Source organism: Notamacropus eugenii, chromosome 1 (assembly GCF_028372415.1).
Source record: "Notamacropus eugenii isolate mMacEug1 chromosome 1, mMacEug1.pri_v2, whole genome shotgun sequence".
Lineage (NCBI taxonomy): Eukaryota > Metazoa > Chordata > Mammalia > Diprotodontia > Macropodidae > Notamacropus > Notamacropus eugenii.
The window spans coordinates 619,197,041-619,269,129 of record NC_092872.1 but is presented as its reverse complement, the minus strand read 5'-3'; the positions used below and the strand labels follow the sequence as shown (position 1 = coordinate 619,269,129).

General features: G+C 39.1%; 2 protein-coding genes across 4 annotated transcripts in view; both read left to right on the top strand.

Annotated features, from left to right (window-relative positions):
• Positions 1–15,613: 15,613 nt before the first annotated feature.
• GOLGA7 (golgin A7) lies at positions 15,614–35,624 on the top strand. Its single transcript, XM_072635098.1, has 6 exons — positions 15,614–15,769; positions 16,007–16,148; positions 22,811–22,963; positions 30,151–30,252; positions 31,674–31,736; positions 34,200–35,624. The coding sequence occupies exons 2-5, from the start codon at positions 16,038–16,040 to the stop codon at positions 31,719–31,721; spliced, it is 414 nt and encodes a 137-aa protein (XP_072491199.1). The 5' UTR covers positions 15,614–15,769; positions 16,007–16,037; the 3' UTR covers positions 31,722–31,736; positions 34,200–35,624.
• A 22,161-nt stretch (positions 35,625–57,785) lies between these two features.
• Positions 57,786–72,089, top strand: part of GINS4 (GINS complex subunit 4) — a 17,151-nt gene continuing 2,847 nt past the window's right edge. Inside the window, exons 1-6 of one of the 3 annotated variants that reach the window (XM_072635096.1) lie at positions 57,786–58,371; positions 60,513–60,618; positions 63,976–64,062; positions 64,551–64,664; positions 65,295–65,392; positions 68,810–68,898. In XM_072635096.1, coding sequence (XP_072491197.1) covers positions 60,523–60,618; positions 63,976–64,062; positions 64,551–64,664; positions 65,295–65,392; positions 68,810–68,898 — 484 coding nt within the window. In that variant the 5' untranslated portion in view covers positions 57,786–58,371; positions 60,513–60,522. Of the gene's footprint in view, positions 58,372–58,813; positions 58,896–59,048; positions 59,190–60,512; positions 60,619–63,975; positions 64,063–64,550; positions 64,665–65,294; positions 65,393–68,809; positions 68,899–72,089 lie in introns of those variants that run through there. The other 2 variants (XM_072635097.1, XM_072635095.1) reach the window with 2 other exon arrangements.

Here is a 72,089-nt window from a genome sequence, read left to right as displayed (position 1 = left end):
GGAAATCATACAATAGATGGGATTTTTTTTTTTACTCTTCCTTCTGCATAAGTAATCATTCCTATCATTCAGCAAAGTTTATAACAAATTGATTTTGGCTCCAAATGTTAAGTTCCTAATGCATGTAATCCAAAGTTGAAAAGACAAAAAAATACACTTAGGGAAAGGAAATGGACTCTAAACTGACAGATTGACAGGAAATACGCCAGGGCTCTCAAAAGCAGAGTGAGTAAATGATCATTTCTATCTACAAAATAATAGTTGAATGCTGGTAGGCAAGGCAAAATGGTGAACTAATGAAGCTCTACAGAGTAACATTTTGAATGTTAAAAGCTAGCACTGTGAGGATTTGCACAAATAGATGCAGGGAGCTTCAGCAGCAATCTCATTACATTCATCAGTCACGAAGTCAGACACGACTGAAAAGTAGCTAAACAACAGGCTTGGGGTGGGATTTATTTCATCAGGTGTCTGTGGTCAGGGTTAGTTTATCCTTCCCGTGCCTAATGTAAGTGGAATACAGGAGAAACAAGGCAGAGGAAGAACTCTGAATAGTACTCCTCTGTATTCCTACTTCAAGCCTCACATCTGTAAAGACCAAGACTGAGGAAAGAACTCTGGGTTGAAAGTCGGAGAATCTGGATCTAAGTCTGGATCTACCATAAGCACACAGTCTCATGGGGAAAAGGAATTTTTGGTAATTTTTTTGTACAATCTTATGGAAAAGGATAAGGATCATTCTGTAAGCCAGGATTTTTCAACCTTTTTTGTGTGATAGATCTCTTTGACAGTCTGGTGAAGCCTGATTTTTTTAAATGCACAAAATAAAATATATAAGATTACAAAGGAAACTTACATTGAAATAGATATTAAAAACAACCACCCCAAATTCCTCTAGCTAATCAACCTGTGCTCTCCCTGAGCCTAGGCAATTGCTTACAAAAATATTGTGTGCCTTTTTGAATGCTCACTAAGGTTTTCAGCATCTTTCCTATTTGTATTTTGTTGTTATTGAGTCCTGTCCAACTCTTTGTGACTTCATTTGGGGTTTTCTTTGCAAAGATACTGGAATGATTTACCATTTCATTTTCTAGCTCATTCTTCAGATGAAAAAATTGAAGCAAACAGGGTTAAGTGACTTGCCCAGGGTCAGAAAGGGTTAGAAAGAGGAGTCTTCCTGACTCCAGGCCTCACGCTCTATCCACTGTGAGACCACGCTGCCCACCCCAGGTGTGTGGTTTTTAGTTAGCTTTCTGCCAGCTGCTGGACAGAAATTAAGAGACTTGTTTTTGTGTTTTCTTTTTCCCCTAAACTGCCTGTTCCATACTCAAATCACTTGCCTGTAGTCAACGCCAGATATGAATAAATATAATGATGAACTAGCTGTGTTGGAAAACTCTCAATATTTAGTCTTTACAAAGAAAATTGTCTAATTCTCTATATCTACAACCTTTAGGAGAAAGACATTCAATTCCTGACTGGAGGAAATGTGGTTCATGGTCACAGTAAGATAATGCATTTGAAGTACTTTACAAAACTAAAAGCACTATGTATAAAGTACTATTATTGTTGCTATTATTAACAGTAAGCTATGCTTTCCTACATTTATTCATCACATTTTTGACTATTTGTCCCACTTAAACCTTTCAGCCTTTTTTACATGAGCTACTGTCTAATCATATCTTGTTCATCCTGCATTTGTATAGTTTATTTCTTTAACCAAAGTGTATTTATCCATATTAAATTTCAGATTATTTGATTCCACCTTATTGAGATATTTTTGGACCCAAATTCTATCATCCAACATATTAGCTACCTCTTCTTGTTTTATGCCATCTGAAAATTCAATAAATATGTCGTAGAATCTCTGATGCAAATCAGTCATTAAAATATTACAAGGATACAGGTCTATGGCACTCCAAGAAAAGACCTCTGGAATGAATATTCAATGCTTTCATTCCAAGTTCCACCCAATTAGTGTACCATCTCCTCTGTGCTTCTGGTTCACAAAGACATTATTAGAAACTATCAAATATCTTGATGAAATCTAAGTGCACTATTTATCTAGGATTTCCCTGTTCTTCTAGTCTAAATAGGATATCCATAAAAATAAAAAAATTAAAAGGAAATGAAGTTTAATAGGTAAGACTTGTTCTCAATCACTTCCTAATGGCTCCAGTCTCTGACAAAGAGGTGGCCCTGGGCCCTTCTCATGATAAAAGCCAAGAAACTTCTTCCTTATCTTGGCTCACATTTTCTAGCAAATTGTCTCGTCTACTGGTTTTTCCTGCTGCTTACAAACATGCCTATATCTCCCACATCAAAATACCCTCACTTTAGCCCTCCAACTCCGTTAACTGTCTCCTCATATCAACCCCCGATTTTGTGGCTAAATTGCTTAAGGAATTTATCCATAATCAGTTTCTCTATTTCCTCTCTCTCATTCTCTCCTTAAGCCTGCCTTCTTGAACTGATCCCTTCGAAGTCACCAATTATTACTTAACAGTCACATCTAATGACCTGGGGCAGCTAGGTGGTGCAGCTGATACAGCACTAGGCCTAGAGTCAGGAGGATCTGAATTTAAATCCTGCGTGACCCTGGGCAAGTCACTTAACCCTGATTTTCCCCCCAAAAGAAAAGAAAAACCAATCTCATGACCTTTTTCAATTGTCATCTTTCTTGACCTCTCCAGTCTTTGATAATATCAATCACTCTCTTCTCCTTGATATTCTCTTCTCTCTAGGTTTTTGTGACACTCCTCTGTCTTGGTTCTCCTTCTGCCTGTCTAACTGATCTTTCTAGGTCTTCTCTGTTAGACCTATAGATGATCTCACAGGGCTTTGTTCTGGACCCTCTTCCTTTCTCCACTATACTGTTTCATTTGGTGATCTCATCAGCTCCCATTGATTTAACTATCATCTTTATGCAGGTATTTCCCAGACATATTTATCCAACCCTAACTTCTCTTCTGACTTCCAATCTCACATCTTCAACTGCTTTTTGAACTAGATGTCCCATGAGCATCCCAAACTCAACATGTGTAAGACCTGAATCCATTCTCTTTCCCAAGCCCTCCCCTCTACCTGACTTACTGCTCCTATTGAGAGCACCACCATCCTCCCAGTCACTCAGGCTCACAACCTGGTGTCATCTTTGACTACTTATTCTCCCTCACCCCAAAGATCTAATCCATTGCCAAGGTCTATAGAGTTTACCTTCATAGCATCTCTAGTACATGTTCCTTCCTCTCTTCTGACACTGCCACCAAGTTGGTGCCAGGCCCTTATCACCTCATGCCTAATCTACTGCAAAAGCCTGCTGGTTTGCCTCAAGTGTTTCCTAATCTTCTTCCACTCACCCATCAAACTGATCTTCCTAAAGCACAGGTCTGACCACATAGCCTCCCTATTCAATAAACTCCAATAGCTCTGTATCATCTTCAGGATTAAATCAAAAGCTTCTGTTTGGTATTCAAAGCCCATCATAACCTGGTCTAATCTTACCTTTTCAGTCTTTTTAACCCTACACCCACACTCCCACCCCCATATTCTCTGTAATCCAGCAACTCTGGCTTCCTTGTTGTTCCTTGCCTATGACATACCCTCTCCCAAGTCTGAGCATTTTCCCTTACTATTCCCCATACCTGGAATGCATTCCCTCCTCATCTCCACCTCTTGCCCTCCCTGGCTTCCTTCAAGTCCCAATTATAATCTTACCTTCTACAAGAAGTCTTTTCTCATCCCCCTAAACACTAGTGCATTCCCTTTATAGATTATCTCTAATTTACCCTGTAGATGGCTTGTTTATACATAATTGTTTGTGTGCTGTCTCTTGTTAGAGTCTGAGCAACTTGAGAATAGGTACTATTTTTAGCCTTTCTCTATATTCCTAGACCTTAGCACTGTACCTGGGCACATAGTAGGTGCTTAAAAAACAATCAATTCACTGACTCACTGCCCTTATAATGATCCCCCTTCTCTCTTATCTTCAGTCTCTCTCAATATTCACAATAGTTCCTTCACAGCTACCTACAGAAATACTCAAATCTCCTCCATCCTTGAGAAAATCTTATCATCTAATCAGCCTACTTTCCTAAACCTCTTATCTCTCTCTCAGCCAAATTCACAGATAAAAACATCTATGTTGTTCCCTCTACTTCCTCACCTCCTACTCATTTTTCAACCACTTACAGTCTGGCTTCAAACATTATCACTCAATTAAAACTGCTGTCTCCAGTACATTACCAACTATCTCTTCATTGCCAAAACCAGTGTCTTTTTATCAGTCCCTATCCTTCTTTATCTCTTTGTGCCATCTGACACTGTTAACCACTTTCTCCTCCTAGATACTTGCTATGACGTTGATCTCTCGGTTCTTCTCTTATCCGATTGTTCCTTCTCATTCTCCTTTGTTGGATCAACCAATGATTTAGTCAAAAAGTATTAAGTGCCAACTACATGCCAGACACAGTGCTAGGCACTGGGGATGTGAGTATAAATAATGAAGCAATCCCTACACTCAAGAAGCCAATATTCTAATGTATACAACATATGGGTATAATATATAATGTATATAGCATATAACATCATAATGTATAATACATTCTAAGATATAATATATACTATTATACTAATATACAGTATAAATGAAAACTAATACAAATATACACAGAGAAGTAAAATACAAACTAGATTGGAAGGAAGGTACTAGAAGTTGGAAGTTATCAGGAAAGATTTCATATTCCACCCCCCAATTGTGGATATATTTCCCAAAGTGCCCTTGACTCTCTCCTCTTCTCTGTCTCTATAGAGTATCACTGATGCAATTCTCCATTTGGAAGAGGCTAGGAAGCCTGCTTCTGGAAGAAAGGTGATGACATGTGATGGAACTAAGCATGTGAGGCAGGATTCAAACACTGATGATTCTCAGATTTATATATCTTTTCTCCTGATTTCTTATCATATGTCATGAATTGTTTATTGGATATTTCACCCCTTCTAGGAAAATCACCTTGGCAGTTATACAGAGGATAAATAAGAGTGAGGGGAAGAATGAGGCAAGATCAAAGGTGAGATACATATGTGTGTGTTTTAATTCATGTATATACATGTATGTGTGCATATATATGTTATTTGTTTCCTCTGCAAAGTGCCCAACACCTACTAATGGCTTCATAAATGCTTGATTGATTGAATGATTGGCTTATGCTGATGACCAATTCTTTCTCCATAAAACCACCAGATAAGGTCATAGATAAAGCACTGCATATAGAGTCAGAAAGACCTGTGTTTGAATTCTGTCTCATATACTTCCCAGATTTTTTTTTTACTTTGGACCTTGAACTGCTCTGAATCTGTTTCTCCATCTTAAAATGGAGATAGTAATGCTACCTACCACCCAGAGTTGTCAGACAGTCATAATATCATAGATTTAGAGCTGAAAAGAACCTATGGCGGATCAAATGAGATAATGTATCAAAAGTGCTTTGTAAACCTTAAGAGTATGCTAAGTAAATATGAGTCATTATTAATATTCCCTCCTAGAGTTTTTATAGCAATAAAAGTCAAGTTTCCAAGCCACAGATAGCAGAATCTACTTTGTTCCACTTTTTAAAAATTTTTGCCCATGTATATAATTTAAATTATTTTTAGGGAAGCTAGGTGCTATCTTTTTATCTCTTCACTTATCTCAAGTTTCAACTCTTTGTTAGTCAGTTTTGTCCAACTTTTACAATCTGATAATCATCATCCTTGATAGAAAAAAAAATCACCATCATTATGACTCCATGTTCACCAAGCAGCTAGTCAACTCCATTTTTGTTACAGAATATTTATAAATACTCTCCTTTATAGAAATAACCAGACCTATTAGTCAAATGCTCCTATTTAAAGAATAATGTAGGATCATTCAAAACTAACAAGTTTCAGAACATTAGAGAAAAGACTATAAGCAAGAGACATCAAGTTACATCTATAATGAAGGATCTGGGCAATAAGCCCATTCCCCATGGGCATGTATAGAGTGTCACTGATGCAATTCTACATTTGCAAGAGGCTAGGAAGCCTGCTTCTGGAATAAAGGTGATAACATGTAATGGAAACTCCTGTGAGGGTCTTTGGAGCATGTTACATGTTCTGTAACCAGCTCTAGTCTACTAACCAATTTGCTGAACAGCAACCTCTTTGATTGGCTGAAGTTGCAGAACCAAAATTGGGAGAGCCTTCAAAAAGGCATTATAGTTATCCCTTCCACATGGCAGAGGTTAGGAGCATGGTCAAGGCATGCATTCAATCTGGAAAAATCTTTCTAAAAAATTTGGCCCTCCTTTTGTACCAAATAAGTCTGAATTATTTGACATTAAAAGATGAAATATGTTGTTATTATATAATACCATACACATATTTTATGCACTTCTGAGTTTCTAAACTTCTGTGTCATCTGCTGACCTTCAAGTGTCATCTGCAGGCTTCCACAAAACTCCAAAAACAAATTCCCATTTAATGTCTTATGCCAGTCCCACAATGTAAAAGGAATAACTGTAGTTGGTCTCAGCCAACTAACATCTTTTGGTTGAATCTCCCTCTTAATTTGATCTCTTTTCTTCAGATAGTATCAGATAGTATCCAGTGAGACATAATGTTTTAATGGGAGAGACCTTAAGCCTTCTCTCCATTTGAGGTCGATGTTGACTCCAAGAATAGGGGGCTCAGTTCTTTGCCTTGGTGTTTTTTCTTTTGTTGTAAGTGAAGGAAATTGGAGGCAATGACCTTCTGGATTTTGAAAGGCCAGAAGAGCAAGTAAAAGTGTAGGAGTCAGGTCTAGGCCAGATTTTGCAACCAGCCCAACATCCATATCTCAAGGAGTGAGGAGCGACCTTTAAACCCAGACTAGCAGTGATTGAAATGCAATGACAAGGCTGCATTTGGCCCAATCAACCTGGTGAGATCAATGCTATGTAGAAACTGTGCTAAGACTAAGCCAAGTCTCCCCAAGTACTAAGGTGGTATAGGAGAAAGTATATTCTAATAGTGTTAAGAGGAAAGTGTCTGTGTTGGTCTTGCTATGTCTTCAAGATAAACATCACTTTTTAAAAAGGTAATTGATATTATCAGTTGAGTAGAACTGGGGTGCTGATCACTGATGGTAATAGTGTGGGAACACAACTAGAAGTGGGATTTGATCCAAGGACATAAAATAAGAGACTTCAGTGGTACTCCTACAATCTTAAGAGGAAGATGCAGAAATCTAACTCTGGGATAGTAAACTTAGACTGTCCTTGCTACACATCTTGTATGAAATAAACTAAACAAAATAATATGTCATATTTGAAAGATTATATTTGGGAAACAGTATGACTCTCCTAACTTTGCAATGTTGACTTTGAAAAGTGGGTAGAGCCAATTGTTTAACAACTAGCTACTTAACCACTTTCAATAAAATGGGAGTATTAATACCTCTAAACCATAGATTTAGAGCTGGAAGGGACCTTAAAGCTCATCTGGTCCTACATCCTCATTTTACAAGTAAGAAAAAGGATGTCCAGAGAAGAGAACTCTCTTGTCCAAGGTCACACAGGCAGTAAATGGCAAAGTAGGAAACTGAGCCCAAGAATTTTGCCTCCAAATCTAGCAGTCTCACCTGCACTTCATTGCCTACAAAGCTATAGCTGTTATTGAGTTGTGTTCAACTTTAAATACTTGGGGTTTTCTTGGAGTGATTCACCATTTCCCTCTCCAGCTCATTTTATACATGATAAGCTGACATAAATAGGAGTTAAGTGACTGACTTGTCCAGGGTTACACAGCTAGTAAGTATCTAAGGCTGAACTGGAACTCAGATCTTCCTGACTCCAGGCCCACTATTCTATCCAGTATACCCCTAGTTGTCCAGGGCTGTGGTTAGCAACTCTCAAAGAGTTATTGTGAAGAAATATGAAATAATGCCTACAAAGAGCTTTTAAAATCTTTAAAATGTATTACATAAATGTCCATTATTATAATAAGTGTTATTATTAGCCTCCAGTTGGAGGCTTACTTCTTACTCTTCTTACTTCAAATCTTAATTGGCTATTTTTTTTTTAATAACCCTAAAAGACAACCAACTGGAGGAATAAGGGAAGGCCTTGAAGCTCAGTCTTGAAGAGGGCTATGGGCTCCAAAAACAGAGGTTTAGAGAAAGAAAGAGGACAGAGATGAGAGATTTGCCCAGAGAATGTTGTGTACAGGGAATGGAAAGTAAGTCAGCTGACTAGATTATAGGGGGTACATGAGGGGAGTCATATTAGCCTTGGGAAGATAATTTGGAACCCAATTGTAAAGGACTTTAAATGCCAAATAGAAGATTTAGTATTATCCTATAAGCAACACGAAGTCAAAGAAGTTTCTTGGGTGGGGGAAGGGGACTGACAGGGTTAGAAATATCAATTTGGCAGATAGATTACAGAAGGAGGAGGCTCGAGGCAAGGAGACCAATTAGAAAGCAATTGAAATAGTCCAGGCAAGAGGTGATAAGAGACTGGATTAGGTTGGTTGTGGTGTGAATAGAAAGAAGGTGATAGATGTGAGATCTTGGGGAGGCTGAATAGACAAGACTTGGCAACTGATTAGATAGGTGGTGTAAGGGAGACTGAAGAGTTACAGATGAGTCCTAGGTCATGATACTAGAATAATGGTTGCCTTAGTAGAACCAGGAAGTTAGAAAAAGGGTGGATTAGTACAGGGAAAGATAAAGAGATCCGTTTGAGACATGTTGACTTTCAAATACCTATAGATAGAGATGTCAAGAAAGCAACTGGAGATCTAAGACCACAAACTAGTTCAGGAGAGTGATAAGGGGTAGATGTATAAATCTGATAGTCTTCTGCATAGAGATGAGAGTTGAATCCATGTAAAATGATGAGAAAGAGTGTTCTATCTCCCACATTACCAAGCTGCTCACATTACACTCACAGGCTTGCCCAGAGCATGCTGCTCAGACACATATTCCTAGGAGGAGATTACCATTGTCTAGTGTCAATGATCTTAGGATAATACTGATAGTGGTTATGGTTCAATTGTGTCAGACTCTTTGTGACCCCATTTGGGATCTTCTTGGCAAAGATACTGAAGTGATTTGCCATTTCCTTCTCTATTTCATTTTGCAGATGAGAAAACTGAGGCAAAGAAGGTTAAGTGATTTGCCCAGAGTCACACAGTTAGTGTCTGAGATTAGATTTGAGCTCACAAAAATGAGTCTTCCTGACTCCAGGATCAGCTCCCTACCCACTGTACCACCTAGCTGCCCCCACTGATCATAGAAAGAAGTAACAAAAACTAGGAAATTGGTGATTCTCAACAGGGCTTAGACCCTGAGTTACGGATGAAGTATTCCTGAGACTACATACTGCAAGTTGAGCAGGTGATTTCCATTGTCCTGTCTAGGGATGGTGATATATATGGGCCATCCTTCAGTTATCCCACTCACTGTATGACTGGCTATATAGTACCTGCATTACTATCCCCATAGAGTTGTTGATGAAATCAAAAGAAATAATGCCGATGAAATGTCTTTCCAGATCTTAAAACACTAAGGCAAAGGGAAGAGCCAATAATAATGCTCACCCCAAATTGTGCCAGGACACCCACACATGCTTAGCCCACAAATTATGCACACTTATAGTCATACTATTGACTCACCTGGAATACACCTATCTGAAAATGTAGACTACCATGTACAAGTCAAGTGGGTATACTGAATGGAAGCCACTCCACCTTCATAAGTCATAAGGAACCTACTTCCTTATGATAAGGGAATGTTGACTTTTCCAATGCTATAAGGTCCTTTATCTAGGGCTCAGAGAATGAACCTATTGATGGAGCCAAAGAGAGCTTGGCTACCTTCATAGGTGGTGCCCCTGTCCAGTAGGGCATAGACCTAATTAGCCCATACCATAGCTAATGGAAAGATGACTCATGGATACTCCTTGGAGACGCAAAGAAAGGAGTTGGCAAAGTTAGTTTTATTGTATACCCAAAGGCAACAAGAAAAACATTTCTTGGGATATTTGATCATCTATCACAATACTCATGAAAAGCTTTTGCAAAAAGACCACCATGAAAATAATTGAGCTTATGCAGTAGCATTGGCTGCAGAATATTCAGTAAAGAAACTCTACAAAGAATTCCACAGGATCCTTGAAATTATATCAATGTAGGTTTTTAACTGTTAAGAATAGTGAGAAATACACTGTGCAGGATAAATGCAGGAATGAGAGAGGCCAGAGATTTGTAGACCACAACACACAGTGTAGCACAGAGTAGATGCTTGTTAAATGTGTATTGATGATATTCATCATGAAAGCTCTCTTTGATTAAAGAGTTAGAAAGCATTTGGAAAAGCAAGTTGCGAATAACAAAAAAATGAAGTCAGAAATCATCATTGGTGTGGGATTCAGTTAACAAAATCTGTCTGTGTGTACAGAACACCAGCTTAGAAAAAAAGATCAACATCAGGATGAAGCGAGAAGAAAGATTAATTTTAAAAATATTAACAAAATAAAAAAGATTCATTTTAAAAGTTAACATTAGTAAAAAAGCTAGGAGAAAGAATAATGAAAGAATGGCTTTCTGGGTAGGAGAATAAGGAGGGATATATTTAGAAATAAAAGTGATATAAAAATAAAGGAAAATGATTGTCCTATTTAGACCTCAGCATAGCTAAAAGATCTTTAGAACAGAAAAGGAAAAGCTCTTTCAGATTTAAAGGAAACACCGCATGACTTAGAAAGGTCTGAAGCTTTAACAAAGAAGGAAAAGCCAGCAGAAACTTGCCCTGAGGGTACAGACTGCCTTTCTGCATAAGACTCAATCCAATTCTAGGAAGTATAACTTGGGTGGTCATGGTAAGTAAAGGTGGAGTCCCTCACTGAGGTAAACCACCTCTGAATCAGGAAAATTGTTGAACAAGAAAAGCTAGATGTCTCCGACCACCCGCCTGGAGCTAATCAAGCTTAGAGTACAGGCCTGTTGCTGTTCAGTCATGTCTGACTCTTCATGACCCCATTTGGGGTTTTCCTTGGCAAGGATATTGGAGTAGTTTGCCTTTTCCAGCCCATTTTACTGATGAGGAAACTGAGGCAAACAGGGTTAAGTCACTTGCCCAGGGTTACACATCTAATAAGTATCTGAGGCTGGATTTTAACTCGTGAAGATGAGTCTTCCTAACTCCAGGTCCAGAACTCCATCCACTGGGTTAATTAGCTGTCCTATCAGAGTAGGAAACAGAGGCCAAGACTGAGGCAAAGGGAAGAGGAGTCTGGCAATTTTAAGATAAAGGTCTTTGCCCTGGTTGAAAGAGCACAGTAGCATTCTTGCTGAAAATAAATCAACATCCCCATGAAGAAAATGTAGTACCACCAAGCTGAGCTAGTGGTTAAAGGGGGGGAACTGCAGTTTCCCACTGAAGACCAAGCCTAAGGAGTCCAGCAGATCAATCTATCTAAAACATCCCACTCTGAGGAGAGTCTGATAGCTACCTAGCTACCAACCTGGGGAGTTACTGATCAGTGTCCAAGCAACCTACTTAGCCTGGTCTGGCAGTTGCTAAATGACCTTCCTGGTTAAGCCCAGCAGTAGCTGATAATGATGGGGAGCCACTTTATCAGCCAAGTTAACAGTGCAATACAGTCTAGTAGTGTATTTACCCATTCAGTCAAGATACAATGCCTTAAAAAGATCCCAATGGCCTGCATTTCCAGAGTTGTGAGTGACTTTGGCATTTTTGCATCACTGTTATTGCACTTTAAATTCATATCATTAACTTGGAAACAAACAATCAAATGTAGTATTCTCAAGTATAAATTCATCTATCAACAAACTGATAACACAATAACTGTCAGTCTAGAATGTGCTGCTTAGCATCTACATTCAGTTATGTGCTGGTAAATATTTGATAACTGTCTCTGGGGGGGGCAGAAATGTGTGCATGGCACACTTTCAAGTTTAATCTGGTTTATCAACATTTTTTTGATCACTTTCTTAGGTCTAGAAACAGTCAACAAAATGATAAAGTAAACCTGCTTTGTAGTGTTCCAGATTTTCCAGGTGTACTTATAGTGAAATTTTAACAATCAGCTCTCACTAGTCTGGTTCCAGCACAACCCTGCTTGTATAGGCTTTCCATAGACTAAGTATATATTTGTATGAGAATGTGTCCTATAAGGGTGAATTTGGAGGGTAGTATTTGGGTGATGACTGGAGGGTTCCAGGGTTTCATCTCTACCTAAAGAGGTATTAAAGGTACATAGAAAATACAATAAGACAAAAATGTATTAAATACCAGCTACTTACAATTGTTTTAACTACTAAGGAAATAAGAACTTTAGATAAGACAATATCCTGTCCCCATGAAACTTCCATAGAGATCCATAGGGATAAGACACCAACACAATGTAACAAACAGTTCTGAAAACAGAATAATCCTTTCCTCTGCCACAGAACTAAAGAGCATATGGAAGAAGAGGGAGAAGAGACTTCAGGGCTGGACAGCCATGAGGGGACAGAAATTGAAAGCAGCAGGTGCAGAAGTAAAGGCAGCAGCTAATAAATAGATGGATGTCAGAGAGTTCCTGGGCCAAGCCAGGAGCTATAGAAAAGAAGATTACTTTGGAACTCAGGTAAGGGAAGGTAGGACAGCAGTTGGGAAATGGGCTAATCAACAGCAAATGCCAAAGCAAGGGAGCACAGTCCCCAGAGAGGAGAAGTGAGTTGGAATGGACTGGGCCTGGGTCCGAGACTTGTAATAGTAGTACACAAAGCAAGGACTTGACTAGTTGGTCATTTAATATTGCGGAGCTACCACTATTCCCTTGCTGACTAGGCTTCTGCTTCTCACAGGCCTGTCCTATTTTTAAATGCTTTCATTGCAGGGGACTAAAGGAACCCAAAGAGAAAAAATAAGTAGTTTGGGGGTAGTTAGGTGTAAAGTAGATAGGGTGCGGGCCCTAGAATTAGGAAGAACTAATTCAAATACTTACTAGCTGTGGGACCCTGGGCAAGTCACTTAATCTTATTATCCCTCTGTCTTCTTAAGCCTAAAATAAAGATAATAATAGTGCTTATCTCCCAGGGTGGTACTGAGGATCAAAGGAGATAATAATTGAAGAGTACTTAGGACAGCTAAGAAGTACTATACAAATGTTAACTATTATTATTATTAACAAGAGCCAGATTCTGACCTTCCCAGGAAACCCAGGATTGGAGCAAAAGGAACCATAGAGTCAACATACACACAGTGACAGGATTAGATTTATATCTAGAACTGAAAGGGACCTCAGAAACCACCTAGTCCAACCCCAACATTTTATAGATGAGAAATGGAGGTCCAGAGAAGTTAAAAGATTTGCCTGAGGGGTCACACAGTAAGAATCTGAGATAGGATTTGAATCCAGGGCTTCCTGACTCCAAATGCATCATTCTATCCATTATGCCTGTCTATGCAGGGGTAGATCTGGGGTTTCAAGATGCAGGTTATGGCTAAGAAATGCCTTATTACATACTAAGTATATTATAGAGGTGCAGAACAAAGTGGTATGCGAGGTGCGATCAGAATGTTCCCAAGAGGCATGATCTGCTATTTTTAAATTTTCATTTTAAGTTTTGTTTAGAACCAAATGCTCTACTTATTGGTGGTTTTCTTTTTTTTATTAATGACGAACTTCAAGAGTTAGTGTGATACAATAGCTAGAAAGTCATCCTTGGAGTTAGGAAGTCCTGGGATCAAGTCCTTCCTAAGATCAATACTGGCCACGTGATTTAGAACAGGTCTCAACTCTCAGAGCCCTAGGTCTATGGCATCAAGCTCAGATGGAAGTGGGACCCCTAAACCTTACATCTGGATCCCTGCACCTTGCCCATTAACCACATACTCATACTATGTTTTATTGTATTTCATTTGAAGGATTTCCCAATGCCATTTTAATCTGGCTCAACAAGTATCCTGGCCCAGCGGGGCCAGCCGGCCCTAGGATTTCACCCCTCTGCTCTAGGCGATATTCTAAGCATATATATTGCCAGAAAACAAAAATAGTGTTGACCTGAACTGGTGGAGAATGTTTTCATGCTCTGGGAGTTCCCCACACCAATGAAAGAGAGGTCCAGGCCATTTCCTATTATCTATTTAACAATCATCAACAAACTCAAGGGTTTTGATATACAAAGAACAAGATTACGTAAGAAACTGAACTTGTCTCGCAGAGTTTGTTTTTTAAGAAACATTCAACTTGGCAAGGCGTTCATTGGATGACCCTTTCCCCATCTTGTTACAGCGCGTGTCCTTGATGCTGGAGGTGGGGCTGGGGGTGTCTGTGCCATCACTAAGCTATAAGTGCAGTCCCCTCAGAACAAGTCCACGGAGCCCTGGAGCTGCTGTTTCATTGAGCGCCCAGAGCCTTCCAACGCCAGGACGTTGGAATCCCCGGCGGAAGGCTCTCGCCCCGGTCTCCCCCACGAGGGGCTGCCGCTCCTCCCTCCGCCAGCCCCTCTCCTCCGCGGTCACCTCCGACTGGCGGGGGCTGCGGCTGCCGCTCTGGGGGTGCCGCTCTGGGGGTGCCGCTCTGCGGCTGCCGCTCTGCGGGTGCCGCTCTGGGGGTGCCGCTCTGGGGGTGCCGCTCTGCGGGTGCCGCTCTGGGGGTGCCGCTCTGGGGGTGCCGCTGTGGGGGTGCCGCTGTGGGGGTGCCGCTGTGGGGGTGCCGCTCTGCGGCTGCCGCTCTGGGGGTGCCGCTCTGGGGGTGCCGCTCTGGGGGTGCCGCTCTGCGGGTGCCGCTCTGGGGGTGCCGCTCTGGGGGTGCCGCTGTGGGGGTGCCGCTGTGGGGGTGCCGCTGTGGGGGTGCCGCTCTGCGGCTGCCGCTCTGGGGGTGCCGCTCTGCGGGTGCTGTCCAGCGTCAGCGCCGCTGCGGAGCGCCTGGTGCGGGGCCCGGACCCAGTGAATCCTCCCTGACCGGCAGGTCACGCTGACAGAGGGACTCGGGGGCTGGGACGGCCCTGGGAAGGGGCAGCTGAGCTGCGCAGGACTGTCCGTCCTCGGGACCCGGGTTTTGTATTCCTTGCTTTCTCGGTGTTAGGGGTGGAAGGCATCGCATGAAAGGGAAGGAGAGAAAGGTGTCTTTATTTGAAAATAAAGTGTAATGTAATTTTAAAAAATAGACCCAAAGGAATCATCTGGGTAAACCCTCCGGTTTTACTGACAAGGAAAGCAAGACCCGGAGTCGCTGGGTCACATTTCCAACTCAATAAACATTTATTAAGCGCCCCAGGTGCCAGCCACGCTGCTAAGGGAAAACCGTCCCTTCCTTCAGGGAGCTTCCGCTCTAATGGGTGTACCCGGCGGTAAACAAGGCAGAACCGGACTCGGAGCTTCGCTCCCCTGATCCTGCGCTCCCGCCACGAGGCCCGAAGCCGCGAAGAGGAGGGAAAGCACGAGGCGGTGCCCCACATGCCAGTCCCTCCCGCCCCGGGCTCAGCCCCTCCCCCTCCGCATCCCTCCCCACCTCTCCCCTCTCCGCAGACCGCGCCCGAGTCCGGGGCGGGGCCATTGGCGGAAAGTACCGCCCAGCCTCTTTGCGCACTATCGCGGCCGTTTCACTTTACGGCAGGCCGGAGTGGGTGGGGTAGGAGAGGTCAGGGAGGGGGGAAGGTTTAGGGTGGGGAGGAGAGACAGGAGGCTTGTTTGCAGCAGGCCGTAAGTGAGGGACGAGGCCGCGCGACAGCCGCTGGAGGGCCACGGAGAAGGCGGGTCGGTGTTTCCCAGGCCGGGGAGGGGGGTGGCGAGGGTGGGCTGGGCCGGGCTGGGGGTGGTCGGGGCGCGGGCCCGGGGGGTGCGGGGGGCAGCGCGCGGGGCGGCGGGCCCGGGGAGCATGGGGCTGGCGGGTGCTCCGGGGCCGCTGTCACGGGCCGGCTCCCGGGCCCGGCCTCTCCGGGCGCGGCCGGCGCCGGGGTCTTGAGCGGAACCGTGTTGTCGTGTCCCCCGCAGCGCTGCGCGGCCCGGCCCGGCCCAGCCCGCCATGAGGCCGCAGCAGGCGCCCGTGTCCGGCAAGGTCTTCATCCAGCGGGACTACAGCAGCGGCACCCGGTGCCAGTTCCAGACCAAGTTCCCCGCCGAGTTGGAGAACCGGGTACGGAGCCCCGAGGGACCCGCGCCGGCCCCTGACAGCTTCCTTCCTGTGGCCGGGAGGGGGGAGGGTGCGCCGTGGCTCTTCTCTGGGACCGGCAGATGGGGAAATCGAGGCAGGGTCCGGAGGAGGGGTGCTGGCGGAGAGCAGGCTGGCCCAGCAGCAGCAGCAGCGGGCGGCTTTGGGGGCCGGGGGAAGGAAGCTCCACGCTCGTTGTCAGTGGTCCTGGGCCCTTTGCTAACTCGGGAGCGAGCCTGGCATCCCACCGCCCTGTTTGAGTGGCCAGGAAATGAATGCCCGTGTGCTGCTACCTGTGTAACCCACCTGCCACCCAGGGGCAGGCTTTTTTTAATGCATTATGGAAGTGAAACACTGAAATATTTTCCCCCTTTTTCCAGATATACGGAGTAGTGTATGTATGTATGTATGCATGTGTATGTACGATTGGTAGTATTTATGTGTAATATATACTGTATCTAGTGTGTGTATACAGATATAATAGTCCATCAATAAACAATATTTAGTTAATGGCTTCTGTGTAAATACTGCTCTAGTAGTACTTATGAATAATATTTATAATACATACATATTCTGCATATACACTGTGCTGTATATATAGTATAGACATACTGTATGTAAATACTGCTATTACACATAGCATAAAGATTATACGTGGTATAAAATTGTAGATACTATACGTAAGCCACGGACTAAGTGTGATTTATTAAGAGAATATTATTTGTGTGTGTGTGTGCATACACAAACTGTTTCCTATACTGAGGTCAGTTAGTTAGTGGTTAGATGGGATCTGGTTTAGTTGCTTGTTTTTCTGTTGTTGACAGTTTACTCTGAGGTGCTTAGGTAGGTGGTGGGTGTGGGGCTAAAGAATGTTGATCTTGGAATCTGTAGGTGTAGATGAGTGTGTACTTGAGAAATTTCCTTTAATAGTGACATAAAACCATCTTGGACTCAGTTGGGTTGCTCTATAGGCAAGGCATTCAGAATAGGAGTAGAAATCTTCAGTACCTTACTATAAGATTGGTCCTTCCCTCCCTTTCCTTTAAAGCCTGAGGCAGATCGGTGCTCTGCATCTCAGTTTTCTCATCTTGAAAATGAAAATCAAACCACTTTATAGAGATGTTTTATGGATTAATCCGTTGTTTGTGAAATGCCAAATAGATATTGAGTTTTGTTATTAATCCTGAAACTGTGAGTCAGCAAAATATCAGTCATCAGTGAAATAAAGAGTGCCTCAGCTAGGCATAACTGGTTGGCCTTTCTACCATAGCCTTTTCCAAAGCACCTGCCTTGAAATCAGTTCTGTTGGCTTTTTGGAGAGGCATTAAGTAAGATAAAGAGTTGGCTATTGTTACAGCAAGTTTTACAAAGTAGCGTAGCATTTTAAATGGTAAAATCCATATGAATTAGGTGAAATTATCTTTCAAAATCTCCTACAGAATAGAATTAGAAATTTAGCAATCTGATTTACATCCCCACTGCCCCCAAAACATGGCTTGAAGCTGCCCTTTCTGAGGTCATCATTGTCTTTATAAGTGCACAGTGGCCTTTCCTCTGTCTTCGTTGTCTTTGGCTTCTTTGCAGCCTTTATTATACTCTCCCTAAAATCCTCTCCTGCTTGGCTTCTGAGACCCTGCACTCTTGTGGTTCTCTTACCTCTCACTGAGCCTTCGACTCCTTGAGGTTCTCTTCCTCCGTTGCCCAAGACTCTGCCCCTGACTGCTCTGTTCCCTTTCCTTGCTGTGTCTCTCATGGCTTGTCCACTTGTCTACAGATGACTCCCCAGACTAGATCCAATTCTTGACTTTTCTCCCATGGTACAAACCCCCTCGATCTCCTTTCTGGCTGACATCTGCATCTGGATTTTCTGCTAGCATTTCTAACTTAGCATGCCCAAAGCTAAATTCATCATGTTTCCCACAAAACTTTCTCTTCAGTTTCCTAGTTGGAAAATATCTTAGCAGACAGGAAAATACTGAATTTGGGAACAGAGGATCTGGATTCAAATTTAGCTTTTTCTCTGCCCCTATGCCCTTTTAACAAGTCACTTCACTTGGGGGGGGGGGATTAGACTAAATGACCTCAAAGTTCCTTTTAAGCTATGATCCTGTAATTATGTCAGTGACCTCATTCAGGGCTCCCTTTCATCTGGGCTCAAGATGGGCTTAGAGATAGCATTTAGTCTTCCATCTGCCTCACTGAAGGTTGCCAGTTGATCAACATTATTTCAGCTTGGCCAGTATTTTATCATAGAGGACAGCTGTTTCCTGATGATATTTTGCTATGGCTGGATTTTTGTTTTTGGTTTTAGCTTTGATTTCAATAACTCTACTCTTTCCCCATATCACTCAGTTCATAAGATCATTCTCTTCTTAGAAAAAGTCTTTTACACCATCATTTCTTTTCCATTTCAGTGCCCCCTCATTGCCACTCACCAAGACTACTGTAACAGCTTGTAATTGGCCTCCCAAATCCCAAGGTTTCTTCCAAGCTATACTATACGTTGCTGCCAAATTAATCCTAAAGCACAATTCCAATCTTGTTATTCCTTCATTTAAAACATGCAGTGAATCTCCTTCTCATATATTCCACAATATGTCCTTAACCTACCTTTGCATCCTTGTCTCCCCCTTCATCTTCATATACATCATATTCTTGCAAAACTGGACTATTTTCTATTTCCCAAGTATATCCACTTTGTTACCTGTACTCTCATCCTTGCTAGACTATTCCTTCCACCTGGAGTGTTCTTCCCCATAATTGCTAGCAGTGAAACACTTGGATTTCCCATCCAGTCACACAAGCATCCTGTAAGGTCTTTCTTGAGCCCTTCCTGATGTACTTGTTCTGTTTTACTCCCAAACTGAATGTAATCTCTTCCTCAGCTTTCCTGACATTTTGTACTTTTCAGTATGATGAGAGATCTTTTTTATTGTAAATATGTGTAGCTTTGATTATTCCCCTATATAAATGACTTGAGGACAGAGACTTTTATTGTAGCCCCTACCCATGTTGGGGCTAGTATTTATTGAATGGAAACAACTTTGGGGATTGCATAGTATGTGCTTTCAATTCAGAATATCAAACCTCCTTTTTCAGTGCTTCTTATTTTGGATATGACAAGACTTGTTTACAGGTTTTAAAACTCAAATTCTTAGCTCTAGTAGCTCTTGCCAAATGTACATATGCAGAGTCAGACATTAATCTTCTAAGTCTCTGTGTGTGGCAGAACCTTCACTTTATAGCCTGATTACAGCAACAAAATTTACTAAGTTCTCTGCTTATTCTTACAGGAAATTGATGTTTTAAAATCTTGAAATCCTTTGTATTAGTGAACACTATAGAATCATGTATGGTGCTGCGTAGTGTGGCTTTGGGGGGTTTCTTTTAAAATGTTTGTATAAAAACACCAGCTTATACTTTAAAACAGGCATTTTTGAAAGCTTTGATTGTGTGTGTGTTAAGATTAAATTTAAATTACAGGGTTAAATTTTCCTTGCTTTGTTTGCTGGCAATTTGAAAGACTTCTTTTTGTTGTTGTTCCCTTACCCTAGAAATTCTGTTTATTGCTTTGCAGTGGGCATTGATTGTCCTTTACTAAAAGTATAAAGTTGGCAAGTTAATACAGAGAAAACTGATGTTTTAGGTTTTGTTCTACTTCTAAACATGGTATGAAGAAATTCTGTTTTGCAAACATGTTCACATCTTTTTTAGTTATTGACTGAAAAGTTCTGTTGATATAAATTGATTTTCCCCACTATCTCCATGCATTTTATTTGACTTTGATTTTTTTTAAAAATCTTCTCTCCACATCTGTTCTATATAGTTACATTACCTATTTTTGCCACAGTAAACTGCTTAGACTTTAGTCCTTTGCTTTTCATTACACATTTCATCAAAAATAGAAGAATTCTGGCATCACACAACCTTGTTTCCTATTTTTCTTCCCTCTTCTAACTTAACTTGGCTCAAATTTCTACTTGGTCGTACTTCTCTTATCTCTTTTTTGTTGTAGCTCTGATATCATCTACCCAAGTGCCAAAATAGGACACTAATAGTTCTCTCCCAAATGTGTGAAGATAAAGTAGTGAGATTGAAATTCCTAGGTATGTTCCTTAGAGTCCTTTCTTACTGCATGTGCTGTCTGTATTTGCTGATGATGGTCACTTTTTTATCCTTTATTCTTTTACTTTTTAAAAAACAAAAAAACGGTTCTTTGATACTTGCTTTTTAAAAAATCCAGTTCATTCTCTTCCAAAGGACACATGGTGACCTCCCTTCCCACAGCCTCAGCATAACTAGCTCTTGCTGAGTGATTCAGCTCATATAGGAGCAAGATATTTTGGAGGCTCTGTGTCTGAGCAGCTTTCAGTTCAAAGGATCTTCTTTGCTTTTTTATAATATTACACGCACATTTTGGAACTGGCTGTTTATTCCTTATTATTTTATGGGTTTGAAAGAAAGACATGATTCAGTAGGAAGTAATAATTATAGCTATCATCTATGTAGCCAATCTAAGATTCTGTGATTCTGCTATCTCCATGTCAGATAAGACCTTATAGAGGAGACAAAGAAAGTTCAGCTCTTGAGATGTTGGTAGTACCTTAGGAAAGGTAAGATTACCTCTATCTGATGAGAAGAATGTGGTTTAATGCAGCATCCTGAATTGCAGGGTACCATTGGAAAAGAAAAGAGGTAGTCAAATTGGCAGATGACCAAGATGAGTTTTGTAGCTGGATTATGTACTTATTGAAGTAAAAAGAAGTTGGAAGTAATGGTATTAACCTAGATATAATCAATCAAGCAATTTTGTTGTTCAGTTGTTTCAGTCATGTCCAAGTGACCCCATTTGTGGTTTTCTTGGCAAAGATACTGAAGTGGTTTGCCATTTCCTTCTCCAGTTCATTTTACTGAAGAGGATACTGAGAAAAACAGGGGTAAGTGACTTGTCCAAGATCATACAACTGGTGTCTCAGGTGAGATGTGAGCTCAGATCACTATCTACTGCACCACTAAGGACATGATTGTACTTTCAAAGGAGTACCCTAAGGTACTGCCCTAAGGAAAATTAGTTTGACAGAAGTATGTAGGATGGACAGTATTTACTAAGAGCAAGACTAGAGGCAGAGAGATCAATTTGGAGGCAGTTTTAATCATCTAAGCAAGAGGTAATAAGGGCCTGAACTATGCTGTGTGAGAGGAGTCAGATGCCAAGAGATGCTGTAAAAGTAAAAATGCCAAAATTTGACAAATGATTGGATATGTGGATTGAGGAAAAGTGGATCGAGGATAAGGCAAAGGTTACAAACCTGAGAGACTAGAAGGATGGTGATGCCTTAAACAGAAATAAGGAAATTTGGTAGAGAAAGCAGGGTTTCGCAGAAAAAATAATAAACTCAGTTTTGGACACATTGAATTTAAGCTCTCTCTAGGACATCCGATTTGATGTCCAGTAGAGAGTTGGTGAAGCAGGAGTAAAGCTGGAGGGGAAAATTGGGACTGAACATGTAGACTTGGAAGTCATATGTATAGAGATTTTAGACGGAAGCAAATGAGGTTACTGAGAAAATATAGGGGGAGAAGACACAGATGTGAGTCTTGGGCAGCAACCTCAGTTGGGCGGCATGATGTGCAGAAAGAACAAACAAAAGCTTCAAAAAAAGTAAACTGAAACTGAAATTCATGGTTTTGTATTGAATCCTCTTACGTTGTGCTGTGTACGTAGAAATGTCCTTTTTTGTCTTTCTGTATTTAAGTTCAAAGTGAATAAAAATTTAAAAAAGAAAAAAAACAAAATAGACTGAGCAGTGAGAGGTAGGAAGTGAAATAGAGAATACCATCATGAAAATCCAGAGGAAAAAAAAGTGTTCAGAAAGAGAGTATCCAGTGTAAGAGGTCAAGAGGCATTAGGACTGAGAAAAGACTAACACATTTGGCAATAAAGAGATCTTTGGTAGTTTTGTGAAGAGCAACTTCAGTTGAGTAATGAGGTTAAAAGATAGATTCAAAGGGTTAAGGAGTGAGTGAGAAAAGAGGAATTAGGCAGTAATTCCTTTATCTAGAAATTTGAGAAAAGAGATATGTTTATTTGTAGTAGAAATAAATACCTGACTAAAAGTTTTAGTCATTGAAATACAGACCACAGTGGCAGAATTTGGTGACAAGTTGGCTGTTAGGAGTAGGGAACAAACAGTAAAGGACTGAAAATAATTCTGAAATAGTATGTCTGAGAGACAGGTAGAGATCATAAGAAACTCACATATTGATCAGGAAGACAGTTGGAAGGTTTTAGTGGGAAGAATTTACTAAATTTGTTTAGTTGAACCACATGTTCAATTTTGAGATGTTAACAGTATACACTAGATATTCTAAAAAAGAAATGCAGATGTAGACAAAAGGAAGGCCATGTATCTACATTCTCATTAACATATTAGTAGATTAAGTTACCTAGAAATTAGTGTAAACGGAAAAATAGGTGACAAATTAAATTTTACAAATGTTTAATGTCACTGGGAGAAGTGAAGCTAATTGTTGTTAATAGTTGTGACTAACCAGCAAGCAGTACTAATTTCTTAAAATCTGAAATATGCATTAATGATTATATACTTCTCAAAAAAGTATCTTTTTTGTTTCTGCTTTTCTTACAGATTGACCGGCAGCAGTTTGAAGAAACAGTTCGCACTCTAAATAACCTTTATGCAGAAGCAGAAAAGCTTGGGGGCCAATCCTACCTTGAAGGCTGTTTAGCTTGTTTGACAGCATATACTATCTTTCTGTGCATGGAAACACATTATGAGAAGGTAAAGTTGTATAGGAATGTCTAAAGCATAAATCTTTGCCTTCTTGCCTTCACTAACATCTCTCTCTGGTACCTCATTATAGTGTAGTTGTTAAAGACCACGTCTGTGGAGCACATGTTCTTGGAGGCTCTCTTAAGTTAAAAAGTCTTCAAGTATGTGCCCAAAGGTGGGATTTTTCATTTAAGGATTGGCCTTGCTAAATGGAGAGAGGCTGGTCACCAGGTGACAAATTCTTCTGAGCACTACAATTCATGAAGACCATCTGCCCAGCTATTAGAAGATTGGTAGTCTACATCAGTGGAAGGAATACTTACACCAAGTAATTATAGATCCTTGAAGTTTTGGGGGAAAAGGGTTTTTTTTTGCTTTTAAACAGCTTTCTGGGAACACTTACTATGTATTTGTTATTTTTTGCTCCTAATGTTCAAAGCACTTAGGAGAGTGAGTACTCATTGACTTTCTGAAACAGACCAAAATAGTTATTCCCAAATGAAGGTGCCACCATTTACACATCCCTAGCCAAGTATTTTTAAGCTCAAATATTTGCTTACAACCTAGTTCAGCTTTCCTAAAATTCTTCTAACTAGTAACTAGTTCTAACTAGTATTTATCTCTAATTTTGAGTTAATCATAGCTAATATATTGCTGACTTTAAATTTATTTATTTTTAGTTTTCAACATTTATTTCCACAAGATTTTGAGTTCCAAATTTTCTCCCCGTCTCTCCCCTCCCCCCACCCCAAGACACCATGCATTCTGATTACCCCTTCCCTCAATCTGGCCTCCCTTCTGTCACATCCCTCCCTTCTCTTATCCCATCTCCTCTATTTTCTTGTAAGGCAGGATAGATTTCTATACCCCATTACCGGTATTTCTTATTTCCCAGTTGCATATAAAAACAAATTTTTAACACTCGTTTTTAAAACTTTGAGTTCCAACTTCTCTCCCTTCCTCCCTCCCCACCCATCCATACTGAGAAGGCAAGGAATTCAACATAGGCTATATATGTATAGTCTTGCAAAAGACTTCCATAAAAGTCATGTTGTAAAAGACTAACCATATTTCCCTCCATCCTATCCTGCCCCCCACTTATTCTATTCTGTCTTTTGACCTCGTCCCTCCTCAAAAGTGTTTACTTCTAATTACTCCCTCCACCCATTTGCCCTCCCTTCTATCATCCCCCCTCACCACACTTATCCCTTTCTCCCCTACTTTCCTGTAGCGTAAGATAGATTTTTCATACCAAATTGAGTGTGCATGTTATTCCCTCCTTAAGCCAAATGTGATAAGAGTAAGCTTCACTTTTATCCTCTCACCTCCCCTTTTTTCCCCTCCATTGAAAAAGCTTTTTCTTGCCTCTTTTATAAGAGATAATTTGCCCTATTCTATTTCTCCCTTTCTCCTCCCAATATATTCCTCTCTCACATCTTAATTTTATTTTTTTAGCTATCATCCCTTCTTATTCAAATCACTCTGTGCCCTCAGTCTATATGTATATAATCCCTGCAACTACCTAAATACTGAGAAAAGTCTCAAGTTACAAATATTATCTTTCCATGTAAGAACGTAAACAGTTCAACTTTAGTAAGTCCCTTATAATTTCTCTTTCCTATTTGCCTTTTCATGCTTCTCTTGATTCTTGTGTTTGAAAGTCAAATTTTCTATTCAACTCTGGTCTTTTCATCAAGAATGCTTGAAAGTCCTCAATTTCACTAAATGACCATTTTTTTCCCCTGAAGTATTATACTGTTTTGCTGGGTATTAAATAACTTTTAAAAGAAGTGGATGCACAACTATTTTAATAGGTGCATATCTCATGGAGGCCCATAAAACAATGGCATACACTGTATTTTGGTAGCAGCAATGTGGCACAGTGAATACAGTTCCAAACTGGTGTCAGAAAGACTCATCTTCCTGAATTTAAATTTGGCCTTAGGCATTTAATAGCTGTGTGATCCCTGGGCAAGTCACTTAACCTTGTTTGCCTTAGTTTCCTCATCTGTTAAAATGAGCTGGCGAAGGGAATGGGAAACCACCCCAGTATCTTTGTCAAGAAAACCCCAAATGATTTCAGACAGTCAGACACAACTGAACTACAACCTTCTGTTATACGTTGTATGAGATATGTACCTGTTGCTACCTTGTTTATCTTCTGGGTAAAAGAATTTATTTTAGAATATCAAGACAATTAGATGTGTGCAAAATATACTTGCTTTCCAAACTGAAGATTTGCTCTAAGAATTAAATCATGGCCTTTCATTCTTAAATCACATGGTATCAGAGATATTCAGTTGTTCATATCTGCTTATCCATACTGACCATGTATTATACGATGTTCCTATACTTCTTTTTGTAAGTGATGGGTCACTGAATGTATTTATAGATAATAATTTGCATTTCTGAATTGAAGTAAAAACCCATTACTATAAAATATCTTATTCATGTTTAGTGGTGTGTGTAGTACATGAATAAGAGTACTTTCTACCTTCCAACCTTGGTGACAAATTTTAATAAATCTCTTTATTATTTATTTAGGTATCTGGTAAGATTCCTCTGTGTAGAATAGTTATGCAAATCTCAGACTGATATCAATAATAAACATTATAGTTATTTGAGAAATGAAAACCGTTTAGCTGTGAATATCTTAAAAAATAGTTTTTAAAGATATTATTAGTGATGCTGGTAGATTCTAATCTGATTTCATAAAAATCATAAAATTTTCTGCTGCTTTGCAATTTATATGTTAGTAGATTTGAATCTCTCCTTTTAGAAGATTTATATTTTAGAAGTAATCTTTTAGTTAAAATATTGATAGTGTTGAAGCACTTTAAAAAAAAAACATTATAGATGTTAATTTAGGTAGTTCATGGTGTCAAACACAAAGGAAATTTTGATCCTGTAGATATTTTTCTACTTAGGCTTCTTCTGGTAGTGCTTATGGTTCTACTTAATTGGGGTCTCTTCTTCTGTATTACTAGGCATACCAAGTAAATTTGATCCATAAGTCAAACCAAGATACCGCTACATGTAGAAAAAAAGATGTGGGTAACTAAATAGAAAGAAACTGGACCAAGTACAGTCTCATGACTTTTTTAGCATCCTTTATAAATATATTTATTATTATTAAAGTAAAGAATCCATAAAGAACTTATCCCTTAGAATTATATCGTTCATTAATAATATCAGGGAAATAGAGTTTTGCATGTTTTAAAAACTGAAAATTCTAGGCTACAAGGATAAGTGCAGTGAAATTTCTGAAAATGTAAATTTTTGTACACTTCTCAGTCAGAATTTCTGGTGTTTTTCATATACGTTTAACTAAAAATGTCTTTCAGCACAGTATTATTATTAAAGGAAAATAAGGGCCTCACTGTCATTTTCTCTGATGCCATCCCATTGTTTTTAGGGAACAGGAAAGCCTGTAGACAGCTGTACTCTGGACTATCAACTCATAAAATATGAAGAAGTTATCTACTTCTGTGGTATATCCAAAAAAAAAAAAAAACCTGACATAGAAAGGGAAGAACTTTTGTTACCCTTGAAAAAAAAAAAAAGGCTGAATTCCAGGACAGGGACAGGGTTTGCAGAAGAAGTTGGGGGAGACAGTGTTCTTCATTTGGATATAAACCTATTTTCTTTTCTTTGGAAGGTCAGTTGATCTTACTCCAATTTAGTATTTTTAGGGAAAAGCTAGTCTTTCATAAAGCTTAATGTAGTTAAGAATCCTTTATCTTTATGCACATGGTACAAATTGTGGCTATGTTGAAGGTTTGAAAGAAGGAGATAGTTTTTGTTGGATACTGTGATTTGATATCCTTTTATATCCTTAAATTCATTCAGCATCCTAGAAAGGGGTAGAGGCCATTTTTAATCCAACAACCCTTCTTCATCTGCTGGAATTTCAGTCATTTTATTCACCATTTCCATTTTTGGCAGATCGCGGTATCCAACAAAAGCTATCCCCTTCCTCAAAACCTTCAGCATAGCCACAATTTGTACCATGTCCATAAAGATAAAGCATTCTTAACTATATTAAGCTTTATGAATGGCTAACTTTTCCCTAAAAATACTAACTTGGAGTAAGAATAGTCTCTAGAAAGTACCCTTTCTAGGATGTTGAATGAATTTAAGGATATAACTGAAGGAACCAAAAGTGTTTTTTTGTTGTTGCTTTTAATACCTTATTTGGGATAGTGATGGCTTCTACAAAATACTTAACAGGATTTGAAATCTCATGCATACAATTGTCTTCTTTCTGAGCTTATGTCCAAGTGCACATTATTGCTATTAAAGCTTAAATTAAAACCTTACCCAACAAAAGTTGAATTTGATAGAACAAAATGGAGTGTTATTTCCCTGGTAGTAATCTCTACCCGAGAAAAGAGGGAGGGAAGCTTTTCTGAAGGCATCCTTTCTTTGAAATCAGTCATGCAGACATTTTCTGAGAGAGTATCCTTGAGTTTTAATGGATTGGGGTGAGGGGATACTGAATCTCCAATTTCCATTTCTGGCAGCTGAACCGAGAAGGAAATTGGAGAGTTTGAGAGTCTTGAGCTAGCCATCTTTATGGCTTGCTTCCTTCCATTCATTATTTGAGGATGATTGACAGGTAGTGATACAGAGATAGGAGGTAAGACTTTTTGCTTCCTAAAGATTAACTGAACTTATTTCCTTGAAATTGAAAGTAGGAAAATGTTCTCTTATTATTGAAGGTAAATTTGTTATTCTAGGAAGAAATGAAAACTTCTTTTCTCTAAGGATAATACCACAAATTTATTGGTGTACTACAGTAGATCTCCTTTCCAAGCCAGCTACTGGTTCAAGAATTTATCATTTAAGTGCTTATCATCACCTGTAAAAAACACACTAGTTAGTAACAGTGTAAAGTATTGAAATGTAAGCCAGTTTACCAACACAATTCTAGATTGCCATCTTCAAGCTACTGGTTAGTTTGGCCCAATATATTACTAACCTAAATTCAAAATGTTAATTTCCAGCATCTGTTTCACAGATTTTTTTCCCTCTTTTTTCTAGAGATTTTAATCTTCAAACAGTAGTGTTAATTTAAAGAAATATGTAAAAATTGCAGCCTCATATTTTAGAGTTTTATTAAAGTTCCTTTGTAAATTAGGCCAGAAGAGGGAATGCAAAAACTGTCTATAGTTGGAAGTAAATTCTATGACTTTTTCACTTCTAGTTGATAATTCAGTATTCCAAATACTTGCGATTTCATTGGTATGAGTACTCCTTCCACTTATGCAGATCACATCTGCTCAAAGCCTTACTGTTCAGCTTTGTGAGTTGCAAGAACTAGAACATCGCATCACCTCGTGGCCAGCATTTGATGATGAACCTCTCAGTTCAACTAGGCTGATCCTCAGATGCAAAAGCCACTGGTGGATCCATACTTAGAGATTTCCTATCTTGTTAGGAATTGCAGGAATAATTAATTGTTCCACTCTGTTAACGTAGCCATTAAGAACCCAGGATCACCCAATTCCTTTCATATTCTAATAGCTTTAAATTTCTTTCTTGTATCCCAGAATCTCCTTTATTGAATCTGAAGAATTAACAATTAGTAGAATTTACCTTGCATTCTGTCATGGGTATTGCCTCCATTTTTCTTGAATTGTATAAGGTTTAGTATTCTGTTTATTAATCTAGCAGTTCACTTGTGTAGTAACACACTTCGTGCTGTTGAAAGGGATCATAGTATCAGGAATTTAATTACTAGGAAACCCTTGGGAAATTAAAGGTCATGTATATTACAAAGAAAAAAGCCTTGCTGGTTCTAAAATAACTGTTTTACCTTTGTCACAATCATTACCTAGAATAATTGTCCTATGCTACCTAGTCAAAAGGAAAAATAGCTAAAATTAGCTTAAAGGAGAGACTAACAAACTGCCCTTAATAATGAAAGATACTATATTAACAAAACTGTTATTGAAAATCAGCCATATTCCTTAAGGAAAAATAGATAAACTTTCACTATATGCAGTCAATTTCACTATGTCTTAAGCATCTCCTATGTGTAGTTCACAGTGCTAGGCAGTAGGGATGCAAAGGTGAAAAATGGCGAATCTCTGCCCCCATGGAATCTAGAGCCTAGAATATATGGGGAATTTATTGGACTTCAGACTCAAAATGAGTCTCTGTCAGGATGTAGCCAAAAAAACAAAGATCAGTGCTATTCTAATCTGTGTCACATCTTGGGAGTTGTGCTCACTTCTAGGCATGTCCTTCATAATCTCTCTTGACTCCAATTACATCCATGCCAGAAAAAATTAAGAGAGAGAGAAAATGAGGGGACTTGAGGTCATATCATACAAAGATCTGTTGGAGAATATGGAGATTTTTAGCCTGAAGAATAGAAGACTTGAGGGGATCCAGGATAGCTGTCATACAGCATTTGAATAGGAAAGAGATTCACTTTTTTTTTTTCTGCTTGGCCCCAGAAGACAAAACAAGGAAGAACAGTTAGAAGTTGTAGAGAATCAAATTTTGATTCAGTGTGAGGAAGACCTTCTAACCATCAGGGGTGTCTAGAATGGGAAAGATTTGGGTTCCCCCCACTAGACATTTTCAGGTGGTGACTGAATGACCAATATCAGTGTTCTCTGTAAGGGATTATTAGTGAAGTATTGGCTGATCCGTACTGCCAACTATGAGATTCTGTGATTATTTTCAAATACTGCAAGAGGATTCTGTCAAATACTGTGTGGGGAATGGAAATTGAATTTATTGATCATAAGTGACCTCAGGATTGCTGTTCCCAAGAAGCAGTGGGAAGGAAAGCCAGTTTACAAGGACTTGTATGGTGCGTGGGCCATGAGGAAGTTGAAGAAACAAATACATAATATTCTTTCTGGAAGTTAAGAGTTTCTTCAGTGCCTTTTGTTGAGTATCTTCCATTTGTCCTATGTATAGCTTGTTTGTGTATAGTTGTTTACATCTCAACTCCCCTGTGAGATCCTTGAGAACAGAAACTGTCTTATTTTCTTTGCATCCTCAGTGCTTTGCAACAGTACCTGGCACGAAGTAGGTGCTTAATAAATGTTTATTGACTGACCTACTATTACCTATGTAAAAGGCAAATATCAAAAGAGAGCAAGCTCTAAAACTAGGTAGCCAGCTGATACTTAAAAGGACTTCCAAAATCTAAAAGATGGGGTGTTTCTTTCTGGCAGGTTCTGAAGAAAATCACCAAATATATTCAGGAACAGAATGAGAAGATTTATGCTCCACAGGGCCTCCTTCTGACAGACCCAATTGAGAGAGGACTTCGTGTTGTATCTTTTTTGTTAAAGATAAGAAAACTAAAGTGACAACGTTGATACAGACTGGAGACAATTTAATATTGATTTTACCACCTGCCCTAGAAAGCTTTTGTGTTTGTTACTTGCATTTTTAATTCAGACTTATTTTCTTTGGTATCTTCTGACATTCTTTTGTGTTTTGCAAACTGTTTAGTATTTGGAATACCATCTTTCTTGGTGGTTCTGAGGGCATCTTGTAGTAATATTAGTTTCGATATGAGTAATGCATTTCAGCTGCAGAGATCTGAACCAAAAGCCCTTTTGAAATGGATAAACTCAGTGTGTGGTGGAACTTGTCATCCAAATGAATTACAGTTCCATAGGTTCATCTGACTAGTTACCTAAATCAGTTACAGCTGCCAGATGTTTGATTTCATTACCCTTGACGTATTGTGCACATTTTCAGAAGCAATAAGCTTTGAAAAGCAGTAGGTGAATTTGTTAAATAAAATTATAAATAATTAAGGTAACTTGATAATTAGATTAATGAATTAACAAATAAATGTAATATCAGATTATATAATCCCACTCCTACCAATACAAGTTAGCAACTATACTGCATCTGGATAGTTTTATAGTTGCTTAGGACATTGAGAGGTTAATGAACTTTTGCCAAGGTCACATAACCAATATGTGTCAAAGGTAGGTCTTTAATCCCTGCTGCTAGCTAGCATTTACATAGCACATTATGGTTTGCAAATCACTTTACAGATATTATCTCATTTTATCCTCACAACTCTGGAAGGTAGATATTAATAGAACCACTTTACAGATGAGGAAACTGAGGCAGACAAAGGTTAAGTGACTTGCCCAGACTCAAATAGCTACTGTCTGAGGTTACATTTGAACTCCTGACTCAAAGTAAGTCCAGCACTTTGTCCATTGCGCCATCCAGCAGCCTCTATTTATTGTGCTCCCACTCCAATTCCAACCCTTTTTTGCTAACCCTCACAGACATTTCACTACCCTCTAGAATTGAGAAAAAGATCCATATTCTTTTATTTGTTGCTGTTTTCTCCGCAGCTGTAAAACTATGATACTAAGGAGATACCAAATAAAAATAAAATTATTGAGAAGAAATGAGGCAGAATCCCTTCTGATAAAATAACACATGTGAAACTACTTGAGTGATAATCTTTTATTTTTAATCATGTTAGGAAATACAGTTTAGAGGAATAAGTCCAATTCTCAAACTAATCAGTAAGGAGTAATATTTTTAAAGTTAAGTAAAAATTATCTCAATATTTAATAAGTGAATTTTTTAAAGACAAAATATAGCAGAGTATATAAAGCTAGTACATTTTTTAAAAAATCAACAATAGTGATGACGCAGCTTAGCAAATCTAACTTTTTAGTCTCCAGTGGTACATTTTCTTAACAACTGTCCTGTATAGATTGAAATTACCATTTATGAAGACAGAGGCATGAGCAGTGGAAGATAAACCATGGAGTCTAAGGTAAACAACAAACTAGAGTTCCATTTCCAGGTATTTTCCATACATTCAGAATATGTAGGATTTTTCTTCCCTACTCAGTAAACATTTCTACTGCATGGAAGTATAAAACTTTTTAAACTTTGTGTGGGGGGTGGTGGATAATTGATGCGTATAGCTGAATGATGTTGTCTTTAAATGATTAATTATGTTAGTACAATATGTAACAGCTGGCTTAATCAGCATTCACTTTGGTTAGATAGAAATCTAAATCTAATTTTGTCTATATTGTGTCAGATTATTTTTATATATTAGACTAGCCTCCTCACATGACTGCTCAGGTCCTGCCATCAATCAGTTCACATAGAAATGTGAGTACCAGCACTTCAATTCAAGAAACATTTGTTAAGGACTTACTCTATGCAGGGCTTTTAGGATGTAAAGGAAAAATGATCCTAAGGGCTTTGGGATGTGTATATTGGGGAAACATACACTTTATTTTTTTACCTAATGTTTATAAATATATTTAGAGAAGTTGCTTGACCTGGTCGGGTAGCAATACATTGACCTAGAGAGGTGGGCAGAATAGATAAAGAGCTGACTCCAGTCAGGAAGACCTGGGTTCATATCCTGACTGCCACATGTTGGCCACGACCCTAAGCAAGGCACCAAACCTCTGTGCCCAAGGCAACTCTCAGCCCATTTCAGAGAAGGTCCTGACCTGCCTTGGGTGAAGTCCCTGACCCAGTATGCAGCTGATGTATCACTGTCTGCTCTCCATGAATATCACTAGATAAATGGGTTAATGCTACAAAAAGATCCACAGACCCAGTTGTGGTTTTCCTAGTGTTCTTTTTCTGAGCTCTCTGAAACACTGAGACTCCTCCAGCTGGCCACAGTGCAACACTACCACCCTCAGAGCAGGAGGTGCTGGTTATCCCTCACTTCTGCCAGTTTCTCAAAAGTTATGCCAGATCTTTCAGGAAGCTGAAGTCTCAGGTCTCCTGGAAATCTACTCTTGATGACTTTCTCAACTGGTTTCTGTCACAGACTAGCGCTCTGCACAGTGGCAGAATGTAGCAAAGATAGACAACTTTTCCCAGATGTGGGGGAGAACCACGTAGAAAGCGGAAACTTTCATGGAGTAAAAATGAGAACTTTTCCCCTCCTGTGCTTCAGGATCTTGTCAGCACTTTTGAAGAACAAAACTGTTAGTGGCTTCTGTCCAGTTTATTTGCAACTCCTGACAAAATTAGCTTCACTTTTCTTAAAGACTCTACTCTGGCACCAGGAAATGTCACTTAAATTTTCTTTAAAACCCAAAGATGTAAATAATGATGCCTGTGCCATATGTTTACTTCTTATAAAAAGCCTTAGGTAGCAGGGTATTTTGGAATATGTAGTGTTACTTGTCCATAGTGTTTCAGACTTGCAGTTTCCTAACTGATATTTCTAAAAATGAGCAATCAGAAACCTTGTGTGGCTTCTGTTACATGCCATTGGAATAAGTTTGTTTTATCAATTGCAGCTGCGTTGACTTGGCTTAATTCATTTTCATGACTCATTTTGCAGCTATTATTGCTAAACAGAATGTTTTTCTGAGGTAGTGTGGGTTTTTGAGCAATTATACACAAGAGGCTAATCTATCAATGTTCAAACAACTGTGAAATTTTTGAAATGGAAAGGATTTACATTAGGAACTTCTGGATAGTTTCATGAATTGCAAATGTTTTTGTTCAGCACAATTGTGTTTTTAGAGCTGTATGTTCATCAGGAGCAGAACCCAGGAAGGGCTGGGGGCTTGTCAAACAGCTGTATGGATGTGTGTGAGGGCATGTGAAAGTGCACTTAATGCTTCACCAACACACACATACACACACACACACACACACACACCACACCACACCACACCACACCACACCACACCACACCACACCACACCACACCACACCACACCCCAACCCAAGCTCCTCAAATCTACAAATTGGTTGGATGGTAAAGTTAGCGTTTGGAGATTAAATGTATATTTTAATGAAGGAATATACAAAAGGAAGATGATCTTCATGAAAAGAATTTTCAGTAAAGTAGGATTTTGTCATTTTTTTTCAGTTTAGTTTTTGTTAAACCTTTTGTAAAGCACTATAGAAAGCATTTTGCAAATGTGCTCTTTCTCTGTCCCTCACAACCCTGTGAGGTACCTTATGTTGTCTCACAGATTTCTCAGGTGAAAAAGAGAAGTGATTTGCTAAGTGTCACAATAAAACAATGACTTTAAAAATTTGAGTTCCCAGTACTTGGTTTCTAGGTCGTTGAGCTACATCAAATATAAGCTTTTGCAAATCCAGAAAACCCACCAGGTAGAGCTCTCTAACAAAATAAAACCACTGTCTTACATGTGTGTGTCAGTTGATTGGTGAGAGATAAATAAAAGTACACTTTTGTATTTCTTTATAGCTTTCTAAGACCTTGTGTTGGTTCCTTTTTCAGAGTCCATCTCAGAATGGGACTCTCTTCTGTCCACCGGCCAACTGCAGAGTGTCCCCTACCTCCTGTCCAAGCATCATTCCTTTGTATCTGCTGCCAGAGCCACGGTGCCATTCTACTCCAAGGACTAACTTTCTAAAATTCCGCTCCTGGGGTGACATCTAGTCGCTCAGCATCCACTTTGTGTCTTTAAACTGTGTAGGACTCTGTAATCTTTGTAGTTATTTCTGAGAAAATATAATGAAGCATTTCACTTTTTTAATTCAAAACAATTTAATAAAATGAGCTGTGTAAATCAGCCCAATCCCAAATCCATTTCTTATCAGCCACCAGGACTATTGGTTTTGCTCAGTATTTATGCTGTCATCTCTACCAGGTGGTTTTTTTTATTTCAAGTCATATCCAGGTTTGGTTTCATTTCCCCTGAATTGAAGAATGTCTTTTCTTCTGGGCATGGTTTTTGATGAGAGGTAAGCTATGCCTGTGGCCTGCTGACACATCTCCCAGACCTCAAGAAACTCACAGGATTGCCAGAAGATCTATTTCTACTGTTAATTTCTCCTACTGAAGCTCATTGGAAAGATAATGTATAATGCTATTTGTTTTTAATGTAGCACTTATTACTAAATGAACCAGTAAGTATTTCATGTGATTTCCAGTTACTTTGATTCTCCTTGGAGAATTTTATATCATTACTGCATTGCCATGAACGTTGGGAGGATGTAGTATGTGTTGCTTGTTTTATTAAAACTATGTAAGCACAATAAAGTGGATGCTAAACCATCAGACCTATAGACATCCTTGCTCTGTCCCTTAATGTGTAATAAGCAGGTGTAACGAACATTTTCCTTATGGCTTTATTATAAATATAACTTATGGGAAAAATAATTTGGTAGGAATAATACTGTATGTGCTTATTTTTAACTATTTCCACTGGCAAAACTTATGAATCATAAACCTTTCTTGAATTCAGTATTCAGGATGCACATAAATCTTGTAATTAGTTCAGGTAAAATAATATGAATGTCCCCAAAATCTAATTTAATATTTTTCTTCTACCTACATTCTTCATGACAGTGTTTTCCAAGACTTTGAAATTAAGTTAATCATTATGGTTTGAGAGCATTGTTCTTTGGAAAGAGCTAAGGGATTTACTCGAAAAGAATGAAAGAATTAAAGTTCTACTCCCAGTGATATTGTAGGTGCTAATACTGGATCTAATTTTCCAGATTTAATTTCTGTTATGAATTTGTTAGTCATTCACCTAGATCCTGGAAGCTTGTTTAATATTTTAATTGTATAAAACTCTTTTTGTTTTTCTATAGCCTGTAACAGTATGTTGTCTGCCTTTCACACCCATTTGCAATAACTTTACCCAAATATTAATGCGTTAGTAAAACTTTTCTTAAATAAATTGTCTCTCTGTTATGTTTGCTTGATAGTCTGATGGTAAAGCTCATTTGATAATGTTGTATATCTTCCCAATTCTTTTTAAGGTGTTCTGTGACTCCTGAGTTTCCTATTTTCATTTAAAAAATAGTTCCTTATGTTTATTTAGCACATTATATGTTTCAGAGTTCTTTCGTATGTCAGCGTATCAAAGCTTTCCATCATTCAAAAATGCTGGCAATGGAAGAGCATCTTAGTGATTAGTTACTTTCATTAGGGTGAGTGGGGAGAGATGAGTAATATCCTGTAATATTTGATAGGCAATATCATGTGCATTAATCCTCTCACTTAAGGAAGTTTATCACCCTAAGTTTCAAGCTTCATCCTCACCTAAAATATCAGGTCATTGAGACAGAAAAAATTGAAGTTACTAAAATATTAGGTAAATGCCCTTCAACATGATGAGTTTGGAATTAGTTTCTCTGGATTTAAGCCCTGATTAAAGCCATAGTTTATATCATTGCTAACCCTGATTTTTCAGTTATGTAATTATAGCTTCCAATAAAGTCCTACTTTGTTACCTCATCTGGCATGAAAGTGAACCTAGAACCTTGAAGTTTGGTTATGCCAGCAGAAGCATAATATCTGGCAGGTCCTAATTAATTGGAAAGGCTTAATACCAAAGATTAGCTCTGTTGTCCAAGGACCAGTGTAGCTGTAGTTAAGTTTTAAAGTGTCTCATCGCCACAAAGTTGGCCACAGATACTCATGAAGATTGTCTGCTAAAGGGTGGCTAGGTTGCATCAGTTGGTGGTGAGCCCACACTGATGAAATCACCAATCTATGAAGTGTATCAATGTAGGGGGAAAGTGCAATAGCGCTTAAAATAAACTTCAAGGGAGAAGGATGTGATGCCATTGCCTAGCGCTGACTAGATATTTGAGGATCAGGCCTCTCTCTAGTAGTACACAATCAACCTTTTGCTAAACATACGATGTTCATTAAGAATTTCTGAGGCTCTAAATGTTTGTGCACACCCAAAAGACATTTCTAATGCTGCCTAGTGTGTGATGGGAGAAAGCATTTCTGTGGTTTATATTCATTATATTCCGCTAGAAGAACTAGAAATAATTATTCCTCAGCCTCTTCAGGGATCAAGTAGCTTTAGGTTGTAGAGTACAGGTTCCCAAACTTACTTGGCTTACTGTCCCCTTTAAAAAAAATTATTCAGCGCCTCCCTGGAAATCTACTTTCTTTAGCCCTTTAACTTTTTTGTGTCATTTCAAAAAATATATGGTTTTTTTAAATGATGCGTCTTAAATTTAATTTATTGTAAATATATGGGGTTTTTCCTGCATTGAAATTTTGATGATGCAATATTGCATCCTGTAACCCTATAGTATATTGTAAACAAGTCACTACACATAACACATTCGTGCCAGTGCTTGCTGGACTTCTTGACAATGCATAACCTTCTCTTGCCAACACTTTGCTTGTTAAGACCTATCATCAGACTTGACCACTGATGAGTTATAACTTGCATTTTGTATGTTTATTTGGAAAGTAGGGTAATCATGTATGACTTTAACTCTGTTACACAACAGATGAAACATGTACACGTGATTTTTCAACATTTTTTTTCCCTATGCTTCTCCCACCCTCTTATTTTTATTCAATGACCCCCAGAAGCACCTGAGGCCACCACCTCTGCTGGATCATTCTGGCACACACACCTCAGGGAGCAGAATCACCCACTTTGGGAAGCTATGCATAGAGCAAGGAGAGTGAGTACACTGATTTTCATCTTTGGAAAGAAATTTGAAATGTGAAGAGGAACTAAAAGGGTCAATGATAGGAGGAAGAACAAGTGCTCTATGCACCAAACTATGTATAGCAACACTTTGTGATCACAAAGAATTTGAAATAAAGATACCTACCAACTGGAGAATGTCTTTGAAGTTCTCTGCTACATCCATGCTAGGGTTACAAATAGAAAACCTATATAGTTCCTCACTTTGTCATAGAAGGAGAAAACACAGGAGGTTTCAGCTGCCTGTCAGATAGATGGCAGTCTGTGATGTTTTTTCCACTGACACAATTATATCCAATTCTAATCTGGATTATTTGATGATGCCAGTGATCTTGGTGGCAGCATTTTGCATTTCTAAGGATTAATTTCCTGGATGGTGACATCAGGGCTATTGGTCTACAGGGGCAGTGCTATTCCCAAGGTACTTGGGTTTATAGTACTGAATTGTCTCCAGTGAGGTCTGAGAAGAAGTGATGGTTGAGGGGATGGAGATAGTGGTTTCCTGGCACATGCACATGAATATGATGAATATGTAAAAGTTTAGCGTCAAACTTCTTTAATGTATTGGTTAACTTTTCTGAACTCAGTTTTTACTCCTTTTTAACAATTTTTTAATGAAGGATGGCCCTCAGGGAAATAGTGGGAAATGATGTAAAAGCAAAAGAGCAACAAAAATGTATCTTTAAAATATGTAAAATACTGCTTGGTCTAAAAACAAATAGTACACAGTTTTCTGGAACCAAATCACCCAAGACTTAGAATTCAACTGTGATATTTAGAGGGACAAAGGGACAGGGAAGATGGATTGCATTCATGACTACCTAAGTGGTTACTTGGGCAAATAATGAGCTACCCTCTAACTTACACTTTTCTCTTTTTATGACACTATAAAATCCATTGACATAGCTAATTTGTTGTGTTAATAAATCTTGGCTATGATTGAAAGTGAAAATATTTTTCAAGATGCTTATTTCTTTTGGGGATCTCAAATTGCCTTTTTGTATTTAGCTTTCTTTCTGATACAACTTCATTTTTTAGAAAGTTTCCACTTTTTGGAATTCTCTAAGGAGCCAATAAAAGCATGACTGATACTTTATATATAACTGAGGCCTGTGCTACTTCTTTCCTCCGTGTACAATTGAAATAAGGAGCAGTGTGGAAAAAGTCCTGGTTACCCCTTAGAAATAGATCACATGAACAAAATAAGCTTTTAACCTAAACTTTAAAAAAAAAACCCATAATCCATGAGAATTAATAGTGAATAAAAAGTGGGGCAAGAAATTTTCCTCCTTAAACTTTTGCCCCATTTCCAGGCACACAGAAATTTTGTGCTCAAGTTATTAAGAAAAGAGCTCATATAGAGAAGCATGTTTTCTTTAGCGATTGTTAGACCCTTCATCCTTCATGCTTATTAGAGAGAGGATGAAATGACAACCAACTTCAATTATTCCTGATTTGGCCTGAGTTTGAGAAAATGAAGTAGATATGAAAGGTTCCATTCTTCCCTTCTGAAGAGCTACAGTGGATGGCTGAAAGGATTGCTGATAACTGCTTTATTAGGCATTTTGCTCCAGTGCACAGAAAGTAGAAACTGCATGGGCTATCAAACATCTCACAGATACTTTATTTTCCATGAATTACTGGTAGAAGCCTTGAGCAGACAGCATGAATTTTGGAAAAACTTGTGAAATCAGTATGTTTTACCATCAAAAGTAGTTGGCTAAAGGTTAATTAAATTATAAAAATGTAAGTGCTGATTCAGTGTCCCCATGCTAATCTCATACATCTCTTTTACACAGGAGATATGAACTACATCTGTGATTTCTTTGGTTCAAAGAATTCCCAGGTGAGGAACCTCCTTCTCTAATGCAAGTTGGCACCTTCTCTGCAACTTATAATCTTAGAGTTATCTAGACTACAACACTGGGAAGTTAAGTAATGGTCCAGGGTTACACAGTCAACGTGTCTGAGACAGAACGGAAACCCAGGCCTTTCTGCTTCCAAGCCACCTCTTTATCCCCTATGCTATGCAACCCAAAGGATGCAAAGTTTGAAACTAAAATTAAAATTCTGCCCAGTGGATTTACTGAGATAAATCTCTCATAAAGTAAGACAACTAACTTCCCAGCCCACCCTCCCAAAAATAAGCAGGTGTTTTTCAGAGAAGAGGGAGTGTTACTTTTGAAAGCACCATGGAAAAATTACATTAGGAAGCGATGGGGCAATTTTGGAATTATTTGTGCAGTTTTGAGTATCCACCCTACAGAAAGACTGAACCAAGGAATTCAGGAGCCATTACCAAATAGAATAATACAAGTTATTGCTAGCAGAGCTTTCGTATTGATGGACTATATGAATAGACTTAGACTGCAAGTGGGAACTCATTTAACTTAGGCAGTCACTTTTTTACTCTGGTGGTAGGATGTTTAATGTTCAGGTTCATAAATCACTTTGTCTTTGAAGAATTTCTTTTCCTTTCTCCTTACAAAGCTTTCTTAAAGAAAAAAAAAATTTGAATGCCTTAAAAATAAGAAATCCGAAGCCACAGGCCCCCAGAGCTAACTTCCTTGATCTTAATGTTTCTGTTCATGTACATACTGCCTTACCTCATATTTTCACAGACCAGTTTATTGCCAGGAAATGAATGTAATAATTTGTACTGAAAATGTTTTTGCAATTACACTTCTGGGGGCAACCAACTGCTGAACAACATGACTGTATAACCTCAGATCCTGTGGTATATGGGGGGCTCAGAAACATGGATGTCATTTGGCATTTTCTTTCCAATTAAAGGAATGATGTGTATAGCCTTTGCACATCTGTGTATGTCTCATACAATGTACAAGTGTTTCATTTACTCTAATGGCTGTGTTCTCAAATACTTAAAGGATTTGTGTTGGAAAAAGGTACCTTGTTGGAAAGAGGTATATGTCTAAGTAAGAAATGAGAAGTGATTGAATTACTCAGGTAGCAAGAGAAAGAAAAGGCCAGACTTGGTACATTTAAGAAATTACCATAAAAAGAATTTCCTTTTACATTCACATATGAATGTAAATAAGAGATAGGTCAATAAATAAGGCAAATTTCAATTTATCATGCATATTATTTACCTATAATGTATTGCATGCCCTCATTATTGTGACTGGATATATAGAACTCATAGTTGGTATAATAGAAAATTGGCAACATTTTTCATGTTTCATGGGGGAAAATAGAGTATTTTATCTAAATAAATGCACCTCGGTTCTTGACTTATCTTTGGAATATGGTGAGATTACTCGAGTATATTAATAAACAAAATCTAACTTTTCCTAAATCTTGGCTAAGAAGCCAATACTCCAAAAAGAGGGGGGAACTTGCCATACGACCATTAACAAACAGACTACGAAGACTGTAGAGATGCAAATGAAAAAGACCTATCATCACTATCAGATTTTCTGAGGGCTATAAGAAAAAGAATAAAAAACTTACTAGTGTATCATAGGCCCTGATGTAACTATCCCAACCCCCACTAGCACTGATAAGGCTAATCCCCAGAGTTTGGCAGATGTGGGCACTATATCCTTTCAAGACTCAAAGAATAGCCCTGGGGGATTGTGTTGGGTTTTTTTTTTTTTAATGCTATATAGTTCATGACCCAGACTATGTACTTCCCCCAGGATTATCAGTGAAATAAAGCCAGACTTAGTTAGCTTTTAGAAAGGAGTACTAAGGTGATATAGTAAGAACTATGTTCACAGACCTTCCCAAAAAAAGTCTGTGACACTCTCACAAATACATTACAGAGTCCAGGGGAAAGTGACCCCAAGCTTAGAGCTTACTTGGCAAAGGGTGCAATTCATGGCTCCTGAAAGTCTTTTTGCTGATATCCTCAAGGTGTTCTCTTTGTGGTACAGTGTAGCTTTTTTGCTGGGTCCTTTATAGGATATATAGTATGCCCATGGGGATTCAGGGAAGAAAGACATTGCTGCATGCTGCTGTTCTTCTGGGAATGCCACTAGGACTCCAAATGAAAAGTCCAAATCCTCCAACCTTCCGATGTTCACAAGGTCATCTTGGAGAACAAGGTAAGACTAAGACTAAAATATCCTCCTCCCCTACAAGAAATTCTTTCTCAAAATGGATCTCTTTTCTTTCTCAAGGTGGATCCATCACCTCTATTGCCACATGTTCAAATTCTCTATTCCAGCTAGTTCAGTGTGGTTTTTTATAGGCCCCAGAGAGAATGACCAAGTTTCTCAACCAACCAGACTTCCTGTAGACTTCAAGGATGTGTCCAGGTCATGTTCACATCTAGTGAACCAATCCCAACATGTCTTTACCTAAGAAATGTTTTGGAGTATAGCATCTTATCACTTACTTTAAGATGATACTTTAAGATGGGATAATTTTTTATGCTGATCCCCACCTTTATACTTGTATGTAATTTTTTTGATGTCCCAAGTGATCTCAAATGTGACCCAAATGGTTTTACTCACAGGGAAATATTTGGAATTGTGTAAGGCATAACAATCTTATGCAAAAGCTTAAGATGTCCTTAAAATGGTAGAGATTTCAACATGCAATTTGAGAATTTGCTTAGAACAATTGATTTAATAGGGAATTCCAACTAGGAAATCGATGAATCATTTGTGCAAATGACCAGAATTCAAGTTTTGTGTTTGTTAAGTGAAATCTTCAATTGACCACTGTGCACAGAATTATTAAATTAGGCAACTAGAAAAGATTAATCACTCAATATACTATTTCCTACTGAATTGGGATTTCCACTTATGTCTCCCACTGTCATTACCTGATCATGGTAGAGAGTCCAAAGAAAAAATACCTGTAGACTTGTACAAGTTTGTTATTAATCACAGGGAAAGAACTTGTGGACTCAAACAGGCACCAGAAAAAGAGAGTGACAAATGGCATTTCCTTATTGGTGGGATGGTGGGATGATCCTCAAATTTGCAGCCTCTAAGGGCAAAGCTGAAAATCAAACTGCATTTTTTGACAAAAGTAAATATGCTTAACAGCTAAGATAAACCCAAAGACAGAATGGCTGTGACAGCTTATATTCTTATCTCCCCAAGAATAGAGGGAAACCCAATTTAATTTCAATCCTTACTGAGCTCCATGGTTCCTGTGCAAATCCTGTACTCACAAAAATGGCAGCTGACCAAGTGATTCAAGGCTCTGGTTCTTGTTTCAAAAAATACCAACGTCAGGGGACATTTAACACAGTTTTATGACCACAATGTAAAAGTATTTTCAGCTGAAAAGCTGATCTAAAAACATAACCTGAAAACCTAACAGTTTCCATCACTTTGGGATGCCCTTGAGGTAGAATTGTAACATCTGCCCTAAACTAACTTGAGGTTGACACAAGAATCAGATGCCCATGTGCGACAGAGTATAATTAATCATTCCATCCTTTCATATGCCTTCTGATCCAAAGAAGGGAAAATTACAGACTTAGTTAATTAACTGTGATCTTTAGTTTCACTGATGGAAAAACTTCATCTGTTCCAAAGAATTTGCTGGAGAACTATTCAATTGTATAAAACTTAACCAAGTGCCAGGAAGTTTTCAAGATTTCATTTGTGCTTGAAATGGAAAAACTATCCAATGTCAACTCAGGTCATCCATATCTCCTTAGAGTTTTGTTTTCTTTTGTTTTATATTTGAGGAGATATGTATATCCCCTAAAAGTTCCCTGTAGGAAATAAAATGTTCATGTTTGTAGATTACAGTACAGGTAACCATCCCAACAACACTTGTTCCCTTGGAACAACATTTTGTAGAATGAAGTTGATGGTGTCTTATGAAGTTGAACTATTGGATGCCAGAGAAGGAAACCACTGATTAAACCTAAATGTGCCTGAATTCAGTTCAGTTAGATTCCAGAAGAAGGCATACATGTGTGTGCATACATAGACATGTATATACGTATACATGCATACAAAAATATAAATAAAAATAAATTCAAGAGCTTCTCCAAGATGATGCTCTCAAGGACTTGTCTGGTGAATCAAATAGTATTTACTTCCCATAATGATGAAATTACAGATCTTTCTTGTATTATTACAATGGTTACTCTTTAAAGTATTATTATTATTAATCTATACTTTTCTATAAGGAACTTTGAAGCCACAGCTCATTAAGGAAGACAGACAGGTTTGACTGCATCTGATGAGTTTTCTCATCAAAAAAAAAAAACTGGTACTACAGAAAGGAAGTGACTTCCCGAATGATACGCAGAAAGTGGCTGTCACAGTTCAGAAGTAAAACCAGCTTTTCAGGTTCTCAGTAACCACTGTTCTAGCTAGAAAATTCTGAATTCTCTCTGTAGAATGTAGATTGCTTTTCTCTAGTTAATATTAGATTTTAAAATGCCTCTTTTATGCTAACTATGTGGTGGCATGCAAAACACAGCAGTTATAAGAAGAATTTATAGTGCAGACATCAGAGATTGTAACAAAGCTTCAAGTGAATGTCCTGGAATACTTTAAGTGCTTTCCACAAGACAAATAGGACTTAGTAGGGTTGAGCTGATTGAGTTCTTTATTTGAATAATGTACTACTAAGTTAAGGTTCTATCACCATCAATGAGATAAAAATCCATAGGAACACTGACATACTAAGAATTCGTTGCTCTTTGACCACTAAAAAATACTGAATTCCAAAACAAAAACCAGAAGTTTGAAAAGGGTGTATATACCCCTGATGGGGATGTCTATGACCCAAATGAGAAGGTGGTCAAGTTCAAGAAGAGAGGATTAAGGGATAAAGAGGAAACATTTTAATGAGGAATCTAATTAAGGGATTGAGAATACCACAAACCAACCATGTTTGACATTTATCCAGCAGGTTCAGGGTCTGCCCTAAATGTGTGACCCATACATAGCCTTTAACCTCATGAACTTCCAGGCATTTCTGCGGATCTGATGAAGGAAAAATGTTTAATATCTGACAGAGGAATGTTGAGATAGCTCACCTTTGAACAGTCTTCATTAGGGTGGAATAAAATGAAATGTTATAAAGAAAAGGTTTTTCCCCTCCCTTTTCATGTTGTAGGTCTCTTTCCACAAACTTTCATTCACTCAGAAATATTGGAATATTCACTTAGCTCACATCCTCACCAGCACCTACTACTTTAGCTCTTTTTAGGATGCCATGTGAAACTTGCCTTTAACTCACAACAAATCAGGCCCAGTGTGTGCTGTTGCCTTTGAGAAGAAGGATCCAATGAGAAACAGCTGCTTGACCACACCTTGCAAGCAGTGATTAAATGAGAATACTAGTATGAGACTGTAGCACCTTGCAGTCATGGGGCTTTGTAAAATAACAGGCCTTTTATCCTGCCAGATATAAAACTAGTCAGTTAATTAGGCAGGTAGATTTCCTTTTTGCAATAGTGACATTCATTTTCTTAGATATACACAAAAGTTTTGGCTCTTTAAATTTACAATTTCTATACTGCTAACATACTTTCATTCATCAAGATTTTAACCTAAAGATTTTAACCCAAGATTAAAATGTTAAGTGATATCTGGAAACTGCATTGTCAGTGACTTGCCTTAACTCTAGGAAGTTCTGTTTTACTTTTAACCTCTCCTCTGTCCGGTAGTTTTCTTTGTTTTTTTTTCTTTACTATATTTGTGACTTCAAATTTTATTTGCTCTGAAAATAATTTTGGCATGTTCACCTCATTCTTACCATCTTTACTGCTGTGCTTATCTCTTTTAAAATCTTGCTTTGGCTTTGAAAATTATATGTTGGATTTATTATATGCATAAAAGGAAAAGCAAACTGCATATGATGGGAATTCTCAATGTTATGCCCAATCTTTTTCTATTCTTTAAATATGGAAATGCTCGTTTTACTTGGTGCTTGTTAAGTTTGAAATAAATAAAATTTAAAAATAAAAAATCTGCTTTATTGCATTTATGAATCTCAAACTCTACTGTCTTGTGCACAGACCCTGTATAGTTTTTCATATAGCAAGTTTCTGATGAATGTCATTTCCATTTCTGAATATGTAATTGTTTTGTTTTGTAGAGTTTCTTACTAACAGTCTCTCATCAACCAGATGTTCCTGGTTTTCTCTCCATTCCCCACAAGTTGACCGCAGCATGTCTTTTCCCCCACCTTCCTAAACCTCTCATCACCCTATCACCCCCAATTACCCATTCTGGGCCGTCAAACCTTTGTCTCTACACCTCCCAAGTGTAGTAGTAATTTTAATGTGATAGTAGTTAATAATTTAATTTTAATTTGTAATAAGGTGGTTTTAATTTTTTGCTATTTCCTTAATCCTTTTTCCTCATATCTTATCACATCTAATTGTAAGCTGACTTTCCCTCCAAACAATCTTTGTATGGCAACTTTTGGTTAGAATTTTAAAGCATCTTAGACTTGGACAGGACCTTAAGACAGCTCCAGCTCTCTGCCTTCTGACTTTATTATCCTTAATATCTTTGTTTTGTAGATGAAACAGCTGAGGCTAAAGTAGATTATATGACTTGCCCACCTATACTTTAATAACCACTTGTTAGTGTTCTGAGGTATTTGTTTAGCCACATCCTTCTTCATGCCTCCCTCTCTTGAGGTTAAATAGAAAAAGTGAATACATAAAAGTCCATGGATAGTATGAAACTGAAAGCCTGTCTAAGCATTTCTCAAGCATTGCTTCCTGATGTAATCACACCCCTTTGCTATGGTGTCCAAAGGGCTGTGGTCGTGATTCAGCTGATTGATTCTGATGGAGAAAGCACCAAAGAGATCCTTGGTTTTAGTTCTGATTCTTCCACTGACTTTTTGTATGTGACTTTCAATATTCTTTTGGGCCTTAATTTTTTTCCTCTGCAAATTTAGATGATCAGACTAGATAAACTTAAGATTCCTATCAGCTCTAACATTTTATGGTTTTCAATTCCCTCTCTTTATTTCCTTTGTTATAAACATACGGTCATTTTATGAAGGTAGTTTTATTATTCCAAACTATAATGAAGAATCATTTCTATAAGAAATTGAATTTTGTTGATTATAGTACTATTTAACAAGGGGAAAAAGGATTGAAAGCAAAGAAGATGCCTTTTATGGAACAACATCCAGATCTTACACATTCCCATTTATTTTCTCATGCTTTCTTGAGAGATAGTGTTATACAGTACAACTGTATAAAGGATACAGTTCTGAATCTAGAGTCAAGGAGACCGGGGAATAAATCCTACCCCAGATATTTACTATGTGAAACTGGGCACATCAATTATCTTTCCTGAACCTCGGTTTCCTCATCTGTAAAATAGGGATAATAGTATCTACCCCACAGAATAGCTATAAGAATTAAATGTATGTCATATGTGTGCCATCATTATCTTAATCTTTTTACTCATTTTCCAAATTTATTATATTCACCTTTTTCCCTCAGAATATTCCCAGAAACTTCTTAAGTCCTTCTATTTTAATTTTTACAATAGAAAAAAGATGGGTAAAGGATTTTGAACTTCTGAAGATACTCTATAATTCCATGGTTTTATGATCAATTTTTCATTCAACAAGACTTTAGTCACTGCCTAGTTCATCCATCTATCCACCTTGGCAACTATAGGCAGTGTAGCGGATAAACTGATGAATATTGAGTTGTGAACATCTAAATTCAAATCTCATCTCAGACACTTTGGAGATAACTGTGGGAACTTGGGCAAATCACTTAACTCTCTTTGCCTCAGTTTCCTCATCTATAAAAATGAGCTGAAGAAACAAATGGCAAACCACTCCAGTATCTTTATCAAGAAAACCCCAAGGTGCAGCTAGTTGGCACAGTGAATAGAGAGCACCGGCTTAGGAGTCAGGAGGACCTGAGTTCAAATCCAGTCTCAGACACTTTATACTTCCTAGCTATGGGACCTTGAACACATCACTTAATCACATTCCCTCACTTCCTCCCTCAAAAAAACCCAAAAACTCAAATAGTCAATGATAAAGAATCAGATAGGACTGAAAAACATTATTCAACTAGCTATTATTATTCGTATTGAGGTATTCAAATACTCAAATACCTATTATGTGCAGTGAACTGTAAAACAAAGGTAAGACTCATTCTTTTTCTTAAGGAAATAATGACTTAATAAAGGAGATGAGGCATAACTACTATAAGACAGTATACGAAACCTACAAAGTGCTAGAGAAGTCCAGAAGAGAGAGAACAAGACTGACAAGAAAATACTTCATTTGTTCATTCAAAAAGCACAAATTGAGCTTAGCTTGATGCATTTCATAATATCAGTCACTATATGGTGAAGTAGAAAGGTGAATAACACATGGGCTCTGCTTTCATGGAGCTTAAAATCTTGTAGGTGTTGAGGAGGAGGTAGCTTTTGCAAGAATTTGAAAAATAGCTAGGATTTTGAAGGGTGGAGAAGTAATAATATGATGGAAGAAGTGAATATGAACATGGGAAAATGTTTGGGGGAAACCAAGCACAGAGGTACCTTTATTTCACTGGGCTGAAGCATATGCTTAGAGAAATTATGGGAGGTGTACTGTCCTGGAAAGGTAGGTTGGAGTTCTACCAGGTGCTAAGGGAATTGCAGGAATTCAAATCTATACTGCTTTTTACCAAGTACTTTGATGAACTTTTTACCAAGTACTTTGATGAACTGGGACTTTGCTTTGAGGAGCTTTCATAATCTGGCTGCAATTGCCTTTTTGGACTTACTGTATCATATTCCACTTCACAAACCAAGGACCTGCCACAAAAGACTAATAATTGGTTTTCACTCTTATTCTGCTCTCTCCTACCTCTCTACATTTGGGTTTGCTTAAAATGGTACTTATCACTTCTCAAATGCTTACTGAATGACTGATTTTATGGGAGACATACAGTGCAAAGGCATGGGGATGGGAACTAGAATTTTGTGTGTGAGAAAAAGCAAGACCAGTTTGTCTGAACCCTAATGTGTGGGAAGAAAAGTAAAACAAGGCTAGAAAAGCTGGGGCCAGTTTGTGAAGTACTTTAAACGCCAGGGGAGTTTACACCTTAATCTAGAGGCAACAGGGACTGAGATTTATTGAACAGGGGAGTGACATGATGAGGCCTGCACTATAGGGAAATCACTTTGGCACTTGTATAAAAGATGAATTAGAGAGGGAAGAAATGAGCTAGGAGATCAGTTAGAAAGGTATTACTAGAGCCCAGGCAAGAGATAATGAAGCCCCAAAGTAGAGTAATGCCCATGTGAATAGAGAGAAGGGGTCAAATGTGAGAGATGCTGGGATGTTAGAAACTTCAAGATTTGACAACTCGCATTTATTACTTTTAGAACTGGACCTTTCCTACCCATCACTCTACTTCATTCCAAGTAATCTAGGATTCAGCCACATTGATACTTGCTACTTCTTGCATATAACAGTTAATCTCCTACCTCTGTGGCTTTATACTGACCATTTCCCCAAGCCTGAAAAGTTTTTCTCCTCAACTTTAAACTCTTAGAATGCCCGGTTTCCTTTAACATTCACCTAAAGAGCCACTTCCCCCAGGAGACTTTTACTAATACCCTCCTCCTTTCCCCAGTGCTAGTCACAGCCCTTATAAGGTTGCCTTCCATCTATTCTGTCACACACAAGTCAAGACATCATGCTCGTGATGCCATTGGTTCTCTTCAGGAATGAAGGATGAACAATGAGAACAATGATTTATGTTGTAATGTGATAGTTTAGACATGTTTTCTCCCCCATTGGATTTAAGTGCCTTGAGGTCAGGGACAGTTTTTCCATTTCTTTGGTAACAGGTACTGGCCAATAAATGGTCCAGGCCTTTGAGTATAAGTGTGGATTAGGCCCTGCCTAAAGGCAGTCCACCTGTAGGCTTGGAGAGGCTGTATCTGGAAATATGTGATGGTATGTAATGGAGGACTCTGCCTTTCCTTTCAGAATACAAACCAGTATTTTATGACTATTACTGTGACAATGAAAAGCCTTTTAATTGGCTGCTGAGCCAGAGCTGACTGTGCATGTAAAGGGCATGAATAGATGAAATCTGTCATTCTTCCTGGAGGTGTTCAATTAAGGAGGAAGAAATTTTGCAAATCTGAGTAGAGCCAGGAGTGGTGATACAGAAAGAAATTATAAGAATCAGCAACTGGTTGGATATGGGATAATACAACTAAGATTGTGGATGTGAGAGACAAGAAAGAGGGTGGTGCTTTCAACAGGAAGAAGGAAATTTGGAAGTTAATATTTTGTTGATACTCATACAATACTCAGGCTATTTCTTTGCTATCCCTCTTTTTAATAAGGCCCCTTTAGGCTCTAATGTTCTTTCTTTTATGTGGTACTTATCACACATTGCCTAATACTGTAGTTTTGTTTTGTTTTGTTTTATATGCCATCTCCCTTCGTAATTCTATAAAGACAGCAGTGGCATCTCTTATCCTCCATAAGTGAAATTGCACAGTGACTTAGAATTAGTTGGTACTTTGTAAATACCTGTTGAATGAATGATATAGTTGATATTCAGAATTATTCATAGGCCCAGATTTAGAGCTAGAAAGGACCTTGGCAGCCATCTCATATAACCCCTCATTTTACAAATAAGGAAACTGAGGTACATAGCAATGACTTGCCAGGGTCACAGAAGCAATAAACGAGAGCTGGGATTAAAATCCATATCCTGTGACTGCAATAAAACTCTTTCCATTTTACTCCAATATGTTCACCTTAAGCCACCAAGTAACTGATTATTAATTAGAAGAATGCTACCGACAAAAATAAAATCTATTCATTTGTTAATGAATTTTGCCTGCTATTACTGCCTCTACTGAGCCAACAGTAATCACATAAAATAAATTCTGCATCCCACCTTGTTTTTCAGACATGCATGTCCTTGATAATCTCTTTTACTCTACCTCTAACTGGGCAAGTTATTTCTGGTGATAACAGCTGACAGCACAATGGATGAGTACTGGACCTGGAGTCAGGAAGACCTAAGTTCAAATTTGACTTCAGACACTCACTAACTCTGTGACTCGGGGCAAGTCACTTAATCCTTGGTTGCCTCAGTTTTCTCAGCTGAAAAATGGGGATAATAGTAGCACCTGTGTTCCAAAGTTGTTGTGAGGATCAAATGAGTTAAAATACTGTAAAGTGCTTAGCACAGTTTCTGATACATAGTAAGTACTTTATAAATGTTAATTATCATTATAGTCAATGTCTACTCATCATGTCCTCCTTCATTGCCCTATCTCTCTCTTCCATTCTACTCCAATCTTCAGTCCTAATTCGGAATATTATCTCAGTCTTCTGGTATTCCTTTGACACTTGGCTCAAATGCCACCCAATCTGTGAAGCTTTCCCTTCATCTCTCCTCTCCTAGTTGTTGCTGCTCTTACCTTACTCAAATAAGGATGACAAATGATAACAAATATAGGAGGTTTCAGTGTCAAGTCAGATGGAAAGGCCCCAAGATCCTTAGAGTACAACAGCAAAGCAGATCTTAATGTATCTTCAATGTTATTTCCACTGATAAAACCATATCCACTTCCAATGCTGGACATTTGATAGCACCAAGGACTTCAGTGGTAGGAACTTTTTTTCTGGCTCTTTACTAGTTGTGGCTGCTGAGAGAGTTATACCACTATAAAAGCACCTTCCAGGTTGTACTTCCACAAGAGCTAATGCCCTGGATGGCTCTGAGGCCTGAGTCTGGAGGACTCTGTGAGAATAAGGAAACAGTGACCAAGAGGAAACCCTGAGCTATGAACCAAGAGATCTGGATTCTATTCCCTATGGCTTTATCTGAGGTATATCACCTTTCTAGCTATCAGCTTCCTTTCTTATAAAATAAATGGACTGGATATAATTCAGTTCAATTTAACAAATATTTATTCAGCACCTACTCCATGAAAAGTACTAGTATTAAGCATTGAGGATTGCATAGAGCCATCACAGAGGATATCCACAGAGCTTCCCTTCCTGCTTCTAGCTGCCCACCTGCACTAGCCCAGAGCTTGGGTGTTTGGGGGATGATGAACCCCATGGCTGGTTTTGACTGGTCATGTGTATGTTCCATACATGATTTATACTATACATTGAGTACCTTTCTACTTCCTCCTTTTGGGAAGATTTTAGACATGAGGCAAAACCTAAGCTTTAAGTAAATTGTCTCCAGGGCACTGGGGTGGAAGCATAATAAGCCAAAGAATGTGAGAAAAGGAAGCCTAATCCCTCTCATTAGAGGCCAAGATCCCCCAGGACTGAACCTGGCCAGGATCATGTGCCCAGCCAGGTCCAGCACAGAGGGGCCCCTTAGTGGAGCTGAAAAAGGAAAATTGTACTAGCTTCTGAGGGCTTGGCTGAGGGGGGTGGTTGTTTTTAGAATCATAAGATGCCTTTAAGATTTAACATTCCATGAATCTAGAAGGTACAATTTTGCAATGGAATGATCAGGGAAGGAGTCATGAAATATAGGTGACTAGAACTGGCAAATATGATGAAATTAGAGGAACCAGTACAATACTGCTCGCTCATATAAGTACTCCAGAAAATATCAAGGAAGAACTTTTTTCCAGCCACTGTCAGTTCAAAGAAATAGCCAAAATCCTGAGGGACTTCGGGAGGTGGTTTAGCCAGGAAAGCCTATATAGAAGCATTCCAGTTGTGAACTGAGGCTAGGGCCTGTACCTGTGTATTCAAGGTAAGAAGCACAAATTAGAAGGGAGCCTGCAGTTACTATGTAACTGTGTCACTGTGACCCTGAACCAGAGGCTGCACTTGTCTACTTTGTCTTCAACCAGGCGTGAGCCTATAACTATGTTGCCCAGGCCTTGAACTGGGGTAAGAAGCTTTTAAAGGTAAGACCATGAGGACAGAAATCAGACTATAGCCTAGATCAGATCACTTAGGGTATTGAAATTTTCATCTCACTGACCTTAGCCATCCCTGAGCCCTTTGAAGGACACAGAATTCAATATACAGGATAAGCAATAAAGAATTCTAGATAATATAGACCACATAAGGACCAAACAAGACCTCATCATTCCCTCCAGAAGTATACTAAGCCTAGCCCTAAGACACTCCCAACTGAGGACACAAGTCTAGGAAAAATGAGTGAACAAAAGAAATATTATGGATCTAGAGACCCTCAAGGTACAAATCTAGAAGAAAATAACTCTACAGCATTGCAAGCAAATAATCAAATAAAAAACCAAACTTGGTCACAAGATCAACTAGAATTGCTAGAAGAAATGAGGGTTGGGTTTTTTTTTTTTAATTACACTAAAAATTAAATGAAAACTCTAGAAGAAATAACTGGAAAAGAAATGAGACTTCTAATGAAAAGACTTGAAAGGAATATTGTAATACAGGAAGTATAAAACCTCATCTAAGTAAAAGACTTCCTGAAAATTAGAATTAACTAAACAGAAATCAGTGGTGCTATGAGATAAAAACAAATATTAAAATAAAGTCCAAAGATGAAAAAAAATCAGAAAGGGTAAGGTTTGTTGTTATTCAGTCATCCAATTCTTCATGGCCCCATTTGGGGTTTTCTTTGGCAAAGATACTGGAGTGGTTTGCCATTTCCTTCTCCAGATAATTCTACAGATAAAGAATCAGAGGCAAACAGAATTAAATGACTTGCCTAGGTTCACACAGCTAGTTAGTGTCTGAGACCAGATTTAAACTCAGGAAAATGAATTTTCCTGACTCCAGGTGCAGCATGCTATCCACTGTGCCATCTAGCTGCCCATTGAAATAGTTACCAAAATGCATATATTTTTAAATTCATCCCTTCTCTCTCTTACCATTTATTTCTTTGGGAAAAAGGGGGCAAGAGACAAAGAAAAGGACAAGTATAAAAGCATATGATGAAGGTAAATGCACAATTAAATAATCATAACCACAAAAGAGGTGACTGAAGAATGCATAGTATCTAAAAAAGGCAAAAAAGAGGAAAAGGGAAGAAGGAGACATCTTAAACATATGGAATGAAATGGGGAAAGTTACAGATGTAGTGAAGTGAGAGATATTTAGAAGACAATGAGTAATTTGGTTTGGCTTAGAGTGCAGTTTGTATGTCAGGGAGTAATGTGAGATAAAGCTAGACATGTATAATGCAGTCTGGTTGTAGAGGACCTTAAATGCTAAACTAAGGAATTTGGATTTATACAGTGAGCAATGGGAAGCCTTTGGAGGTTTTAGAGGTCATCATGTAAATTAACCTAACAAAAGTGTGTAGAACAGAGTAGAAGGAGGCATAAAAGGGAGACAAGGACACTACTCTTGTAGCACAGTTTCAATAGTTCTTGTAAGATATAATCAGGGAGTGAACTAAGGTGGTAATAGAAGAAATCAAAAGGAGGAACTGATGAAAAATGAATCTGGAAGACTTGATAAGTGACTGGATCTGTTGAACGTGAGGGAGAAAAAAATCACTTTCAGAGGGTGTAATGGAAGGATAAGAAAAAGTAAGGTAGGGACACTGGAGAAATAAGACTGAGGAATGGGCATGTGTGGGACCCTGTACAGAGGGTGGTCAAGTGAGGGAGCGTTTGCCTAGGTGCTCAGAATCAAAGGAATTTGGGAGCCACAAGGTAGTAGATTACCCCACCTTTCACAAAAGGAAAGAAAATGCTGACTCATCAGTCTGTGAGAAAGAGGTGAGAAGAGGTGTATGGTGTGGTGTGTATGTGTGTGTGTGTCGGGGACAGAGGTGCTAAGTTGGACAGGACCAAGGGGAGAAGTTCAATCCTTGGTCTTGTTTGATAATAATAGTAGCTAACATTTATTTAGTCCCTACTATGTGCAGATACTGTGCTAAGCACTTTACAAGTATTATCTCATTCAATCCCCACAACAACCCTGGGAGGGTTTTGACCATGAAGAAATTAAAGAGGAATAACAGGCTTGGAGGAAAGTTGATGTTTTAAACATACTGTGTTTGATGTATGGGAAGTAGGCATTTGCAAATCTGAGTCTAGATCTAGAAAGAGAAGTAGGGGCTGGAGAATCAATCATCTACACAGATGGGGCCATTGAGGTCATGGGAGTGGGAAAGGTTACCTTAGGAGAGAATATAAAGAAAGAAGAAAAGCCAGGGAAAGTGACAGGAAAGAACTGATCAGCAAAGCAAGAGGAAAACCAAGAAAGTGCACTGTCATGACAGCCAAAGAAAGTATGAGTATCAAGAAGAAGGGATAATCAGTGGACAATGTCCCATGTGGCAGAGAGACTGAAGAGGATAAGGACTGAGAATAAGGCTTTGGGTTTGTCGAGCAAGTCCCTAGTGACTTAAAAGAACAATTTTTATAGAGTGGTTGGAATGGAAACCAGATTGTGAAAGATTAAAAAATTAGTAGAGAGATGAGGTATAGTGGAAATGGCTCTGGATTTGGGCTCAAATCCCAGCCTCATCATTTGTTGGCCTTGTTACCAGTCATATACCCTCTCCGGGCCTGTTTCCTCATCTATAAAATGGATTGCTGTAACTAAAGCGATTCATAAACCTTTAAGTCCCATATAAAAATGATTGTTGAGGAAGTGGATTATAATGAGGGACTGGTGTATATGCAGACTCCATCAGTTTGCTCAGCTGTTGTAACCTTTCCACATTGACATGGTTGCAGAGGAGAAAGGCCCATGAGTTAAAATCTCATTAAAGGAATATAAATTACTTTTACTAGGAATTTGGTGGTGAAAGGAAGAGATGGGGTTGTAACTTGAAGAGTATGCAGGTGCAAAGAACAATGGTTTAGGTTTGAGAAGATCTGAATATAGGATTATAGATATAGGCAGTTAGAGCATTAGACACAGTCAGGGAGACCTGGGTTCAAATACTGTCTCAGCCACTTACTTGCTGTGTAACTCTGAACAAGTCACTTAACCACTCAGCCTCAGTTTCCTCATCCATATAACGGGCATAATAATAGCATGTACCTTCCAGAACCGTTATGAGGATCAAAGGAAATAATGTTTGTGAAACGTTTTTCAAACCTTAAAGTGCAATATAAATGCTGGCTGTTATTATATTCCAATGCCCTAATTTTATATATAAGGAAACAGAGACCCAAGAAGATTATGTGACTTACCCAGAATCAGAGGCAGGTAGCATTAGAGACAGAATCTGAACCCATGCCCTCTGAGTCCACAGTCAGCATTCTTTCCACCATATCCCTGTTTGTGAGCAGAGGAGGGAAGGTGTCAATAGAGTAAGACTGAAAATGCAGGGAGACTGTAGTGAATCAGAGGATCCTGGGGAACAAGATAAAAACAGAGTAGTCACAAGCTGACCTTCCTCCTGTGATGGAACTGCATGCCCCACATGGTCCCATTCATGGCAACACACAGGAAAAGGTCAACCTTGGTAGATGATATGGATGGCATGTGGGACTTGGGGAGAAGTCAGAAGATGAGTGCTTACTTACTTTGAGAAGAGCAAGCTACTTTGCCTCTAATAGGAAGGACTTCTTGTTAATAATAGAACAGGACTTTCAGAGGGCACAACAGAAGCATAAGAAAAAGAGTAGGGCAGGGACACTGGAGAGATTGAGGAATGGGCATATGTGGGACCTTGTACAGAAGGATGGTCAGGAGAGGGAGCATTTGCCTAGGTGATCTGCAGCTCAGAATCAAAGGGATTGGGAAGCCACAGGGTAGTAGATTATCCCACCTTTCACAACAGGAAACATAGTTTTGTCAGAGAAATGGAAATAATAATAATACTTTCATACCTACTTCACAGTATTGTTGTGAGAAGACTTGCAGGCAAACCTTAAAGGACTATAGAAACAGGAGTTGTTATGGTCCCAACAAAATAGAAAAGACTTCTAATGCAGAATGGTCAACTGCTTCTGTGTCTACTGTATCTCTTAATGAAGTTGGGGGAGGGATCATCTTTTTTTTTTTTTAATTGGATCCCTGAAGTATTGGAACTCCATGAAAGTCCGACTCTGAAAGGACAAGGCAGATGGTAATGGAATATATCATCTGAAGAACAGCTTATCTAAGTGAGGTGGGGGGTGGGATGGGAGAAGGGGGAGGAACTAAGAATTTATATAGTACCAACAATGTGCCAGGAACCCTGTGAGAAAAGTGTTATTATCCCTACTTTATAGCTGAGGAAACTGAGGCAAACAGGTGAAATGACTTGCCTATTTTTTTTCATTTTATCAGTTTCCTATGCCCAGGGCACTACCATCCGGCATTACCTATCTCCCAGTGTTGTTGTGAGGATCAAGTGCTTAGCACAGTTCCTGACGCACAGTAAGCACTAAATAAATGTTAGCTATTATTATTAGCTATTATTATCAGACAAGACCAAGGATTGGACTTCTCCTCTTGGTTCTGTCCACTTCATCACCACCTGCACCACCGCCCCACTCCTTGCTCCCACCAAAACCACACACCTCTTTCCACCTTTCTCAGAGAATGATTCATCAGCATTACCTTTCCTACTGTGAAAGGCGGGGCAGCCTATTACCCTGTGGCTTCCAGATTCCTTTGATTCTGAGCTGTAGACTGCCTAGGCAAATGCTCCCTTCCCTGACCACCCCTCTGTACAGGGTCCCACATATGCCCATTTCTGTCTCATCTCTCCAGTGTCTCTGCCCTACTTCTTACCCTTCCACTGCACCCTCTGGAAATCCTATTCTATTATTAACAAGAAGTCCTTCCTGTTACAGTTGCACAGCCCCTTTCCAAATATATCCATGTATGTGTGTGTACATGTATGTGTGTATATGCACAACATACGTATTCGTGTATATCATTGCTTTTAGCCATATTTGTGAAATAACGTCACGGCTGCCACTTGATGCCATAATGAGAGTTACTAGACTAGTCACTTGGTCTCTTGTAGAAATCTTTACTAAAATAATCGATCTTGGTCAATATTTATCGAGATAGGCGTTGGTGCAGTGGGTTGGCCATTGATTCCCAAATATTTTGATGTAACTGTGTTATGTATGTCTCAATGGAATATGTTGATGACTTGTATGAGATATTAATCTGACAAATTCTGATCAATGTCATCTATATTAACTGTGGTCACAGTGAATGGCAGTGAACGTTCGCTCCCTGAAGGCAGTCGTTCTTGCCTTCGTCTCTGAAGCCGCAGTTTGCGGGGCACCCGGTGCGGCTCCACGTCGGCTGCAGTGCGGTGCCAGGGCTGGCGCGGTCCCGGGTCATCATCCCCAGGGGCCCGTGCCAACTTTTGTTGGTTGTTCGTTGTGTCAGACTCTTCGTGGAGCGCTTCTGAGGTCTCTTTTGTCCAAGATCCTGGAGCGTCTGAGGCAAACAGGGTTAAGGGACTTGCTCAGGGTCACACGGGTAGGAAGTGTCTGAGGTCGGATTTGAACTCAGGAAAGAGTCCTCCTGCTGCACTACGGCGCCACCTAGCGGCACCTGGTAACTGTTACACATTGTCCAACCCAGAGACAAACTGAAATAACTACACGTAAAACAAGGGAGGGGAGGAGGCGTTTTGTAAACCTTAATCAAGATGCTGTAGAAATGACAAGAAGCCGTTTTCCTGAGGGAAATTTCCGCGCTGTAAAAGCGTAGCTCACTCCGGATGCCAAAGGACTCCTGCCCCAACAGGACACGGTCCCATAGACAAAGCCCAGGCCCTTCCCTTTCCACTCGCGGGGCCGGGGCGCCCCCACCAGGCCGGCCGAAGGGCTGCCTCCCTAGGCCCCGCCTCCTGTGCGCGCTGCTCATTGGCCCGCGAGGAGAGGAGTGCCGAGAGAGTGGTGTACGGAGAGGCGGGGCTAACGTCAACTGACAGTGCGGAGCGCGCTCCGGAGCGCTGGTAGCCACGCCCCCTCCTCCCCAGCCGGAGAATGCCGAAGGGGGCGGCCCGAGTAAAGTTTGTATTCGAGCTGTGATTGGTCCACGCCCCGCTTTCACGTTGGCGTGGTGACGTCATCCCCTGGGAGGGAAGGTTTGGAGGGAAAGGCGGGAAACGGAGCTATCGGGAGGAGAGCAGGTAATCAGGTAAAGTAAGAGCTGCTGCGCCGCCCTCACTCCCTCCCCTTCTCTCCATCTCCCCCGCTTCCCTCAGTCCTACCCTCGACCTCCTCGCCGCTTCCTTTTTCTTTTCCTCTAGTCTCGGAGTCGGGACTCAGGCCCTGAATGAAGCTGGGAGCTGGGGATGGGGGAGGCGGGGCCCGGCGGGCGGGGGGAGGAGCGATCAGGGTTCCCCTCCCCCACCAGCGGCTTGTTTCCTGCCTAGGCCGACCCTTGGGACTGGACCTTTGATCCAGGTGTTTCCGGGTCGGGCCTCTCCCGGGAAAGTGAGAGCAGCTGGGCGCTTTGGCCGCCGCGTCTCCTTGGAGCTTCCCCGAGGCCCCGCGAGGCAAGGGACGCGTAAGGCCATTTTCCGAGGGGGGCCCGGGCCCGGAGATCGCCCGGCTCGCGAGGGTCCGAGCTGGGCTTGGAGTCGGAGGCCCCCCGCTCACGGCCCAGAGACCCCAGAGGCCGCCTGGTGTGGGGGTGCCGAGCCAGGGCGCGGACCCCAGGTCTGTGAAGGTGCAAGGGGGCATTACCGCTTTGCTTCCGTGTGGTCAGTTTTCGTTGTGACCGGTGCATTTCTTCACCCGGCTCCCCAAGGGCTCTGGGACTCAAAAGGGTCAAGAGCGCCCCTTGGGTCTAGCGGAAAGAGCACGGACCTTAAGGCAGACTGCGGACCGTGGGCCAGCTGTACCTGCTCTGCTGGGAAGGGCCAAGGACGTAGAGTGGGAAGGGGAGACCAGGGCTGCGGCCTGCACCCACCCCACCCCCACCCCCGCCCCCCTGCTGACAGCTCAGTGTTGGTAAGGAGGGCGCCTGAGTCTCCTCGTTTAAGTGAGGCTTAATAGTATGGGGACTAACTTCATATTTATTGCGAAGATCAAACGTAAGACGTATAAATGCGAGCTATTAAAATATTAACTGCCTGGTGTCCTGGGAAAAGTACTGGGTACCTCTAGAGAAATGCAGATTAAATGCCATCAGCCTGGCAAAGATGATTTTTTTTTTAAGTAGAAAGCAAAGAGGCAGATTAGTGTTCTAATGCTGGAGCTGTGAATTGGTCCAGATGTTCTGGAAAGCAGTTCGGAACTTGGCCTTATAAACTACACTGTGTATAGGTTGGCAGCTAGGTGGAGCCGGCAGTAGAGCACTGGGCTTGAATCAGGAAAACCTGAGTTCAGTTTGGTCTCTGACACTTGCTAACTCTGTGACCCTGGACATGTCAGTCTCTTCATCCGGCACAGTGAGGATAATAATAGCACCTACCTCTCAGGGTTGTTGGGAGGTTCAGATGAGATAAGAATTGTAAAGTGCTTGGCACACAGTAAACACTACATAAAGGTTAGCTATTATTGTTACTCTTTGATCAAGCAGTACCACTACTAGGCCTGTACCCCAAATTTCATTATGGCTAAACAAATTGTGGTATATTATTATACTGTAACGAAATGGTTTCAGAGAAAAATGGAAAGACCCTTCTGATCTGATTTAGAGTGAGCAGAACTAGGAGAGCAATTTATACAATGACAACAACATTATAAAGAAAAATACTTTGAAAGATTTTAGAACTCTGATCAATGATACACTGAGTCCAATAAACTGAAGATGAAAATATCCCTACCCCCTTCCAGGAGGGTGATGGACTTAAAATGCAGAATGAAGCAGATTTTTGGACTTGGGCAATGTGGAAATTTCTTGTGCTGGACTAGATATATTTACTACAAACTTTTTAGAAAATTGGACACTAAGGCAGGTGGAGTGGTAGAGAAAGATAATAAGTTATTTTTAAAAATAATTGGGGAGAGCACAGGATTTGGGATCAGAGAACTTGCATTGAATTCCTTCTCTTAATACCTGTGTGACTTTAGGAAAGTTATATCTCTAAACCGCAGTTTGCTTATCTGTAAAGTGAGGGGGTTGGGTGAAATTATCTCTGGAGTCTTTTTTAATCTCCAAGCCCAGTCATGCTAAGTCATTTCACCTCCCTGATGTTCAGTTTCCTTATCTGGGGTAAGACCTCAAGGAGTTGTGAGGAAAGTGCTTTGTAAACTGTTACGTAAATGTGAGCCATCATATTTATTATTATGTGATGGAAGGCATACTTTAATGTATTCACTGGGTTTCAGATTTCAAAAAATGACAGAAGAGACAGATTTCACTGAGCAAGACTCTGATGGAGGTAGTGATGAGGTGGTACTAACTCCTGCAGAACTTATTGGAAATCTGGAGCAGGTAAGCATCCCAAAGAGAACCCTGCACTAAACCTTAGTTTTATTACGTACTCTTATTTGTAGAATCTAGAGATAACAGGAACAGAATCAAGGCTAATCTCAACAGCACAGGGACCCAAAGTGTGCTCTAATATCTAACAAAATCTTTCAACTCCCCATTGCCGCACTAAAGGAAGTCTTACTCCCTACTGATGGTAATAGTAGGGAACACCTTTGTACATGTTTGAAGAATCAGTTAAAGAGAAGCAGAGACCTAGTATGTTTTGTTATTTGGTAAGTGCAGAAGCAGAGCTGTAGAGAACTTAAGAGCTCCTACACCCTGGCCTTTATAACCATCCAGCTTGCAGGTCTATAGGCCAAATGCATTCAGCTCACCTGAGTTTTTTATCAAAAACTTTTACCTGATTTCCTAGCATACAGAAACTAATAGGGTAGTAGGATCTAGCCATTCAGTTACTGTTTATCTGACTGCTGTCAAGCATCAAGCTACCAGGCTTGTATTGATTAGTAATTGTAAAGCACTTATGCAGAATATACACATGGATTTCTCATTATGTGGCCTACTCTTGGAAAAACTTGGTCATCTTTTAACATCTATCATTCTTTTTTAATATCTGTTGTGGCTTGCTAGAGAGAACTGGGGATAGGAAAACAGTGCCAAACTGTCCTTTTTTCTTTAAAAGAAAATTGGCAGTCTTTTGTTTCCTCTCATATGTTTCCCATAAGCTCTTTTCCCCACTGTTCTTCTTTTGGAACTATTTCTGTACCTCTTCCTCTTACCTTTTTAAAAAATTCGTCCTACTGCCTTCTTCTTTATCAGATGACCCTCTCCTGAGTGCTCACTTTTTTCCTCTTCAGTGTCCTTTATCCCTTCCTAATCTTTTTCTCACTATAAACCTAATCATAACTAGTATATTACTGCTCCTATAATTTTATTTTTTGTGATTCCATACCTTTATCTTCAGCTCCAGCCTCTCTCCTGATCTGTATTTCCTTCTGCCTAGTGCATACTGGGACCTTAAAGTCAGCATGTCCAATTAGTCTTGCCTCCTTCCTCCAAAATGTGCAGTTCTTGCTCTCCTGAGTTCTGTTAGTGATACTATACTACCTGTCACCAGAAATCTTATCTTCAATGCCTTTTCCTTTGATATCTGTACTAAGTTATTTAGGGAGTCTTGTTAATTCTGCCTCTGAAATGTCTCTAGCATCTTGCCATTACTATAATTTAGACCCTCATTCCTTGTCTTACTATTCAAAGCAATGAAAAGAGCACATGTACTGGAGTCAGAAGGTTCAAATCCATCTTTAACATCTATTACATACCTGTGACCTTAGACAATTCACACAACCTTCCTGGGCCCTAGTTCTCTTAATATATATGAGTTTGCCTCCAAGGTTCCTTCCAGCTCTAGAGCTATGATCCTATGAACTGGTAGCTTGATTTCCAGTCCATTCTTCAACTGCTGCCACATTATCTTAATGTGCAGTTCTAGTCACATCATTCCCTTTTTAAAAGGATTCCAGTGGCTCTCCATTGCATTCCGACTAAAATTTATTCTCCTTAGCTTGGTATTCAAGTTTTTCTGTAATCTGACTCTCTTTCCCACCATATCTTATCATTTCCCTCTACAGTCAGTCCTTACCACCTCCCGTATGCATTTTACACTTGACCAACTCTTTCCTTTTATCTTTGCTGTTCCCCTAAGCCCAGAATAATAACATTGTTCTACTTCCCTCATCCTATTTCTCTAGTTAAAAGCCTTCTATCCATTAAAGCTTAGCTTAAATACCATCTCTTTCATATAACTTTCTCTCGTTCCTACCCTCCAACCCCCAAGCAGACATGATCTTCTCTTAGTGTTTTAATTTCCTCATATGATTGCACATTCCATTGGCAGAGATTTAGGTCTTATTTGGCTTTGCTTTTCTCTTCATGTCTATCATACTGCATTGATATTCAGATCTCTGACTTTATCAATGTAAGTACTACCTCCACTAAATCAGATTCAACTTTTACCATCTTACCAGTTATCATTTCCTGGTAAAGTTTTCTGGTAATGAGCCTCATTCACCCACACATTGGGCCTATCATTAAAATCTATGAAACTTGGTCCAAGTTTCCAAATCTTGTGGCATACTCAGTGGCATAGTTTTCGAGAATCCAGTGTCATTTCTAGCCATGGTGAAGCAGGGAAGTGGGACTTACGGTTGAAGTTGCATATAATAGAGCCTTCAGTAAATTGTTTGTTGAATTGAATAAAAAAAAACTCTTAAAGAAACACGTTTTAAAAATCACTTTTCTTTTTATTTTATGCTTGAATGTATCTTCCTAGACAATAAGCTATTTTTGGATAAATTTCATCTTTTTGCTTAATTTGATAAATTTGTAATACTATTATAGACCACCACAAGTACTTGATAAATTCTTAGGGAGTGTTGATAAGCATTTATGGACATAATGTTTATTAATAGTGTTCATTAGAAGACTAGGAATCCAGTTAAGAAAAAGGCAAGAAATTGGGTCTATTCTTCATATAATCCACAAGCTAAATAAAATTTTAATCATTCCTTGTAATAGAAAAATCCATGTAGATATTCATAGTCAACTGTGTATGGTCAAGTATATGAATGTAGACCAACCATGCTAAGTGTCTCTTAGGACAGAATTAAGACTTCTATCTTAGTGAATGAATGAGCATATTTGGGGGGTGCAATGTGATCCCTGTCACATTCTTAGGCCTTTAAAAAATTATTTAACTTTTCATTCTGTTTTCTTACAAGTAAAACCTGCTAATAATAGCCATTTCCTATTCACATCGTAAGGATATTGAGGAAGATAAATGAAAAAATGTTTCTAAAATTCTTTGAACTTTATGAATCAAAAGATGTGTAAATGTTCAAACTGTTATTTCAACTATGATAACAAGAATAGTACCACCACTTCATGATAGGACATGCCAGCTTATCAGGAAATGTTACCAGTACATAAATATCTAGAGGTATAAGTTTTGTCACTATTACTTGGTGAGGTAGTACCTTGTCAAGAGTAAAAGGTGATGTATTTTTGAAGTAAATCGTCATTGTTGCGTATGCCAAATGTGAAATCAGTGAACCCAGCTTACAAGCCAAAACCAGGAGAAAAAGTAAAATCCATCCAAGCATTCTTTGAATATAGTTTTGTCTTCATAGTATATCCAATAATTTCAACTGCTAGAAAAATAAGAGTTTTTTTGTATAAGAACTCTATGATTTTCATGGTGTCGGGGCTTATATACAGCTTCAAAGTTGCTTCTACTCCTCTGTGACTGTCAAAGTGACTCTCTCATGAGTACTCATGTTATGGTGCTTTCTTCCATAGGCCTGGCTAAATGAAAAATTTTCCCCTGAGCTACTAGAAAACAAGTGTGAAATTGTAGAATGTGTCATGGAGCAGCTGGATCATATGGTAAGACCTTCCAGTTTCAGGATGTAGAAGAGGAGAAAGCAAGATGGGTTTGGTTAGTATAATTAACCTTGGCTGGGGTTGCTTTCAGAATATCTTTGGCAAAAGGGCAGAATAGCATCAAAGATCTGATATTTAGCTATTTCCAAACTAGTGTTTATGTCCTTCCACTTCTGTCTCTGTTTCCTCTGTCATCATCTTTAAGATTATTTGTTTGGGAATATCTGCCATTGTCAATTATTAGAAGTGTGACTCATTTCTTTCTGATGATGCCAGGGTTTCAGAATTTGTAAAAATAAATTCAGTCCCAAAGCAAATGCAGACTTGAGGCATTTGCAGCTTTCTGATTCTCTGCCTGAAAAAAGCTTCCTGTGTCCTAGAATGCAGAAGTGTTTTAAATACAATACTGTTTTTCTTTGTAGACTACAAGTAGCCAAAGATATCTTTACATTTAGTAATGGATGTTTTAATTAGAATTTGTTCTTCAATAGGAAAAGAATCTCAGAAGAGCAAAGAAGGGTGATTTGAAGGTTAGCATCCACCATATGGAGGTAGAAAGAATCCGCTACGTCCTCAGCAGCTACCTGCGGTGTCGACTGATGAAGGTTAGATATTAAGATATCTTCTTTAAGTCAATTTTTGGTATAGCAAGGGTCCATAAAGAGTACTTTATAATCTGTGAAAGTCCTCAGAAGCAGAAAGTGCTGTTGATGGGGGAAAAAATTCAGGTTTTCTAGGAAGTAAGGATTCAAAGATAAAGATTTTTATGAAGAAAGTAGAATAGAAGGTGGTAGTTATTTGCACTAAAGGAAAGGGGAGTGGATTTGATTTATTTAAGTAGAGGAGAAGCACGTTTGAAAAATTAAATGGGATTTACCATACAGTAGAGATCAAGTAGACCATGAGACAGTTTTGACTAGAGAATTGAACATTTCAGATAAAATAAGAAATGTCCAATAGCATAGTCAATCTTCTGAGCCCTCTGGTCATCTAGATTATGTTGATGCCAATAAAAATAAATAAAACACTTTAAGAAGATTCTGATGTTACCAGTTATCCCTCTCAGTGACCAAAAAAGTTTTCAGTTGTTACAGGCATATATGTAGTTTATTGAAGGTTAATGTTGGACATTTTATTTCTGATAGACATGATAAATTGAGCTATGTCTATCTTTGAAAAGAGGGTTATTTGATAGTGGACACTTGGTGAATAATAACTTTTCTTCTCCGTGGCAGATAGAGAAGTTTTTCCCTCATGTCCTTGAAAAGGAAAAGACACGTTCTAAAGGAGAACCTTCCATTCTCTCTCCAGAAGAATTTGCCTTTGCCAAAGAGTGAGTGACCAGTAAGTCATATGATCTCAGAATTGGAAGGAATTTTGGAAGTCATCTAGTCTAACCCTTACCCAATATGTGTCCTGATTAAAACATACAGACAGATGGTCTTCCAGATTGTACTTGAAGAAATACCTTCACTGATGAAAAAATTCATAGTGGTTAGGCTACTAATAGACTCATTACTTTACCAAGTCAACCCATTCTATTTTTGAATTTTTTTCCTCTATTGAATTGAAATCTACCTCCCTTTAACTTTTACCCATTGGTTCTGGTAATTTACCCTGTAAACTGAGCAGAACAAGTTCAATTCCTCTTTCACAGGACAAGCTTTCAAAAATTTGAATATAACCATCATGTCCCCAAATAAGTCATCTCTTCTCCATCCTCCAGTCCTCATGCTTTAACTGATTCCTTGATGGTATGAGTTGAGTTGAAAAATCAGAGTTCTCATATTATCCTACTACTCTTACCTATTTTTTGCTACTTCAGTAGATTCTGTGTGCTTATAGTACTCCCTCTACTGGTGTAGAATCTCAAGGATGGAAAGGACCTCAGAGGCCAGCTAGTTGGACCCTTTTTCTGAAAAATATCTCCTTTACATTATACTTGACATATAACCTCAAATGAGGGGCAACTCACTATTTCCCAAGGTAGCCTATTCCACGTTTGGATAGATACAATAGTTGGGAGGTTTTTCCTTACATTAAGCCTGAATTGGTGTCTGAAATTTGTTAGCCTTTAGTTCTGCCTGCTATAGCCAAGCATATTTTCTTTCCATTTGACATCTCTTTAAGTAATTAAAGGTAGTTCTCATGTCCACCCTAAGTCTTCTCTAGGCTAATAGTATTAACTTGAAGAACTAACAGTAGAATTTAGCTTTATAGAGGCAGTTGATGGTTCAGTGGATAGAGCAGTACGCCTATATTCAGAAAGACCTGAGTTCAGATCTGGCCTCAGACACTTAACTTTGTGTGACTCTGGGTAAGTCACTTACTCTCTTATTCTGTAAAATGGAGATAACAATAGTGCTTATTACCTCCCAGTGTGGTTATGGGGATCAAATGCGATAACATTTGTAAACAGCACTTAGTACAGTGCCTAACACATAGTTGCCTTTATAGAAATGTTTATTCCCTTCTCTATAGTTTAAAAACTATTTCCTGAAGATTTTGCCTTCCCCTTGTCTGTCACTATTACTATCGATACCAGAGGCTGTACAGTGTGGAGTGCCATTTTCTATTTCTTATGTTTCATAGGTTTCCATGGCCAAAGAATATATTATCTTGTTTACAGCATACTGGTGGAAAACCTTTGCATACTTAGTTAGTCTTGTCCTTGGACAATAGACATAATCTATTGCCAGCTCTGCACCTGAAACTTTTCATTTTGGTAGAACTTTTCAAAACTTGACTGTTCTGGCATAACTTTTGAGATCCTACTGTCCCCTCCACCTTTTTTTTTTCTTGTCTTTTTTTTTTTCTGTTGAGACTGGCTCTCTCACACTCCATGGCTACTTGTGGACCTGCTCCCACTACTGGATTCATATAGAAGATTGACCTTGTTTCCAGCCTAGGAATCTGGGTTGGTTTGCCTCTTCAAACTAGAGGCCAGTTGCTCCCAGGGGCTTCACACATTAGTACCAGACTAAGTGCAGGTACCCAACTGGCAGCTCAGAGCTCCCTGTCACAAGTGATCCATCAGTCTCAGCCTCCCCAGGAGCATATACCACCACAATTAGCCCTCATACACATCTTGAGGGATTTGTGGAGTATTTTGTTGCTTTTTCTCTCCTGAAATTTGGTGCTCAGAGCTGTGTACAATATTTTAAATGTAGTCTGAACCAGAGAGGTTAGGCTGAACCTATCAGCTCCCTAGTTCTAGAAACTGATACTTCATGGACCTGGTAAGCTTTACTCCCACCAATTTTGTGAAATAAGTACTTCTGTGAAAGCAGCCTAAGATTCAGTCAGTCACCTTTTTAATCATCCCATAATACATTTGAGCTTGGAGTCTATTAAAACCCAGACTTGGTAGAGAGGGGTTTAAAAAATGAACTGCTTTTTAGCCAGCTCTCCCCCATCTTGTACTGTTGATATTTCGAGCTCCAGTCCCAGACTTCGTATTTATCTCTGTTAAATTGCATATTATTAGTTTGATTCTCCATTCCAACCTACCAAAATCTTTTTGGACCTCAAGTCTGTCATCTAGTATATTACCTCAAATCATGTTATTTGTATGGTCAGAATACTGAACGGAACCAGACTGAAAACATGGGGTATCATTGCCCCTTTGGTCATTTACATACTTTGACTTGAGGTCAAATCTGTTAACCTGTTTCACATCCAGCTAACTGTTCTATAATCTAGTTTAACTCTCTACACATAAGGATATTGTGAGAGTCTGTTGAATGCCTTGTTGAAATTCAGATATACAATGAGTGTAACATTTGTTTAATCTACCAGTCAAGTGATGAGGTCGGAAAAGAAAACGAGTTTTAGTATGACTTCTTTTTGAGGATATTAGCAAGCATATATTAAAGTACTCAGTGATAGACCTAATGCTAAATCCTGGAGACACAAAGAAAGGCAAAAACACATTCCCTGCCCTCAAGGAGTATACATTTTAATGGGAGAGACAACATGCCAACAAGCTTATACATTAAAGAGAAATATATATACGTATATATATATTGCAAATATTGAGGAGTCCACACTAATTGGTAGTGATCAGTATTCCTTAAATCTTCATAACCCTCTCCTTTACTGCTGGAATTTCACCAGATATGAATTCTAGCTCACATTTCTGTTGCATTCCATCTTTCGCAACACCTCTCCTGTTTTCCACATTTTCTCAGAAGTCATTGACAAGAGTTTAGCAATTAGATCTACAAGTTCTTTGGATATTCTAGGATACATTGCAATTTATCATGGCCAAATGACCTGAACTTGCTAAAGGTAGGTCATTTTCCTCAGTCCTAAGACTCATTTTCTCATTGGCCTTTTCAATTTTGTCCTTCCTGTTCTGAGGATCATTCTTATTACCGTGTTCAGTTCTACCTTATCTCCATTCATAATTGTCATCTCATCAACCCTAAGAAGTAATCCATTTTCTTTTATCTTCTTGTTCTCTATATAACTTAAACACTCCTTTTTGTTTTTAATAATCATTGTTTGACTTGACTGGATTTTATACCGCCCTAAAGTTATCTTTTTAGAATAATGCCACCCTATTTTATCCTTCAGTAACCTTCCCTTCCAACCTTGATGCTCGATGTGTCAGAAGGTAACCTGGCTAATCAGACAAAGGTTTTGGGGAACTCTGAAGCCCTGTTACATATCCAGGGAGTACATTTATTTTACATTGCAGTTCTTTCCTACTACCTACATCATAAGAGTCAAAATTTGCATATTTCAGATACATGGCCAACATGGAAACCTATCTGAAAAATGTGGCCTTAAGGCACATGCCTCCTAATCTACAGAAGGTAGATCTCCTAAGGTCAGGTAAGTGACTTTCCAAGAATAAACAATGAAAAATACTTGCTTCTCAACATCTTGTGATCTCTCTTTTTTTTTCCCACAACAAAAGCAAAAAAAAAAAAAAATCAAGGAAATTATCAGAAATTTTTGTCTAACTATACATCAATAAAATGAAAACTTAAATAGATGCCATTAGAAAAAAATAATAAAATGCCCAGATTAATAGAACAAGAAATGGAGAATTTAAATAATCTAATTGCAGAAACAGAAACTGAGTAAGTCACAAATGAACTTTCAAATTAAAACGTCCTCTCCCCAGTCCCTCCTGTTTTCCTGTTGAATTTGATGTATTTATATACCAAATCTTGTGTGTGTTCTACTGTCCTTTGGCCAGTTCAGATGAAAGAGAAGTTCAAGTGATGCCTCTCCCCCAGCCCTCATTAAAGATCCATTTTTTTCCCTCCTACTTTTTCTGATCAAGTTATTCTTGCTTAAAGTCCTCTTTTGCCTTTTGTAGTATTATACTCCAACTCCTCTTCTCCTTTATGGTGGTAACTGCCAAATCTTACGTGATCCTGACTGTGGCTTTGTACTTGAACTCTTGCTCTCTGGCTACTTGCAGTGTTTTGTTTTGTTTTGTTTTTCTTTAACCAAGATTTGTAAATGATATTATTGCAAGTTTTCATTTTGGGGTTCCTTTCAAGAGGTAACCAATGGATTCTTTTCATTTTCACTTAGCTGTCTGATTCTAATAGATCTAGACAATGACTTCTTGAAATCCATGTTCCTTTTTTCTCATGGTTTTTAGAGAATGTATCTCCTTAGCCTATTTTCCAGGTTGTTTTACTAGGCAGGGAATGGGCAGGTACCAGGCATTTATTAAGCACTGACAGTGTGCTAAGCATTTTATAAATATCTTATTTGATGCTCACCTGGGGCTCTGGGCTCTCACTTGCTCGGTTCTGCTGGACTCCTGTCCTGGGTTGATATGCCCGAGATTCTGCAGTGTGGGCCACTGCCTCAGACCACCTGGGGCTTCCTGCTCAGCCCTGCCATGGTGGGTGCGCTAGGACAGCTTGTGCGCTGTGCGCGGTGTGTTCCTCCAGCCCCGTGCAATTCATCCTTCGTGGCGACCTTCCCGCCTGTCCTGGGCTGTGAATCTGCCACAGTCTGTCTCCTACTGGATTCTGCCCCTCCAAAAATCAGTTCAGATTTGATGCTCACAGCAGTCCTGAGAAGTAGATGCTGTTGTTGTCCCCATTTTACAGCTGCGAAAACTGAAGCATACAGATTATGCAACTTACACAGTGTCACACAGCTATTAAATGTCTGAAGATTTGAACTCGGGTCTTCCTAATTCTAGGCCATAGGCTACTGCATTGCTTTATTGCTGTCCCCAACCCATAGCTGGAAGGCTCTGCAGGTTCAGAGGGACAGAGTTATAAGCTTATGCTTGGTTGACTCTACGCCGTTATTATTTAACTGGAAATGGGCTGAGTCCATGATCGTATCCCACAACTAAAGTGTCAGATACTTATTACCTTTCAGAAAAAACCTAGTACTAATTTTCTCTCCTTTCTCAATAGCCTATCATCAGTATTTGAAAAGTCAGAGAACAGAATAGAATAGAGTGGGCATTCCAAGCTGAGAAATGGTGCAGAGGCAAGAATGCACATGGCACATGGGGCTTTTTCTAGGCTCCATTTGCATTATTCTCCTGTATCATTAGGATTGATTGGTAATTCTCATGTTTAATTATAAGACAAGGTAATGCTCACCTCTATCTGCCTAGTCATGTTTTTAAAATAAGAACAATTTTATACATTTTTTTTTGCATAATGCTATATTTTTGAAGTCATTGGACTAATTCTCATTTGTACCAGCTTTTTTCTCAAATCTGGCAAAACTGAGTATTTTCATATTTTACCATCATTGCTGATTTGGATGGGAAGTGCTATCCCATAAGTGTTTTAATTTGATCTTCTGTGAGCATAATTTTGGGCAGGTCTTGACTCAGGCTCTTTAATGGTGTGTGGGTATATGTGTAAATACACACACATGTATATATGTGTATGTATTTATACATGTGTGTATGTATACACATGTACATATATACATGTGTGTGGACACATACATACTTGTTCTGCTTTTAAGAGCATCCACTATTTCATGGATATTTTCATCATCAAATTTCTATAAAGTTGATTTTCACGTATATTTTCTTGAATTCCTTATTCAGCTATCTTTTCTGTGGCAGATCTTCCTTTAGTCATTCTGAACCATTCTGAAGGTTCTTTGAGAATGTCTGTTCTCTGTTTTATAGGTGTAGTTATTGTAGTCTTATTTCCTTCTGAATATTTCTCCTGTTTTTACCCTACACCATTTTCTTCATTGTATTTGGGACATTTTTGCTTTGATTTTTTTCTCTTATTTTTCTTGGAAATTGTTTCCTGTGAGAGGGTTTCTTTTCCTTCTCATTTTTTATTTGGCATTGTTTTAAGGGTGAAAGGGGACTGGAGTCTCAAACATTTGCTTATATCTTTTATAGTACCTAGTACCAACAGTGCTCAGTAAATGGTTTTTGTTTTTTGGGGTTTTTTAGTAGTAGTTTTCTCCAATTATATATCAAAACAATTTTGAACATTCCTTTTTTACAGGATTTTGAGTTCCCAATTTTTCTCCCTCCCTTCTCTTCTCCTTTTCTAAAGTAGTAGGCAATTTGATATAGGTTATATACGTGCAATTAGGTAAAACATATTTCCATATTAGTCATAGTTGTGAAAGAAGAAACAGATCAAAAGGGGAAAAAAAGCGTGCCAAAAATAGAGTGAGAAAAAGTATGCTTCAAAGTCCCTCAGTTCTTTTTGAGGATGTAGATAACATTTTCCATCATGAGTCGTTTGTACTTGTCTTGGATCATTGTATTACTTAAAAGAGCTAAGTCATTCATAGTTGATCATCACACAGTGTTGATACTGTATACAGTGTTTTCCTGATTCTGCTCATTTCACTTTGCATTAGTTTGTACAAGTCTTTGCAGGTTTTTCTGAAATCTGCCATTTCTTACTGCACAATGGTATTCCATTACATTCATATACCACAACTTGTTCAGCCATTCTCCCAGTTGATAGGCATCCTTTCAGTTTCTAATATTTTGCCACCACAGAAAGAGCTGCTATAAACATTTTTGCACATGTAGATCCTTTTCCCTTTTT

What these genes read in the sequence shown, in the direction of transcription:
- GOLGA7 (XM_072635098.1), top strand. Translation starts at nt 16,038, where the DNA reads ATGAGGCCGCAGCAGGCGCCCGTGTCCGGCAAGGTCTTCATCCAGCGG. An exon ending in TGGAAACACATTATGAGAAG is followed by an intron (nt 22,964 to 30,150) that starts GTAAAGTTGTAT and finishes TCTTTCTGGCAG; the next exon opens with GTTCTGAAGAAAATCACCAA. An exon ending in TTGAGAGAGGACTTCGTGTT is followed by an intron (nt 30,253 to 31,673) that starts GTATCTTTTTTG and finishes TGTCCTGTATAG; the next exon opens with ATTGAAATTACCATTTATGA.